The sequence below is a fragment of the Chrysemys picta genome, chromosome 7 (genome assembly GCF_011386835.1).
Source record: "Chrysemys picta bellii isolate R12L10 chromosome 7, ASM1138683v2, whole genome shotgun sequence".
NCBI lineage: Eukaryota > Metazoa > Chordata > Testudines > Emydidae > Chrysemys > Chrysemys picta.
The window spans coordinates 120,755,855-120,807,048 of record NC_088797.1 but is presented as its reverse complement, the minus strand read 5'-3'; the positions used below and the strand labels follow the sequence as shown (position 1 = coordinate 120,807,048).

The 51,194-nt window shown below is 47.4% G+C and overlaps 1 protein-coding gene across 6 annotated transcripts; it reads right to left on the bottom strand.

Annotated features, from left to right (window-relative positions):
• Positions 1–7,311: 7,311 nt before the first annotated feature.
• On the bottom strand, positions 7,312–49,350 carry XPNPEP1 (X-prolyl aminopeptidase 1). 6 transcript variants are annotated; one of them, XM_008173492.4, is made up of 22 exons: positions 49,294–49,350; positions 48,463–48,805; positions 45,138–45,237; positions 40,989–41,113; positions 35,542–35,605; positions 33,703–33,807; positions 33,280–33,372; positions 32,729–32,872; positions 32,156–32,251; positions 29,699–29,780; positions 28,101–28,311; positions 22,737–22,826; positions 20,473–20,523; positions 18,900–18,958; positions 17,969–18,046; positions 16,973–17,044; positions 14,496–14,556; positions 12,222–12,291; positions 10,648–10,821; positions 9,649–9,725; positions 8,676–8,774; positions 7,312–7,910 (listed from the first exon to the last, which is right to left on the bottom strand). In XM_008173492.4, exons 4-22 carry the CDS (start codon positions 41,103–41,105, stop codon positions 7,782–7,784), a joined length of 1,872 nt encoding a protein of 623 aa, XP_008171714.2. In that variant the 5' UTR covers positions 41,106–41,113; positions 45,138–45,237; positions 48,463–48,805; positions 49,294–49,350; the 3' UTR covers positions 7,312–7,781. The 6 variants fall into 6 exon arrangements, with proteins under 6 accessions (XP_008171714.2, XP_023965830.2, XP_065409664.1 ...); XM_024110062.3 differs by lacking the exon at positions 49,294–49,350 and having other exon boundaries at positions 48,383–48,498; XM_065553592.1 differs by lacking the exon at positions 49,294–49,350 and having other exon boundaries at positions 48,302–48,467.
• Between the last annotated feature and the right edge of the window lie 1,844 nt (positions 49,351–51,194).

Genomic DNA, 51,194 nt, shown 5'->3' with positions numbered 1-51,194 from the left:
TCTTATTACTACAGTAACTTCTATTAAAACCAAAGCCGTGCGGAGTTTTGTCTTTATCATGTAAAACACGCTTAGGAGCTACCAATGGGCATCTTCATTTAACTACCTCGGCAGATTCCCCAGCCTCTTCCTGCCCCGAGAGCAAGGCAATGTGCCTGCTCTCATACACAGCACTACACTGTCTTGCCCCTAGACCCTCGTGAAAAAGCCCTGGTCTAGGCTTCCAGAGAGTTGGGTTCAATTCCTGGCTCAGCCACAGACTCACTGTATGACCCTGGTCAAGTCACCCGGTGCTTCGGTTCCCTGTTTGCTCATGTACTATGGTGAATGGGGCCATGTAAGCACCAAGCTAGAATGTGCCACTGCTCGTTATACTGGGTTCATTAGTGTATTTAAATAAAAAAACGGAAACCACCCCGCTCAAGTCTACAGTGCTTCTGTTATCCACTGGTCCCCGCCCTCCCAGTGCCATGGAAACCATATGCATCAGTACCTCCTCATTCAACCCCCTGCTAACAACCGACAAAAAGTGGGATGCTTCAAAAACAGTCCCTGTGGTATGCCCTGTATATGGGAAGCCCCTGACAGCTCCATGTAATTTAGAGAGGGAATTTGCCCCATATGAAAGCAACAAGTTATGATCACCTTTGGGCTAGTCCCTAGGAGTTCACTAGTCAGTAAAATGGTCAGGCAGAGCAACTGGTGTATATAAAGTGGGGAAGCCAGCTTCTCCATCTTTCCTCAGTTCTCTGGAATGATGCCATTTTGTAGCCCGGCTCTCCAACTGTATAGGGTGTTCTCAGCTAATTTATCTTTTTCAGCCTACATGCCAAACTCACTTAGGTGGATTTACCAAGGAGCTCCTAAATCCCACCATTCTTGGACGCATTTGGCTTTTTGAGGCCTGGTCTGCTTAAATCAAGACTAGGGCCAATTGCTGCCTTGGGAAGTGACAGATTTAATAGTCGCGTGAGCAAATATTGGAGTTCCCATTGCAGGTGAGTTATGAGCCATTTAAGCTCCAAAACAACTGAATTTCGCCCCTGCCAGGGACACTTAAGATAAGAGTGAGCAGAGGGCAAGATTTCATAGGAGACAGCTACTCAAACACTTACAGGCTGTCGGAGCTCTCTGCCTGTGATAAATGAACACGAAGCTTCCAACTCAAGGAGAAATGGTCTATTTGTCTGAAAAATCTTGGCTAGCAATGGGCATGCTGCCACTACTCAGTGCCCAAGCTCCGGTCATGATTTTTGATTGAGCAGAGACCCCCTCTGGGGATTTTCCTAGGTAAAAAATAAGCACCGGCTCCTCTCGTAACATTTTCACGGGAAGGGCAACGAAAAACTTTATGGCCCCCAAATGCAGTTGGAGAATGCCTCCAGCTTGCTAATGTTCTTATTACTCCAGAAGCACTACTTGTACACACAGGGCGCCAACGCCTCAGCTGAGGTAAATTGGGATTGTGCCATTGAGATGCTGTTGCCCCAGTTTACCCCAGCTGAGGAGCTGGCCCCAAAAGCTTGAGTCGTACGGTGCTATCGATGGCTAAGCAAAACTACCCATTGACTTCAATGGGTGTGACACTGAGATACCCTCAATGCCCAATGGTAGAGGGCTCCCTCCCCCCCCCCCCCGAATACTGTAACTCACATCAGGCCCAACACACTTATAGGGCTTGTCTACATTACCCACTGGATCAACAGGCAGCGATCGATCCAGCAGGGGTTGATTTATCGCATCTAGTCTAGACGAGATAGAATCGACTGCCGAGCACTCTTCCGTAGACTCCGGCACTCCACCAGAGTGAGAGGAGCAGGCGGAATCGATGGGGGAGCGTCAGCCATCAACTTACCACCGCGGTAAGTAGGTCTAAGTACATCGACTTCAGCTATGTTATTCACATAGCTGAAGTTGCGTAACTTAGATCGATTGCCCCCCACCCCCCAGTGCAGACCAGGCCATAGCCCCAACACGCTTTTGCCATAATATGTAGCTCCAAGGTGTCGTGTAAGGTACCATGTGTAAACTGGGGACACGCTGGTCCCAGAAGTCATTGCGTGCTGTATGTACTTGTGTACAAAGGGCTACAGATGTGTGCTGGAAATGTTTGAAAAATGCGTTTGGGCAGCAGTGCATAAAGCCAGCCGACTCTAGACAAAGGACTGTGTATTTACCTGTCTGACCTGCTTGACTACTGGCAGAGGACAATGAAAGTGTATTTACATAAAGCCATCAAGCTAAACACACGGGGAAGATGCTGGCTAATATACTGACTGTGTATTAGTTATAGTGATGAATCAGAAAAGCCAATTAACACTCCGTAGTTCAGCAGGGTTCTGCCTGGTGATCAGACCCAACAGTATTTGAGTTATGACAAGGACCCTGTGTGCACAAGAGAGACAATCACACTTAGGAAATCGGTTCTGGCCTTGTAATAGTTTTATTAGCACAGGTAGCAAAAGCACAAACATACCAACCCAGAAAAGTAGACAGAGATAATACAGAATGGTCAAAATGTCCCGCCTCTGAGCATCCATGTACTCACACCAGCCCTTGTGGAAAAACCTGATGTGTTAGTCATCATTCTCAGCACCACCAGCGGTCGGCATCCTGGCGTCTCCCCAGGCACGCTGGTTAGGACACAGCTTTTATAATGTGTTACACTGACCCCCACTATGCCAAATGTATAGTCAGTAGGGGGGTCAGTCCCTTTGCCTTCTCTGCATTTCATCACCCGACTAGTGTTGGGGTGACCTTCTCCCATAGGTAAGGATACGATTCTGTCATGGAGGTCACTGATTCCATGCCTTTCCAGGCCCTTCGTGACTTCTTCTGGAGCAGGGCGGGAGCAGCTGTCAATCCCGGGGCCGACAGAGCACTGGCCCCAGGGCTGAAGCAGCAGCTGGGGGTGGGTCAGCATTCCTGGGGTTGGAGCAACAGTGGCCAGCCCCTGCCATAGGAGCCGCAGCAGGACTGGAGCAGCTGCAAGCCCCCATCAGGGCTCTATTTGTCCCCCCCCCCTTCCCAAGATATTTTTAGTAAAAATCGGGGACAGATGACGGGCTTCTGTGAATTTTTTATTGCCCACGACCTGTCCCTGACTTTTACTAAAAATAACCATGTCAGAATCTTAACCTTACCCAGAGGTTACTGGGCCTTTCACCTCAAGTTTATTAGCATATACAGTAGTTAGTTACTATGTCATGCTTGTGGACACACATCTGCTGATGTTCCTAACTTAACACAGCTACCGCTGATACCAAATGACAACTTGTGGTTACTGGTCAGCGGTTTAGCAACACTTACTTATAACCTCGCCGTGCTATAGAGTCAAATATGAGTTACTCATGTCAAGTCATTAGGCCTTTGTCCTTAGTTAGTTTGGCTAAGCTATTATCTTTACAGGCTTGGGGCCCATAGGTTTTTTGCATTACTGCCTTAATCTGTACCTATATCTTACCTATTTATACCTAGGTTTAAATGAGTTTAACACTCACTCTAGGGGACAGAATCTGCACCCTAGGAAGCCTTCCTGACTCTTGCAGCAAAGACATTGGATTTTGGGTAATATAAGGAGAGCAAAAGGACCTTTTAGTTATACAGCACTGAGGGGACACTGAGTCTATGAAAGTTGGATCTCCTAGACTGGCAGGCTAGGGCTACTGGTAACTTGATGTCAGTAAGAAAACTGCTTAGGCAAAGATTGTAACTTGCTAAGATAAAATTTTAATCACTAGAGAATGTGCTTTGGTTGATTTTTAACCATACCTGTCTTTTATTCTTGCTTGGTATCACCTAAATCTCTGTTATTTGTTAACAAACTGATTCTTATTTTATTACAAAACCATCTCAGTGTTGTGCATTAGAACATGCGAGTCTTCAGCTAACCTTATAGGCTGATGAGTGCTCTGTCTCTTTGGATGCAGCAAACTTAATCATTTCTGGGCACGTCCAGTGAGAAGGACTGGACGCTGCAGCGAGACATCTCTGGGGAACTCTGGCTCACTGATTATTACTGGCAAGGCCAGGTTTAGACTGACAGAGTCTTGAAGAGTTTGCTGGCAAGGCAGATAGGCTGGTGTGTCAGGGAGCTGACACAGAGCTTAGCAGCAATAAAGTGCTCCCTTGAGATGGCAGAGGGGTAACAGAGTGGCTCACAGTTCTGGGTGTCCTGAGCATGACGTCACAGCGGGGAGTCAACATGGAGATATACCTATCTCATAGAACTGGAAGGGACCTCGAAAGGTCATTGAGTCCAGCCCCCCGCCTTCACTAGCAGGACCAAGTACTGATTTTGCCCCAGATCCCTAAGGGGCCCCCTCAAGGATTGAACTCACAACTCTGGGTTTAGCAGGCCAATGCTCAAACCACTGAGCAATCCCTCCCCCATATATAATGATATCATCAGAACAGCAGGTTTCTTCCTGCCATAACTCTTGCAGTAACATGCTGGACTATAACAGAAGTTGGCCTTGTGGCACCATCTTAAATGATCATACGCCCAACATGGTAGAAAATGCATTCAGAAATAGAGCTGGTTGAAAATTTGCCATCAAATTTTTCTACCAAAATTAGCCTTTTTCCCACCTCCCCATGGAAAATTTTCCAATGAAATAAAAATTTCCATTTGAAATTTTCATTTTTGGGGAGGTTTTTTGATAAACAAAAAAACAGTTTTTAATTGTTTTTCAGAGTTTGGGGGAGGGTTCTTGCCTTTTCTCTTCTTTCCCTCTGTTTCCCACTCCCTGCTCTTCCTTTTTTTCTACCTTTTTACATTGTGACACTGGCAAGGGGAGGAGAGGCAGCAACTGAAAAGCAAAAACCAGAAAATTTTTCACTTTTGAGTTTTCTCTGAAAAGTTGGGGGGAAATTGTGGGAACTTTAAAGAAAAAACCCCAACGTGTTTAAAAATTTCTCCATGAAAAGCCAATTGGCATTTTTCTACCAGCTCCAGCTAGAAGACTTCACTTCTCCCTGCTGTCACCTACTTTTGGTATCTAACAGAGACCCATGTGGGTCACGCAAGAGGGACAATTTCCCATCAATGCAGGACAGGGGACATGCCTCACTCTTGGCTACTATATTTAACCTTTGGTAGTCTGCTATCAGTGTCTGTCTTTCTACTCATGGAGCAGAAGAGACAAAGTAAAGAAGAATGTGATCAACTGAAGCCAAGGAGTTGGCAGGAAGTAGCTAATGCAGATTGGAATCTGAGCAGGATTCCAAGGCCTTGAAAAGCCTTATTTTTGGGAGGTTTAGCAATTACAAGTGCTTAGGATCTTCATTTTACATCTCAGTCTTTAGTCCTTCAGCAGCAGCCTGTCTCCATACTGGCTCAGTCAGAGCCGGCTTTAGGAAGTGCGGGGCCCGATTCGAACAGTTTTGACGGGGCCCCGGCAAGGATGACTGCAAAAAGAAAAAACACGTAAAAAAAACATCTGGGGCTTGTACTCACCGGGCGGCACTCGTAGTCTTCGGTGGTTTGTCCTTCACTCGCTTCGGGTCTTTGGTGGCACTGAAGGACCTGCTGCCGAAGACCCAGAGTGAGCGAAGGACCCGCCGCTGAAGTGTCGCCGAAGACCCGGAGCGCTGCCGGGTGAGTAAAAATTAAAAAGGAGCCTCTAGCCAGGGAAGGGATTCTCGGCCACTTGCCCCCACCCCGGCAGCCCTGCCACTGGGCGTGGGGCCCTCTTAGGCGCGGGGCCCGATTCGGGGGAATTGGTGGAATTGGCCTAAAGCCGGCCCTGGGCTCAGTGCATGATACCTAATTCAGCTATCAGGGTCATTGCTTTCTACCGCTGGGATTTCCCTAAAAGTGTCTCATCCAACTATTGACCCTGCTTAGTTTCTGGGATCAGACAAGATCACAACCTGAGGCAGTACGGCTGCAGGCCTGGAACTGGTCCCTCTCTGATCATTCATTCCCAGCTGTCCACAAGTTAATTTGGATGGCAATTAACACAGATTCATCTCCATGTGATGATTTGTTGAGAAAGCACTTGTACGAACATTGAGCATGTCCTATCACATGTCAGGTATTTGGCAAAGAAGCACCCAGTAAAGGGAAGCAAGACATTTCTCACCCAGGATTATAACTGCACTAAAACTGTGCACACAAGAAAAAAATAACACTGATTTGCACTGAAATATTATCACAACCTTACAGGGACACAATCAAGATAAAAGAAATACTTCAAAAAAACCCACTCATCTGAGTTTTTATGCCTTGGATAAAGTGAATTTAAAAATCTGAGCGGCCGTCTTTTTCAATGTTTGTTTTTCACGTTTGGTTTTTTCCTCAGCTTGGATTGTGTAATGATGAGACTGGTTGGTTTCATTGCCTATTTCTAGTCAGTTTCACTTGCAGGTTCTCAGGCACCTGCACCGCATTTCGGTTTCCAGCACGGCTGAGGAATATTAAAACAAGCTTTATGCCATTTAATGTGGCTTAATTACGGTTTTCACCTTCAAAAACATTACAGAAATACATTTGAGCTATGAGGGCTTGGCAGGATCTCGTCAGCATCACACATGCTGCCTGGCTGGAAAAACTCTTGGTTTTCCTGCAGTTTCTAAGGGAGGTTTCAGAATTTTTGTTTCCATCAAGAGGCTGAACTGTTACTTCAAGTGCTTTAGTGAATACTCTGTCACAATATCATTACACATTATGGGCCTAACTCTGATTTCATTTCAAAAAACGCTGAGCACCGGGATTTTACATGGGGGATCTACAAGTGGGTTGTGGAGGATGGAATTTTTTTCTCCATCATGGAGGCAGGGTGCAGGTCACTTGTGCATAATTATGTTTATTTGCAGTCTATTATTTAGCCACTAGATGTCTCTGTGTGTTGTACTGAGATCCAGACAGAGTAAGTAAACAAAGGCAGACTGAGCTGGCTTGAGCTATGAACACAACGTGTTGTGAAAGCCTGTTTGGTTTGTGTTCACCTTAGCTGTTTGCTTTAAACACCTACCACAGGAAGGGCTATGATTCCATGACACTGTCCTCTCATATACTGCATTGATCGGTGCCATATAAGTAGACAGACCAATACTATCGCCTACGGGCAGGCAGTTCAGCCATGGCCTTTTGCATGCACACACCTCCATAGGGTTTTGTCTGCAATGCTGTGCAGAGATCTGCCACAAAGTAGAATACTCCTATGATGTTTCTTAACACCTCTCCAACTCCGAGTACAGGGAAAGGCATGTCTATGTATTTCAGGTGTGCCAATGGTGGGTGAGGACTGGGCTTGGCTCTGAGTTTAAAGGCCAATTAAATCAGTTACATCACTGACAGAGACCAGACAGACTGAAGGCAACAGAGCAAATAAGGGCTCTCAAGCTTTTATTAGCTGATCAGAAACATAGGCTCATTAGCATAACAGTTAACGTCAGCAGTGGATTGGCAACTGGAACCCAAGAATTAAAACCACTGGGTTTTCACAGTGATAAACCAAAATGTATAAAACACTCCAGTTATTGTCTCCTCGAATGATTGTTTCAGCAAGGCCCGGACTGCAAAAGCAAAAGACGTCACTTTTGAGATTTGCTCATTATCAGAAAAATTGTTCACAGATGGAATGCTCCTGTCCCCCCACATAGGAAAACAAAAGCTAAACAAAAAGCCCCCTTCCCTTCACTATTTCCAAATGGTTATCAAAGGCTCTTCCTCAATCCACGTTCATTTTTCAAAATGAGGGGCGGGGGGATTAGAGGATTTTAAGGTTGAATGATTCTAACTGTCACCATGTAAAAAGTTTTTTTTAAAGTTGGTCTTAATGCATTTTGGTGATGGGCTCCGTCTCCCTGATGAGCCACTGGAGAGCCTCATGTCGTCCTTGGCTCTTCAGTTCTGCCCCGATCACCTCCCTGCATTTCCGGTGGTAATCGTTCACCCAGTCGCACTAGAGAAAGGGACAGGAGCAACGTTTAATGCAAATCAAGATGCGGGGGAGCGGAGGTTGATCTGTTCATCCTGCACTTTGCATGGGCAACATCGTCAGCTCTCAGTGGGGAACTGACCGGGTCATTAGAGCAGAAGGCAAAAGGGCCAGGCCCATATATTCAGGAATAGCTTGTAATTGTGGGTGTCAAAACTGAGGCACCTAGGACCTGATTTTCAGAGGTGCTGAGGGTCCTCCCTTTGCCTTCAGTTGGATCCGGGGCTACTTTAGCATCTCTAAAAATGAGTGTCTCCAACAAAGTCAGTGGCCACTTTTTAATACTTGGGCCTGAGAGCCCTGCGGTCATTACATACACTGCCTTGAATGGGACTATACACCTAGGTAGGGGTTACCATTCTGGGCCCAAAGGCCAATGAAGATACTGCACGGGACACACATGCTGAAAAGGGAATGTGGGTGGGGCTATTGGTCAGGAGAAGGTAGGAAGGAAGAGTGGAGAGGGCATGTACTGGAAAAGAGATGGGGGGGCTATTCTAGGTGTGGGGGGGCAACATGATAGAAGGGCTGAAGCAAAGGAAACAAAGTGGGGGTAGCAACATGATAGGGCTGCAGGTAGCGTAGGGAGTAAGAGGAGAGTCAAGCAGAGATTAGTTTAGGTGAGCTGCCAAAGTCACATCACCATCAGAAGGAAGGTAACGCTATGAGACCAGAATCCCTTGGTCCTTTAGAATGAGTCTGCTCCCCTCCATCTACTACTTCCCTTACCTCTTTCTGTGTCAGTAAAGGGATACTGATCATTTTAGTCTGGATCGGAACCAGGGTTAGTGGCTCGAAAGTCAGGCTCCCTCTGTTACTGAAGTTGTACTGCGGAGGAACGAGGAAAGACATCCTGAGTCATTGGAAACTGCTCCAGCTGCGTAGGAGTGTTCTGTACAACCCGGTGCTTGGCGTGGCTTACGCATGGTTCAGAAGGGAAAACATTTCGCTGGGGGTCCAAACGTGGCAAGGCCGGACGTAAAGCCCACTGAAGTCAATGGAAGTCTCCATTCGGGCTTCAGATCAGACCCCTCAAGCCCAAAACTGAGATCGTCTTGTAGGGGGGCAGCTACCTGGAATTGCTCATTTTGGCATTTCTAGTGACATTTCACCCAAAGAAATTTAGCCGGACAATTAAATGTTCCTTTTTGAAATCACCTGCGTTGAATGAAAGCATAATCCCCCCAACCAGGCAGGTTTTGGTGTTGAAGCAGAGCTCTACCCCACGTGGAGACTCTGCCATGCCTAGGAATCTCGAGCTGGGGGGGGGGGGGACCCATTAGCTTTACAACCCCCCAGTGACACAGAGAGGCTGGAATGCAGAGACTCTAGCCCCGGATCTCCGGAGCAGAGAGAGGACATTTAGGAGGAGTGCTGTGCAGATTTTAACCTCGCCTGACCTTTTCTAGTGAGCGGTGCAGATCACAGCAGCACCAGCATTGTCCTCATTCTATCTGTTTACAGGAAGAGACCAGGACTCAGTCTTAGTTACAGAGAAAAGTCCTCATACGTTTTCCCTGAGTGAAACACTTGCAAGTGCAGTAACCCAGCCTCGTGGGAAAACTCGACCTGTGGGTACAACTACCTGCAATACTGACCGGCTTCCAGTTCCAGGCTTTTCATTCAAAATCCATGAGATGTTTGTGTTTTTACAACCACCAAGTGATAAGGTGCTTCTTGAGCATGCTCAGAAGTCACTCACCTTGGTTTTGGCAGGGATCACGAGTACCACATTTTCTATGCGGATCCCAAAAGACTCATCTTCATAATACCCAGGCTCTGCAGAGACAGACAACAATCAGCCAATCCCTGCCGTGAAGCACAGCCACTTATCACAACAGGTGAATTTCCTCCTGGGGCTTTAGTTCATAGCTAAGTAGTCTGGACATCTGGCACCCACTGAGGGGAACAAATTTCCCATTCCGTCTAATCTGCATGCACAGCCCGAGCAAGGTGACAGGCTGAGTTCTCTCAGAGAGACAGACTGCCCCAGTTTAGGGAGTCACCTTCCAATGTCAAGAGAAGAATACAAAGTGTGGGTCACGTCTGTTTGAATCACTGGAATTCTGCAAACACTACTAATCCAGTTACCACGGGCCAAAACATCCCACTCTGTTTTAAGGGGTGCCCATTGTACACAGTGCCCTCCATGTAAGGATCTCAACTTAACAAACTTGAATGAATTTAGTCTCACAAACCCTCTCACCCCCGCGGGCAGGGTAGCTAAGTATTATTATCCTCATATTTTACCATTGGGGAAACTGAGGCATAGAAAGGTTAAACAACTGCCCAAGGTCACATAGACAGTCAGTGGATTAGGTCCTACAAGTCCTGCTGTCCATTCCTAGTGGTCGCCATAAGACCATCCTTCCCCTGAAGAATGGGAAAATATGTCTAAGGCTCTGGTTTGCCAGCAATAGCTCCATTGATTTTAGCAGTTATACTGGTGTACACCAGGAGGAAGTGAGAGCAGAATCAGGCCTGTAGTATCACAATAGAAAGACGGGGTTTTAAGACACCTGATCCCAGGTATAACCGGATGTGGTCTCTCTCTAGATATCTTAAACAAGGAATTACCTGGCAACTGGAAAGGCAAGAAACATCCCTCCACCCCCATTGCTTTTCAGATTTGTTCCCTAAGCAGCTTGTTAACACAGCGGTCCTCATCTGACTACAGAATATAGTCAAGGACACTAAATACCATCAGAAACGATCATGCCAGCTTCCAGGGGTTCATCTGCAAAGGTTTTGTAGCTGATGCCACATGGACCCTCGTGCACATTAAGGAAACACCCAACTCCGTGTCCTGTGCCGTGCAGATAATCCAAACCACAGTCCCACAATGCAGAGCGGGCAAAAGAATCCAGAAGGTGACCTGCAAACCGGTGAAAGAGAGAGACATTTAGAGAGGGCCCCAACCAGCTGCGCACAGTCAGTCTTTGACGATCGCACCTGCAGATCTTACCACGGGACACCGGAGCATACATGAAGGAGAGAACCAAGTCACCGGCTTATAAAACAGACCTGTAATGGGGTATAGTGGCTCTTTAAGGAAAAGAGGAATGGGGGATGGGGTCCAGGCTATTCCGTTCCAAATACAGTAGTCTCAACCAAACAAAGACCCTGTGGGACAGCAAAGGCCAATGTGAGGAAAGAAGAAATGCTCCTGGAAGAAGATTGAGTCTTGGGGAGAAGAGATAACTATTTATTTAAGAGCCTGAGGTGAGCTTTTACTGGCGGGGTGGGGTAAGGCTCCTCTGTCTCCCAGTCAATCGGTCACCCAATCAATCAAGACAAAAACCCTGGAGAAGGGGACAAAATGCTCCCTGTTCTCATTATGCGGAGGTGACAATACAAAGGGCGTGTCTGCCAGTAGACCTTCAATACTGGGAGGAAAAGGGGTGACCCGGAGTGCCCTTCCCAGGCTGGGGAAGATAGCTAGAAACCATCTTCTTGCCCCCAGAAGAGTACTGGGAGGAAGGACTTTTGCAATCAAGGTTTTTTGCATTTGAGGTAATTTCATTGTGAAAGATCTTTGCGGCCAACCTAGGGGGAGCTGGACCAGGTAAATATAAAGGGCTTACTGTGAACTAGGAGAGAGTGTCCCAGGGCAGTGAGACCACCACCCACACCATCAAGGGTAGCAAGCCAAGTCTCTTCCCAGCTACAGAATTCCAGGGTCGACATCCCCTGGCCTTTCAGAACAGCGTCTGTCACATAAAAACAACCCGCAGCAGCCCCCAGCTCTCAGTAGAGTATCCAGAGGCTGAATGCCTCTGCAGAATGCTCATCCTCAAAGGTGGTCACTCCAGGTACACTGGAGGCAGAAGAATTGGGGATGGGATTAAGAGGACAAAATGGCCTTCCCTCACCCTGGTACACACAAACCCTGGGGTTTGACTTCCCAATGACCGCATCCAGACAACTGTAAAGTTCTAGGTGGCCAGTGATTTGTTCCTATGCAACTCAGCAATAAAAATATTACACCCGTGGAACTAGAGAGAGATACAAATTCCCTTCACTCCAATCCGAGAGTTTCATTGCCAAACGGTGTTAAAGGAGCTAGATCAATAAATATGATGCAATGTAAAGGTTATACCAGGAGACACAACTAAAGACAAAACTTCTATGTCTGCCGACTTCATTTGTATCTGTCAAGCATAATATTCTTGTAAATGGTCACAAGATTCTCCAAACACATCAGTCGGCTGGGCTCCTATCTGCTCAGAACCATCTGCAGCTGCAGAACGAAGTGAGACAAAGCAAGCGACCAACCTTTGGTTCCGTTAGGGAAGATGGCTGCACTCACAGCTATATGACCCTTCAGGACGTAGGTGAAGCATTCCTGCCAACGAAAAGCACCCGCTGAGTAACGTGAAGATAAAAACCAACTCCCTCTTTGCTTTGAAAACACGATTGCATGTTCTAGGTCAGCAGAGCGTTACAGGGGCTCAGCAAAACCCATCAAGTAGGTGATGCTATAGCAAAGCATGAGAACAAAGATACAGACTGAGAGAATCAATAATGACTAGGGCCCTACCAAATTCATGATCCATTTTGGTAAATTGCACGGATATCGCATTTTAAAAATCTTGCATTTCACGGTTTCAGATATTTAAATCTTTCATGGTGTTGTAACAAAACATGGCAAAATATAAACATGTAAAGCCCTTAAGACTCAGCGTTTCTCAAACTGAGGGTCCCAGCCCAAAAGAGGGTTGCAAGACTATTGTGGTGGGGTCACAGTATTGCCGACCTTACTTCTGCGCTGCCTTCAGAGCTGGGCGGCTGGAGAACCATGGCGGCTGGATCGGTGCCCAGCTCTGAAGGCAGCACCACCACCAGCAGCAGCACAGAAGTACGGATGGTAATACTGTGACCCCCCCACCACCACAATAGTCTTGTGACCCCCTTTTGGGTCAAGACCCCCAGTTTCAGAAACACCGTGTACTTTTGTATACTTTTACCCTATGCAAAAGACCATATTTCAGGGGATAAATCAGATTTCACGGTCTGAGACGCATTTTTCACGACCGTGAATTTGGTAGGGCCCTAATAATGACTGGACTGAAGCCTTCCAAACCGAGTGCCAGGTGGACACCAGTCTTACGAGCCACCAGTTATACAAACCATTATTCCCAACAGCAGGCAAAAAAAAAAAAAAAAAATCTCATAACAGAAAATGATGTCAAAGAACAAGTCGACATCCCCTAACAGTCCTATGCCTTCAGCGTGTTGGAAATAGCTTTCCAGTGGCTTGAAAGACAAGAAGTGATGCATTGCACCCATATGGCAATTTATGCACCGTACCCACTGTAATTTTAAGATGTTCTATTTTATGAACTTTTTGATGATATGAGCGCCTGAATAGTTTGTAAAACAGGAGCTCTACTGTAAGTACCCAGACAGACAGGCCTGGTATAAATGCAAAGTTGTATTCATTTTAACTAACGATGGGATTTTAAACCGATTTAGTGGCATCGCTGAAATCCCAGTGTGAATTCTCTGATATCGGTTTAATACTGGCTTATAACAGCGTACACCAGTTTTAAACCAATATAAGAGCCTCTGCAATGGGTGACCCATGCCTCCATGGATGGCAGGAAGGGGTTAATGGGTTCCAGAAAACGTAGTCAGCCCAAATGGAGACATCTGGGGCAGGAGTCAGGCTTCCAGGGAGGGGTTTAGAGCCAGGCTCAGCTGGGGAAGGAACAGGCAGAGAGAGAGCAGATGTGGACAGAAGGCTGGCTAAGGCCAGGGACTTGTACCTAGGGGACTTGGGTCGGCTTACTGACACTGCTCAGGGGCATGGATTTTTCACACCTCTGAGCGACGTCGTTAAATTGACCTAATTTTCTAGTGCAGACCAGGCCTAAATCTCTGCCCTCCAAAAGGCATTGGAGGCTGGGCGGAGCAGGGGAAGACCAGCTGGGAATGGGAACCTGAGGCTGCGTGGATAGTGTGCCGCACAATGCTGAAAGGGGGTGCTCTGCTGAGGATGTGCTAGAACAGCGAGCACACAGAGAGCTGATTTTTAAACCGATTTCAGTGAAACCAGTGCGACTCCTTTGTTAGACAAGCCCTTGATGCCACACCTCACCATTTGAGCTTTGTTTTTGTAGGGTCAGTTACCCAGCAAGGTGGTTTGAGCTTTCGGCACATTGCCACTGAACTTTTCTGGGGGAAGCCAGATTATTTTCCAGATGGGAAGTGTGGTTTCTGAGATGGGGAAGGTGCTATTCTTTATATTTTATTTTCTTAGGTTAAATTTTGGCACTCTGAATCCTGGCAGCTTCCTTTTTAACCAGGAATTGTTTCCGGGAGTCCTATGGCCTATACAGGAGGTCAGACGAGATGATCACAATGGTCCTTTCTGGCCTTGGAATCTAAGAATCCTCATCGATTTTATTAGCAAATGGATAGTACAAAATGAGCCACAGTTACTACTTTCATATCATTTTTACCTTTTTTTTCTCCTTAAAAAGTAACGATCATTTAAATATCTCTAATGCCGTGAGCCTGCTCTCCAAACACAAGATGTCCAATTACCTTTTCGTAAGCCGATGGGGTGCCGAAATGCATTGTCCGAGTCACATCCGTCGTGCCATCCCTTCGAAACAAGAGCAAATGAAGTCACAGAACGCAAGCTCAAATGGAGAGAGTACATCTTACCCCAATAATAAAGCTGTAACGCTAGTCACTTCCAGTAACTGAATCAAAGCGTTCAACACCCCGATTTATGCAGGAGGTCACACTAGAGGATCATAGTGGTCCTTATCTAGGAGTCCCCAAACACACTGATGCCCCGTATGGAACAGTATTGACTGACATTCAAATGTCATCTTTCATCCCAGAGCAGTTCGCAAATTATACATCTGGAGTGCCACGAAAATGCAACTAATTCTAGAGTGGACAACTCATGCACAGCATTCTGCTCTATAGTGCAGAGAAGGGACCATTACACATCATTTGTATCAAGGGTGGTTTTGAAGCAGACTAAATCCACAACTGCATTCTTTAAGAAAAACAGATGCATACATGATAGCTAATGGCTGCAAAAAGACACGTAAATCCCCTTTGACCACGGGATAAATCCTTGGCAGCCCCGATCATTACTCACTTCTCAGTTTGAGACCCTCAAACAACCCTGATCTTTCAGAAAGGGCTGAAGTCCTGCTCTCTGAAAATGAGACCCCCATAAGGTATCTCAAGTTTGGCATTCAACCCCAAATCACTAGTTATTTCTGAAATGTCAATCCCTGCGCATACATTTGATCCCGGCCCACACAGGTCGTACTCCTAAAGCATTCAGGATTTAACTTCTCAGCAGCGGCAAACTCAGCATCTCTGCCCCAGTACTGTGCTAAATACCATCAATGTCTAACTCATATTTTATTCAAGGGGCTGCTTTTCACTGTGACACTAAAGGAATGGTTAATTAGTCCGCCGCGGGGGGGAAAAGAACCCGTAAAAATCATATCAAAGTATGTTCAAGCGCTTCCTTTTCAAAGCCCTTTATAAATGACTGTAACAATAGCCAAAGCGCCAAAGAGACAATTCCTCTCAAAGGAGAGATCAGGTCCACCCCGCTCCCTTGCTGAACAAAACGTCTTTAATCTATTGAGTTAGTGCTTGTGAAAGGTCCCGGTGGAACAGCCGCAGAGTCGTAGTCCACCAATTTGATCTATCAAACAAGTACAGCACGCGCTCACCTTCCCCAGCAGTATGGCTCGGACCTGAGCTACCTCTAGGGATCAGACAGGAATTCAGTCTCCATGACTCCACGGGGCATCAAGAGGCAAACATTAGGTTTCAGAGTGAATGCACAATAGTACTGTCCTTGTCCCGGACACGGCCCTCTGTTGGCATCATCTTAACAGTGAGCAGCATGGTTACTTGCCCAACATGCCCTTACTTTGCTGCACAGGATGCCGGCATCACTAGTTGAAGTGTAGGGGCAGGTGGGCGGGGCTGTACCTCCACCCTCCCAGGCATGTGAGTGGGGAATGGACAGGGATTTGATTCTGCCCCCAGGGCACCAGCTAGCAGAGCTGAGACAGCTTGGAGGGTGAAGTAACCTGCTGCTGGCCAAGAGCATTAGCAGATGACATCCTCGCTGGGTCTACGGGAGAATCAAAGATCAATTGTAACTATGAGTCACAGCTCCCTCCCTGGTCTGCTCCTGAGCTGGTACAGCCAGACAATACTGGCATCTTCTGGGCAGGGAATCCCTCTTTGTCCATTCTTGTGATGGGGTACATAAATCCCACATGGGCTGAGGCGGGCTAACGAGCTGTGGCAAGCATGATTGGCCCAACCTGGACTGCAGGAAGGGGCTGGAAAGGGGAGAGCTCGCTTGGTTGCTGCTGGCTAGGAAAGAGGGCAGACCAGCCACTCCCACCTGGGGAGAGGAATCTAGCTGAAGCCAATAACGGAGTGGGACAGGTGGGAGTCTAACTCCTTTGCGGAAGGTGACTTTAGACCGTGCTATCCAGGAAGGGGGAGGAAGGTTGAACTTTCACAGTGACCCAGCCAGAGGGCCGAGCCGTAAGCCACCAGAGCATCAGGGACACGGAGGCAAAGCGACAGCAGCACCGCGCCCTGCCGTGAGGCGGTGCCCAGGGGGCGGCGACCTGATGACAGTTCTGTAAACATCATACCAGCGAGCCCTAATAACGATAATGGCCCATTGAATCCTTTGCCCCTTTACGAATGCCAGCAAGGCCACCTGTTCCTTTCACCGCCCAGTGACCCCAGCTAGACTCACAGTGGTGGCCTAGAAACTATTTTCTTTTTAAACATTATGGTGCAATTTCCCACCAACTGCTACACTCAGGACACAGAGACAAGACCTGCATTACAGGTGTTCTTTAAAAATAACAGCTCGTCAAGTTGTTTAGTCAGCACCAAATCTAGCCCTTTGCAGCCGTCACCAAAGCAATGGAGATTCCCGCCCTGCAGATTACGCACTAAACGTTTCTTGATTCTAACTGAAAGAAGAGTTACAGCGACCCTGCACCACTTACTTGTACTGAGCACCAGAATCCAGGAGGTAGATCTCATTCCCAGACAAAGCCCTGTTGGTCTCGGGAACCGGCCTATTGAATTAAATGAAAAATTGTTTGTTCCGTAATTTCAACATTTCCAGCCCAAGGCGGCTGTTGAGCGACAATGTCAGGTGCAAGTTCAGATCGGTCGGCTCCAACTTCTTCTCTGAATGCTGGAATTTGCACAGAGCCTGAGCCGTGGGATGTGCCGAGTGAACGGCACATGATCCTCTCTGCCCATTCTTCAACATGCGCCCCCGACCCCATTTCAGCACAGTTCCCCTGCCTCCCCTACTCCTTCCCCTCTTCAGAAGGAGCAAGTTCCTAGACACTGCAGGTAACCCATCTCCCCGCACTCCTGAGCAGTCAGAATGAACCCCTCCCCCCACACATACACCTTCTTCCCTGTCTGTCGTCAGGAGACATCCCGCTCTGCAAAATAATTAGCAATTTCCTCACAACACAAGGAATCCAAATCATCCACCAGGAGGAGGCAGCCAGAATTGGCCAACCCGCCCTCCCATCAGAAAAAACTCTGCAGACCAAGGTTTGGCAGATGCTATGGGGGACGCAGAGGACCTCTTCATTGCCCCAGCACAGCCATGATGACTGATCCATTCCATGGGTTAAATTATCTATTGCCTTCACCTCCAATTCCAACTCAAACACTGGAGTGGAGCCAGCTGGATAGGCTGAGCCAGCCACCACCTGGGATGGTCCTCTGCTGGCCATGAAGTCCTGGTACAACATTGGCATCAAAGCGCCAGCATCCCAAGTGGTGCACTGGGATCCGTATCTCCTGGGGAAGGAAGCTGGGCCAATATAAAGCAAAAAAGGTGAGCGACGGGGATATATTTTTCCTTGTCTGAACCAAATAATCTCACTCTTCTGTCCTCGGCTGTAGCTCCGTAGAGAAGCAATGCAGGCTATTGGAAGTGCGTTTGCTGAAGAGCACAGGGGCTGCGCTTCTCTTACTTGTAGTGAATGATGGCGCCGTTCGGACCCGTGCTCGAAATCGTAGCAAAGCTCAAGTCGACAAAACCGTTCTGTTGGCTGAAAGGAAACACCGTGAACACGCACATGTGAGTGAGAGACACGCACCAGAGCAGGTGGGTGTCCCCAGCACAGCTCAGATAATAAAACAGTCTCTAGCTAGCCAGCCAACCTCCTCCCCCACTCCATTTCACCTCACCCCAAACCCTTCCCCTCCATAAAAAGATCAGGTCAGTCCCGCAGCCATCAGGACAAGCTTAGAGGTGGCTCTACTGTGAGACAGGAGCCAAGTAAGTTCAGCCCCTAGCCTCCCATCTAGCTGGAGTCCTGCCTTCTCCCAAATCGCCTGGCCTCCGCACCTCCTAGGGAGCCAACATCCTCCCCAGCTCCAAATCTCGGCCTTCAGACGCCACGCCTGGTTCTTACTCATTATTTATTTTTATAGCACCATCCCTGCAGTATCCACGCACCTGGCAGACATTAATGGCCCCGATTCTCCACTATGTGCATGTTGCTTACGAGGCACACCTTGGCCTCAAGAGTCTGGAGAATCCAGCCCTAATGAATTCCCCTTCACGACTCCCCTGTGAATTGGGGAAGTATTATCATCTCCATCTTGCAAGTTCACAAGAGCCTCCTGCCTCCCCGTGCAAATCTCATGACCCAGCCCGCCTAAGGGAGAAGCCAGTAACCAGCAGCAGAGGAAGGCAGGGAAAGGTGGCGAATGGGATCCTCCCAAGAGATGCTAACCCAGCAGACACAAACCCTCTTTTTCTAGTGCCCAAATAAAACCCTAGGAAAGCGACTTGTCCTCAGATAACGTGCGTCAAGGAAAGGGTAAATTAACACAGAATAAGAATCAAAAACCCACCCAGAAAACGTCCGGATTGAGGTTTCGTTTTTGTTTTTTTACCTGCGAAACTCCTCTGCTTTGTCCGCAGCTGATATTTCAGTAACAGATCCCTTTGGAACCTAATGGATGAGATCTTGGCTAAGTTATCGGGCCAACCATAGGCCTCGACTCTGTGGGTGTTCTGGGGCTGGAGCACCCACAGAAAAAAAACAGTGGGTGCTCAGCACCCATCGAAGCCCCGCAGATCAGCTCCTCCTGCTTGCCAGCAGCCACGCCCATCAGCTCACCCCCATCCCTCCCAGCGCTTCCCTCCTGCCACCATCAGCTGTTCAGTGGCATGCAGGAGGCACTGGGGACAGGAAGGGGAGAAGCAGGGGCAGGAAGAGGCAGGGTGGGGGCGGGGTCTTGGGGGAAGGGGCAGAGCGGGGATCAAGCACCTCCCAGGTACTGGGGAAGTCGGCGCCTCAGAAACCAACTAGCAAAGGAAACCAGTAAACTATGAAAGAGGCTCCATCTTTAGCCTTTACACAACCTAACCTTACAGGGACATTCACATTTTGGTGTTTTATTTCACTGTCCCCCTGCAGTGATAGAAACCCAAACTCAGCAGCATTGTGCTAAGAGTGCCAGAGCCAGGAAGTGAAACTGACCAGTGCAGAATCAGAGAATTTTAGGCCCCAGTTTGCAAACAGCTACTACAGCATGTCTTGACTTCAATGAGACTATGCATAGGAATAATGTCACACATGGCAGCAGCTGTTTCTAGGATTGGACACTGTGCTGAAATGTACAAATTCAGAACAAATAATGGTGAAAATCAAACTAGATTTAACCAGTTCTTTCCATAATCTGTATTTTTTAGCACTAATACTTATTTGCATCTAAGACACTAATACTACACTTATGGAAATATTATTAAAACATACAATACTTATATATAAAAGCTAGCCATGCTCAGATAGTGCCTTTAGCCACAGATCTCAAAGCACTGCACAAAATATATGGTCACTTTTATTTTAACCATTTTAGTGAGGGGCAAATGGAGACACAGATGCAGTGATTTGCCGAAGGTCACACAGTGAGCAAATGGCAGAGCAGGAGACCAGTCACATGACCTAGGGCCAGGTTTACAAAGGTCCTTAGGCATCTACAGATGCAGAGAGACACCTAGTGGGATTCACAAAAGCACCCAAACAGATTAAGTCAGTGGGACTTAGACCCCTAACCTGCCCTAGCCACTGGGCAATACAGATTATCTTGAGAATGTCCCTGTAACACTGCACTGTAACATGCGACACTATTCTACGATCTACTACACTAAGTCAGCAGGCAGACAGTATCTCCGATATTAGACCTGGACAGATCCTTCCTCACCCACTTAGGCGAGTTTGCCTAATCTGCCTTTTGATCGCATTTAATAAATGTGAGCATGATTCAAAAAGCTCATTCCACCTTTGACGGAAACCGGAATCAAATCCACAGCCTGAAAATCAGAGCAAAACAGGCGCTTTTTCTTCCTCTCCTAGCAGAACTACTCAAAAGAATATTCATAGCATTGAAAAGCTTATGCTAATGCAAAATGTTGTTATGCAGTAAAATCCCTACATTAAAACATGAGAAATCAATACTATACCTCTTTCTCTAGCCAATTAAAGAGCTCACACAGAGCGACAGCATCTTTAATCTATATTAAAATGGGTAAAAAAGAAAAAGTAATTGAGTGCACGTACGATTTATAAATGCAATGGAAACAGTCTTTTTTATGCAGAGACAATTAGATATTAACACAGGGTACACTGACAGGGAGATGAGGTAAGTGATCTCTAAGCAGTCCGTCTAGCCTCCAACTTCTCTGATTAATGCAAGCAGCAGAAATTCATACATAGATTCCAAGTCCAGAAGAGACCACTGTGATCATCTAGTCTGACCTCTTGTATAACACAGGCCATAAAACTTCCCCCAAAATAATTCCTAGAGCAGATCTTTTAGAAAACCATCCAATCTTGATTGAATATTGTCAGCAATGGAGAATCCACCATGATCCTTGGTGAATTGTTCCAATGGTTAATTACTCTCACTGTTAAAAATATACACCTTATTGCCTGTCTGAACTTTAAAGCCCTTGGATCATTTTAAAGCCCTTTCTCTGTCCGACTGAAGAGCCATTATGTTGTTGGTAAACTAAACAGACAGAGCTTCTTGAGTCTATTGCAATAAAGCATATTTTCTACTCCCCACCCCCATCTTGTTTTTTCACAGTTGCTATCTGGTCATCCTAGGTATATGTCACCCCACTCCTGCTCTTCCCATTCAAGTGACTGCATTTCAAGTACTTTTGCAACCACCCTGGATGGGTTATCAGTAGCAAGGATTTAACAGAGGACCTCTGGACCTAAAATGGTCCTCTGTTGCCTGAGCAAAAGGAGTCACGTGCTGTAGCTCAAATGCAGTAGCAGAGTCATAAACCTCCATAGATGGATTAGCCACTTGAGGGGGATCGAGAGCCACTCTGGTTAGCAGGTTCCACCTGCCTACATGGCCTGCTCCTGTCAGGGGTTGAGCACCCCTTCTGAGCTGGGAGATGAGGGTTCCACACCTCTCAGGAAGATATTGGCGCCTTGACAGACCGAACCCATGAAGAGTTTCATTGGAATACTATACCCTGTTTGCAAATGTGAACTAGACATGAAGGCCATGGGACTGCCTGGCAGTGAGTACAGCAAGCATAGCTATGTCTGGAGAGTGCCTAGCACATTGTGGACACTGCTGGAAATAAGAATAATAAAACTGGCATGGATGCTCCAAGTCCATCCTGGATGGCATTACAGCTTGGGGGTCCCGGAGCCCAAAGTGGCATAAAATAAAGTAGATTGATGCCCGATGCCTGACGGTTATAGATGAGAAGGCGAACTGGAGAAACAAGAGCCCATGATTTTCCAAAGCAGCTCCAGCGATTTTAAGAGCCCAGCATGAGACACCTTAAAGGGGGCCTAGTTTTTTTCTAAGGCGGGGAACTCGGCACTTTTGGACAATCAGCCCCGTTTCAGGTGCATCAACTTGGCCACCCAAAAATGGAGGCATCCAAAATGATTAGCCCCTTGTAATGGTCTGGGCCAGAGTATTCAATACTAAGTTTAGAGAGTATACTTTTGGTTCCTTATTTCTACCCCACAATATTAGTAGTTCATGGTTGTACAGCAGTAATGCCTTAAGACCCCAGTACAGATTAGAGCCTCATTGCACTGGGCATTGTATAGACATAGCAAAGGGACAATCCATGCTTTGCAGGGCTCACCTGCTAAATATGGGTCTGGAACGCTGTATAGTTCCCACTGAAAACATGTATGGTGACTAGCACTGCTATACATGTTGTTCATAGCTTTAAAGCCTTCACTGGGGCTTTAAACATGGTGGGAAGGCTTGTGTGTTCCAATGATCCTGAGAGCTCTGCCAGTGGGGATTTCAACACCTGGTAGGGTCCCCCAGGACAAAGGGAAGGGACCAGACAAAAAGCAGTGCACTGCTCTGCCGGGCTGGGGCGATCAGCCAGCGCCCGGTCCTTGTAAAAAGTTAGGGGATAGAAATGCACCAAGGCAGCCATTGCAGCAAAGAGCAAGATAGAAAGGGATGGCAGAGCCTTGTTTGTGTCCCAAGCAATGTCTGAGAGCACAAGAAGGATTCAGATTCAGAAAGCTTTAAAGAGAGCACCAAATAGGCAGAAGACCAAGTTAATAGCAGCGGGAGTGTGGCAGAAGGTTAGGAAAGAAAACATCCAAAGTACTATTTGCTTCTTAATCCCAGACATGAGTCCAATTGAAACACTCCCCCAACCCTGAAAGGGAAACATAATCCCCGGCTCTGGGAGATGATCTGAAATGCACTCGGTGCTTCACTTACATGTGCTCTTCTCATGCCTTCTGTTTCGGCTGTGTTCTTCACGGCTTTCGCGATGCATATGGGGGTATACGGGGTGAGGTAGCGGTGAGCCTAGAGCACAAAGGCAGGGATTACATCCTGATTATTCAAACTGCACGATCTTGCATGTTGAATATCTTGGACTTTAGCATCACCGCAGTTTGTATTTCTACAATAGCCTTCAGCAAACAGTCTTGTTCTGTGCCGATGGCTGCTGGTTTGCTAAGCGCTGGCCAGAACACGGCAGAGAGCTGGTCCCTGTTCTGAGGAGTTTACCACCTTCATTATAACTCAGAGAAAGAACGAAGAGCGATGACAGCCACATGCAGTACGTCAGAACCATTAGCTTTGAGCTCCACATGGGAAAACTAAAGCACAAAGAGGCTTAGGCCCAAATTTTCAACGATCACCTATAATCTTGAGTGCGCCAGTTGAGACACATAGGACCTGATTTTCAGAGGGCTGAGCACTCACTGCTCTAACTGAAATCTATGGTGAGTTGCATTCCTAAAAATCAGGCCCTAACAGTTCGACTCTCCGGTCTTGTACCATAAAGTGGCCTTAAAGCAGACAGAGGTGGCCAGTGGAGAATCCCCCCTTGGGCAGAACTTTCCGCTGGCATAAAACTGATGGAGATGGCTCCATCACCTCCTAGCCCAGCTGCCACCCATCCTCAGAGAAGGGGAGAGGCATGTTGAGGGAGACTAGAAGACGGAGAGGGTAAGGGTTGCCAATTTTGGCTGGGCGTATTCCTGGAGGTTTCATCACATGACATCATTTTTAATTGAAGATTAATCTTTGATTAAAATAATAATATAATATATGGAGCTATACCTATCTCATAGAACTGGAAGGAACCCCAAAAGGTCATTGAGTCCAGCCCCCTGCCTTCACTAGCAGGACCAAGTACTGATTTTGCCCCAGATCCCTAAGTGGCCCCCTCAAGGATTGAACTCACAACCCTAGGTTTAGCAGGCCAATGCTCAAACCATTGAGCTATCCCGCCCCATTGATTCCTACAGACACTAGAACAATCCTGGAGGGTTGGCAACCCCAGAGAAGGTGTGGCAGAGGAGAGCTCTATTTTGATCAATCCTCCACTGGCACAACATCCCCAAGGGACTTTACACCGATGCCAAGTAAAGACTGCCCCTCTGCGGATCTCACTTGTGCCAGGGCCGGATGGCTCTGAATCAGGGATCCACAACCAGTTCCCTCCCACTGCCAGTCTCCACTGCGTCTGATCTATGCTTGGACATGGTACAAAATCAGAGTCTAGCTGGGCACCCAGGACTTTAAAAAATTCTGTCAGAAGTGACTGGCTGAAGTCTCCTAGCAAGTCAGTGGCAGAGCTAAGAATAAAACCCAGGTGTCCTGACTCCCAGTCCTCTGCTCTGACCACTAGATGCTTTACCAGTTCCAAACACTTTACAGGAGCAGGAGACCGACTGCTACAGTCTGAGGAAATAAAGTGCCGAATGCTCCTATGACATTACATTCATCAGTCAGATAGTCTCCAATCTATGCAGTACATCGGTTGACATTTTTAGATAAGTCGTCGGAGTCTATTTATCTTCCGATAAAAGTATATTTATGCACCTTTGCAAGCAAATCTCTACAGGGTTTGCAAGGTCTGTGTTATATACGATGTTGGACTCCTGCCTACGCCAGCAATATGTGGCTTTGATAGAGGAGCAGGGTAAATCTACACCGTGCGTCAGTAAGCTTTACAGTACCCTGGCTTGGACGTTCAGCTGATATGAGTCGCACAGGACTGGGACTCAGGACTCAGGTTTCTATGCCAGGCACCTGAAGACTGACCTTGAGCAAGTCACTTAACTCTTTTTCCCCTTCCCACCCTTTGCCTGTCTTGTCCGTACGCTCTTCAGGGCAGGGGCTGTCTCTCGCTATATGTTTGCACGGCGCCTCCCACTACGGGGCCCTGATCTCAGCTGAGGCCTCTAAGCACTAAGATAACGTAAGTTAATAATCAATAATCATCATCCTAAATTACTTATTACGGGCCAGACCCTCAGCTGTATAAATTACCATAACTGCACTGCCTTTGCAACAGGGGGGCTGTCCCCTTTAAGTATAGTACAAATTAGGGTTCAACCAACCCCTGTTCCAAGGCATGTCCCTTTAAGGTTCCTGGGATTTTGGAGTGGACCAAGTCCTATGGAAGGGCAGAGGCAGGTATTGGGAGAGAGGTGGTTTGACCTAGGGGAACAGCTAATGCTAGGGGGAAACCCAGGGTACTGTTTCTTTAAGGGACCAGGACCCTTGTAGTGCAAGGTGGGGCAAGGATCCCCTCTCTCCCAGCCAACCAGGACAAGCCCTGGGAAGGAGGGCAGCATATATATGCTGCCTCCTCTCTGATAATAGGGGAGACACCGGCAGGGGAATGAGTGCTGCCTACTGACTGCTCCCAGCCTAGCGAGGAAACGGGGCCTGCTGGTTTAAGGCTGCAGCTGACTGAAATGAGCACAGCCTTGAGAAGGGACGCTGCGGGACTCCTCAGCCCAGGAGGAGAAGCCTGCCTGAACAATCAGCCAGACCCCAGAAGAAGGGCTGTGGGACTCCTGATCAAAGGAGAAGAGGGATGGGACTAAAAGGGTTAAAGTCTCTGTATTTGGAAGAGAACGAATGAAGGCCCCACAAAAAGGCCTGCGCACTCTGGCTTGAGTCTCAATCATTGCAAAGGACCAACTAAAGGGGGAAACTGAAGGCAAGTTGCCTGCAGGGCCATGCCAGGCCACGGGGAGGTGCTCTGGGATGGCACCTGGCTACAGACTTCAACTGGGCTATTTCAACTGATCCAAGCTGAGGTTCTGCTCCGCTGTTTGGCAGAAGATATTTTCACTGAAGACAACAGAGCTACACTGGTTTGCACCAGATGAAGAGCTGACCCCTTGCTTCTAATGCCCAAAATTAATAAACCCAATTATTCTAAGAAGAGGTGTTGGAGTGAGTTTTAGTACTTTGCAGCAGTTTTTCAGGGCGGCAGCAATTGGCACAGAGCAATGTATCTGACGCTGTCGGGAGGCCAGGTTTGACGAAGGAAAGAGGCAGAGAGATTTATCTGGATTACACATGTTCTACATCCCGATGATTTGTTTTTGTATCAGGCAAAGCACACATGTTTCTTAAGAGTTGGCAGAAAGATACAAAGAGCTCCATCATATATCGAAGAGATTTGTTGCTGCGTAAATGATAAAGCTTTACAATCTCCCCATCTGTACTAACGCACAAAGAGCAGAGATGCAGCCAACATACATAATCAAATGTCATTGTTAGAGAAACAATAATACACAATACCTGTTCTCTTGGCCGCGGGAACTGGCATGTTGAACAGGGCAGATATTAGCTTGTCTATATAACTAAATAGACAACAGGCGGATATATAAACAGCCTTTGCAGCTGGAGAGGTTTCTTTCAGAAGACATAAAACCTAGGCTGTTCTTAAAAATCCCATGGCACTTTTTGCAGGAAAAGGGCCCTCAACCCTGGTGTCTCAGCCGAACTGCAACTTTAAGCGCTACCCTGAAAATGCTCACTACACTGTGTAGTCCCTTTAGAGTCACTGGGAACAGCAGAGAGTGTCTGCAGGACAAGAATTAAAAATGACACCCACCCAGAGTGGTGGTTGTTGAGTACAACGGCTCAGCGACACAGTGGTCAATGTAGAGCTGCCTTGTAGATTATCCCGTGGGATTAGTTACAGGAAGGGGATGGCTGGGACCTAGACGTCTACGCGATTCTTTTTTAAAATCAAGTGATTATGTTGGTGAACGATGCCCACCTCAGTGATTCTGAGCATCTCTCTAACCACACAACAGTGACAGCTTCCCTGACCACTCTGCTCCTATGTCCCAAACCTGTTCTGAAGTGCTGGGGAAATGACTGATTTCAATGGGAGCGGAGAGAGGCTCCCATTCTGAAAATCCCACCCAAGGTTTCACCCAGGCCCTCCACGAGAGACCCTTTCACCCAGCTGATTATTCCAATGCCTCTTAATCTGACGGGGACAGGGCCACAGCCTGTCCAAGTGACAGCCTTAATAAGGGAGAGCATGAGCACAGTCGTTTTAAAGGCACGCAAAGGCTGGGATGGGGTGGCAATGGAGATTTTTCCATTCTTGGTCACTAGCACAAATCCATAATGGCTCCTCACTCTTGCCATCAGTGGCTGTTTGGTGGCCTACGTGCAGCGAGCTGAGGGTGTCTTCTCGTACTGATGGGCAAGAGCCTACATGGCAAATCGCCCTCCCCATTGGCACCCTTGTTTGCAGACTCAGGAAAGGGGACCAAGGATTTTGTGGGCCTGTAGAGGACTGAAGTACCCTCTGACAGGTTTAAAGCACCCCCAAAAGTTGAGTGGAGGAAGCTGCCCTAGCTCTATGGATATGTAGGTGCTCAGCCTTTCTGAAGATCCTGGTCCTAGATGTCCTATATTGGTATCTGTCACCATCATGAAAATTACTCTTCTTTAAATCTTAAAATAAAATAAAATAAAATAAAAATAAATAAATAAATTAATTAATGGAGATATACCTATCTCATAGAACTGGAAGGGACCCCGAAAGGTCATAGAGTCCAGCCCCCTGCCTTCACTAGCAGGACCAAGTACTGATTTTGCCCCAGATCCCTAAGTGGCCCCCTCAAGGATTGAACTCACTACCCTGGGTTTAGCAGGCTAATAGCTCAAACCACTGAGCTATCCCTCACCCCCCAGTATCTTCACCCAGTAGTTTAGGCCCCGAAGGTCCCTTACTGTAATTAATCCAACTGGCTAAATCTATAAAAGAGCTTTACACGTCCCATTCTATCCCTGATTCTCGTGTTCTCCCGAGCTTTTTACACCCACTCTTTGTACTGGTTGGTTATGACACCTGTGACAAGGTCTTCAGCTAAGGTCCAGCTGAACTTTCGATCCTCCCACCAAGCACAACCCTCCCCACCCCCTGGGTTCTAGCTACACCTGAACAGTTGGGTGTATTTAATCTATGCCATGCACGGGACATTCGCAAGATCCATGCGCAGTGACCCTAGTTTATCCAGATCTCCCCAACCCTCTGCCTCCCCTGTTCTTGTCTTACCCTGAATCTGAGAATTCTTTGGGTAAATCGGCTTAACAAGCTGGAATGCTTTCCCTGGGGACAGCTACCCCCGCATTAAACAACCCTCTGATAGTCTGGCATTCTCTTCAAAGCCACCCTCCAGCAGAGAATGAGACCTGCAGCACCCAGCACTGCTGGGAAGCTGAGAGCACGTGCCCTATTTAAAAACACTCATCACAGGACTGGGTTTGAAGGAGGAGTCCTTTTCCCTGCCAGGACACACCAACCTTGGGGATGGCCTCGGTCAGGGCATAGCTGGCTTTGTCGCTGAGCCACACTTTCTCCTTGGGGGAGAGACCCACACAGATGGCCTGCAGCTCCGTCAGGACAGATTCATATGGCACCACCTGGATTTTAAACTCAGCCTCCAGGGCGGAATCAAGCAGCAGATGTTCCCTCGTGGACGGGTCTGCCATGCGGTCCCCACTGATAAACAGCCTGCAGAAATGTATCAGCAGAGAGCACGTGGGTGTGACTTGTGCTTCAGCCTGATGGAAGTGGGAGGGGATGGAAATCACACTGTTCTAATCACATTTAACAGAGAGAGGCGATTATTAAGAATAATACTGTGCACTGATCCAGACCATTTTATCCACGGATCTCCATGCACTTTGCACCCTGCATTGAAATCCAGTCTCACAATCACCCTGGGAGGTAGTTATCCTCAGTTATACAGAGGGGGCATGTCATCACTAAGGCTACAATTTAGCCATGGAGGTCGCAGAAGTCATGGAATCCGTGACTTCCAGCGACCTCTGACTCCAGCCTGCAGCGCTCGGGAGCTGTGGGGTCCCCTGCTGCCTCTGGCGGCTCCCGGAGCTCCAAGTCACCGTAAGCAATGGGGGTAACCCGCAGCTTCCATCCCCCGCAGGTGGCAGGGGAACCCCAGAGCTGCAAGCGGCAGGGGTACCCTACAACCCACCAGCTGCTGCAGGCGGCAGGGGCCCCGCAGCTCCCAGCCATGGTTGGCGGGGGACCCTGGAGCTCCAACACCCAACCCGCACTGGGGCCTCCGGAACTCCTAGCCACTGCACAGCTGCCCCACTGCAGGTGGGGAGGGGACCAGCAGATCCCCATTTTGTCATAGATATTCTTAGTAAAAGTCAGGGACAGTTCATGGCTTCCATGAATTTGTCTTTATTGCCCGTGACCTTTACTAAAAATTTCCATGACAAAATCTTAGCCTTAGTCATCACACAGCTGAGAACAGAACCCCCAGACCTGTGTTCCACCCACTAGCTCACATGTTTTGCTAGTACCTTTGTGTGCCTCGATTCTTGTGTCCTACCGAAGCTTGTTGCACCAAACAAAAAGAGAAGGATCTTTGGCACGCAAAGCCCCAAAATCCCAGAGCACAGCAGTAACCGTTACTTGTGGTTTCAGAGGGAATCTTCAGCTAAGTTAACCCCTCGAAAACCCCACAATGGATAATGTTCTCCAGCACCTGCCCCACTGTTGATGCCAAGTCATCAGCAACTCCTTATATCACCTTTGGTACAAAGATCTCAAAGCATTTTACATGATCCCAATTTTACAGAGGGGCAAATTGAAGCACAGAGAAGGTGAAAGGACTTGCCCAAGGTCACACAGTAGCAGACCTGGGAACAGAAGCAAAAGCTCTTGACTCCGCCACCACAATGATGAGAGGGGAGCAGGGGGAGATAAATGGATTATCATGGAATATAAAAATGCTAGGAAGGGACATTAATATGGCCAAGTTTAAAAGGACACACACAACGCGAGAGCCAGCCAGTCTCTCGGAGGAAACACGCCTGGAACGTCAGTGCAACACTTGGTAACGATAAAGAAGGGGCGAGGTAAAGACCTGATTGTGTCGGTTCCTATGACAGCGTAAGCAAAAAATACTGGATTGTATTCAACGTCTGAGCCTCGGAGGTTAAACAGCCCTAGGAAAGAAAAGAGAGCCCAGAATCACAGTCTTGTTTCATCATTTAAATTCAACCATATTAGAGAAGAAAAACAAAACCAAAGTCAGCTGGCTCGAAAGCAGGTTCACACAAGGGCTTTAAGCCAGAGTCCAGCTGTTGCAATTCCCCAGAGCTTTACTGGCAGTAATTTGCTTTCTCCACTAGATGGCACCAAAACTGTGAGTACTAAATGATGCCAGAAAAATCTCTTCAGGCTCTGGTTCAGTAGCTAGACTACAGTGGAGATACCACAATGGCAAGGAAGTGATTTTCCCCGTCTCTGCCATGACCGCAGATCACCCCTCGCTCTCCAGAGAGTGCTCAAGTTTTAGAACTTTGCTCCCACAGAGCCCTGTCAGCCATGGGACCCACGGGGGAAGGAAAGCACAGAGAAGTTAAGGCCAAAACATTACAAAACGGCCTTTGATTGTGGCTGCTCGGCTGCGGACGGCTCGGCCTTGCTTGTCAAACGCGCAGGTCCCTCACGACTCAGGGGGATGCCAAGCGGCGCGGCGGGCGCTCGGCCTCTCTGAGCGCCGGGTTTCAGGAGTCTAGCTGAGCCCTCCGAAACCCTGGGACTCACTCCTGGAAACATTCGCGTGAAAGAGCGGCTCCCGGTGACGCGGCGAGCCAGCCGGCGGAGGTGGAAGAGTCTGGGGCTGGGTCCACTGGGCCATGCAACATCAGGTAGGACACTTGTGGGGTATGTGCATGCTTCCTGGGAAAGACCCTGCTTCTCCCAAGTTACAAAGACCCATACGGGGCTTCCAGGAAGGGGCTGTAGAAATCTGCTAGCTGAGCAAGATTAGGGTCTCCATGCTGTGGAATGGTGCTGGCCTCCTCTTCAACCCTCCTCCCAGATGCCCTTTCAGATTTTAATAGAGCAACATCTAGTGGCCAAACATCAGATGAATGGGTTTTTCCATGTATAGTAAAGGAAAGGGGCTCCACATGTACACCTAGCAATAAACATCTCTCACGATCTCTCGCTGTCCTTAGCCCCTCCTCACCCCTTTGTTCATGGGTCACCCCTTGCACTGGTCGGTGTACTCCGACTGTACCCACCTGACAGCCAGGTTTGTTTTACTTGTCTGTAAAGCGGCGCACATGCCGCGGGGTCTGTACAGATAAGGTCAGAAAGCTGCCATCTCTGCTAATGCGAATGCAGGTCTCGCTGCTATTGGATGTCTTTGTTTCATGAAACAGGAAGCGCTGTGCTTGGTTTCACAATTGTAGGAGCGAATACCGAGGACCCCGACTAGGCCACGCGGCTGGCGCCAAGTTACTGATTCCCAAACTGAAGTTGGGAATTTGCCAAGATAATTTACACTCCAGAGCAGGTGATGCAGATTCTACAGCGTCTACTAATCATACACCCAAGCCGGGCCTGCACTCAGATTTCCTGGGACATCTCCTACACAGGCGCAGCCCCACTGGTGCAGCAGCAGGAGTGCTAGTGCACACAGGCCTCTGGTGTGGTCAACAATGGGTCATCTGGACCTACTCTGAGGTTTAGAGCAACCCAGATCTTATCTATCTTGAGCCCTGGGGCTGTTCCATGAGCTCTGGCCTGACCTCCACCCACCCTGGGAATGCCTACTATGTTGGAGCGGGAGGCCAGAATCACAGGGCTTAGAGCTGGCTACATTGGTTTTGCTACTTGGAGACTCTCCTGCGGGTTGTTTAAGCTCCCTTGGCTGCCAGTCCAGTGCAAAGGGGAACGGGTGGGGACTAGGACGAGGTCCATTGCAGTCTTGTTTTGCTACGGGAGTTCGCAGCCTGTCAAGGAAAGGAGCTCGGGGGACTCCTTTTAATAAGTTTGAAAACTAGAACCAGGCTTGCGGAAATCACAAGCACATACACACACATGCTTAGAAATCACAAATGTTGCATACGAAATGGCGGTGTGTCTATTTGTGTACCTAGAGCCACATACAGTACTGCTTCAGTGATGGCAAGGTTTCACGGCTTAAAACAGCCTTCCGCTTCCCGGTGGGAGGGCGTAAGGATATTTTATGCTAGAACATTTTGTCTGTCAGTTCTTTCCTCAAGCTGCCGCAGTTTTATACATCACCTTCCTTTTCCTTCTCTTCGCCTGCTTTTCAAGTGTGGTGATTTGTTGTTTACACTGGGCCTAAATCTGCTCTATCGCTCTGGATTTTCACAGACATAAATGAGAGCAAAATCTACGGTGACTGCTCCTGACCCTGTCCCATAGCTGCTTCTGACACAGGTTAATCGACTTATAACAAACCCCTCTTGGCACTGGGTAGATTTCCCATTTCCCAGCCATGAGAGAAAGTTCTGTTGTACTGCCAGGGAGATCTGATAACCCACCCAGCCAGGATACTTACAAGATACCTCATCCAGGGCTGTAACCACAAGCCAAAGGACTTTTCTCTCAACCATTTTCGCACGCAGAGCTGCAATCTTCTCTTTCCAGCCTACCCCTGTGAAATACAATACATTTGCTGACTGTGGATGGGTTTGGTTCTTTAGTTACAAATGTTATCACCGCCTAATTTATTGACTAATAGCAGAGACATACAGCCATGAAGCCCTAATGTGATGAGAGTAGCATTTCCTAGAAGCCAAACACGCAATTTCTGGCTTGTCTTCCTTACTGCTCCTTTATGACATACACCACCAGCTTCAAGCTTTTTCTCCTTTTTCCAGAAACATACATCTGTGCATTTATTGTAAACCATCGCTGTAGTATCTAGGCACAATCAATGCTTATGTCTGGTTTCCAAAACAAAAAGATCATTGAATAGAATAAACAGAGTCTAATTAGATCCTTAATTTAATCAAAGAGCACATCATGCTGGGCTGCAGTTATATTTCTCCTGTCACTTTATAAAGGGAAAGGAAGAGAGAAGAGAGGAGTGAAAATGAATCCACTCAATTCAGGGCCGGATCCCACTAACCTGTGTAACTCAGGTCCAGGGTCATCAGAGGTTTGCAGGGTCGCTGGGGCCGATCCATCCAGATTGCATCGATCAGGTTCTCTTTGACCGGCACGAGAACATGGCCAGCACTTTTCAGTGCTTTAGACATCCTCTTCCACTGATCTGCCAAAGGGGAGAGAGCTAAGAGCACTGGCCATAAATGTCTGAAACACAGGAATTCCCTCTGTGCTAGGGGATGCTGGAAACGTCTAAGCTTTCTTCTCCTCCCCGGCCCCTTCCACGTGGTCAGCAGCAGCAGGAGGAGGAGAAAAGCAACATCCAGATGTAACAAGCCATAGTGACATACTGCCAAAGGTATCACAGTCACCAGTGGGAAATGAACCAGAGATCTGGCACCAAAAGCACAGGCCTCTAACGCTTGAGCTAAAGAAGAACTCTCTTAGCTGTGTAGCAGTAATAGGCTGTAACCTGGAAAGCGAAGAAGGCACCTCAGCCCATTTGAAACAGCGAGGGGAATTTGGGTAGGCAGAATCTCATCACCCAACCTGGAAAGTATAAAATAAACTAACCAGCTGGAATAATGAAAGGGTCCACTCCAACTTTCGAGCCCTCTGGGAGCACACTCACTAGCCAGTCCTCCTGAGTCGGCGTATCCTTCAGACCTGGATGTGGAAAAGGGGATAAAATGTAGTTCCAAGAGCAAAGCAAAAACCATGCAGAAGAGGTTTCACACAGACCCTTAAATTACAGCACAAGCGAACATATAAGTCACACTCACATGCAAGTGCCCTGACAGATCTTAAAGCAGCAGCATCTTGTGCAGATGCCGATCCTCCTATTCCTTTTTGATTTTCCTTGTGAAAGGCACTCCCCTGATCTTAGTTCATTCACATGCCCTGGCAATTAATTAAGCTGAGTGCATAGAGCACCCCCATGCCCTGCTATTTAGTTCTCTGTATATTAGTGGAGCAATATTTTGGACGGCCACCCACCCATCTTCATGAGCGTCCAGTTGCTATCCATTTGCTGTGCTGCCTGCAGGAAGTAGCGTCCGTCCGTCCACATGGCTGCTTTTTGCTCGGTTATAATGGCAGTACCTGGCCAGGAAGCAAAAGGGATAAGTCAGTTTGTGGTTCATCGGAACACAGAGGGGCAGATACAGAGGTATTGGAGGCATCACAGTTACATGGACTGCACAGGGTTTGGTTGAAATGTACACAGATGCCGGATAGTCCGTAGGAAAGCTCAGGTCACAGTTCTAACGTCACTTGGGTATTAATGGAGATACTAATTGTTCCCCACAACTAAGAGGCAAACTCCTTTGCAATTCTGGCCAAGCCATTCTACACCAGGAACTGGGTTTGCTGAACTTGCTTTTAAATCTCCTCAGACTAATTCAGTTTAAACACAGCTCAGCCAGCCAGCATGGAGGAGCTGAAGCCTGGCTTACAAATCATCATTACTAGAGAAAGAGCTAGAAGCCCCAACTGATACCAGGGCCCCATTGCGCCGGGAACTGCACAACAGAGAGTCAGTCCCTGCCCCAAAGAGTTTACAATCTAAACAGAAAAGACAGAGTGAGAGAAGGGAAGCATTATTATCCCCATTTTACAGTGGGAAACTGAGGCACGCTGGCCCTGGTTCAGCCACGTACGTAAGCAATGGGAGCGGACATCAATGGGACTACTCACATGGTTAAGTTAGGCATTTGCTTACCTAACTTGCTGACTCAAGGCTAGAGGGATCTAATGATTTGCCCAAGGCCACCCAGAGTGTCTGTGCCAGAGCCAAGAATTGAACCCAGACCTCCTGAGTCCCAGCGTCATATCACATGACCTATTTTCTCTCTTACAATGATTGCAGTCTATCTTACTGCAGCACAGCTCGCAAACTCCGGTTCAGCCTCCTCTCCCCTGGCCAAACACACACTGACGCCGTTGGAGCCGGAACCCATTTAAAAACGGAGTTTTCATTCAGCAAACCCTGCTTGAGCCCAAGCCTGCGCAAATCCTGCCACGGTCTGACGGTGTAGCCCCCGCCCTTCTGACCGCAGGGTGAGGCACCAGGCTGAAGACAGGAAGGCCGGGATGCAGGACTCGTGTTACAGAGCACCGCTACTCTGCATTTCTGTATAGAGCGTTTTTCACAGGAGGCTCTCAAAGCACTTTACGGAAATTGACCCACGAAGCCTCACAGCATCCTGTGTGGAAGTCAGTATTTGTTATTAACCCTGATTTCCAGCTGGGAGATGGGAGGCATAGGAAGGTTGAGTGACTCGTCCGCAATTTCACAGCAAGTACATTGCAGAGCCTGGGATAGAAGTCTGCCTTCCCAACTTCCAGTCCTATGCTTCAGCCAAAAGAACATCCCATGCCTCTGTGAGATAAGCAAACTTTTCCATAAACTCAGCTTCACAGTTCAGTATTTTTGGCACTAGCTTCACTCTAAGATGATTGAAAGTGGCTGACAAACATTGTTTACCATTAATCCCAGCTCTGTTGGGCAACGTACAATCTGTTCATAGTGGCCTCCCGTTAGGCAACATAAAAGCAGGCTGCGAGCACTGCATTAAACGGTTAACAGGATTTGGCTTTATGGGAGGTTTGTTCGGGGGTCAATCTTTTGTGAAAGCCCATTACTGCATCGATCTTACATAATTTTCAGCTGGCAGCCAACACGTAATTTTGCAGACACTGATATGGGAAGGGAACAGTCCAAACATTTTGGTTAGGTTTTCGTCATCCAGCATACACGTGAATCTGATCACTCCTGATCACTCCTTTTCAGGGGAAATATGGGTTCAGACAACAAAAGAGGTTCTGGTAATGTACCTGCAGAGCCATCAAATCCAGAGATGAATGCCCGTCTGCAATCACAGGGCGCGATGTACTCACTCTGGAATACAGAAGACGCAGCGAATTATTTACAACAGCAACAACAAAAGCAGTTGATGACAAGTATATTGAAAAGCTTCATTTCTCTTGAAGGACACTGTCAAGAGAAACAAACAAGTTACAAGATTGGGCTCTGCTCCTCTGGAAGTCCTAACAAGTGTTTAAAAATTGTTCCTTTGGGACATTTAAGTATCTGTGATTACTTTGTATTTATATCTGCCTGTTTTTTTAAACCTCCGGCACTTTTCTCCCACCAACTTCTGTAAACAGTAAAGTGCTGCAGTTTGCTGATATTTATTTCACACTCAACCTCCCATTTGGCAACAAACAGATCCTGCCTTTGAAGCTGCAAAGTGAGAAGAAGAGAACACACAAGCATTCCTTGATCTTGGAAACTAAAGTATACGGGCCATTAAATCTTTAAATGCCACTATATTTATTTATGTCCTCCAACTGGAGTTTACAAGAAGCCCTTTTAGAATTTTTCCTCTACAACAATGCCATTGAAAAGGAGAAAGTCAAGGTTGTTAGGCCATAAAACTTTCAAGCCTTTAGGAGATTTGTAATTAGGTACCAAGTCTTTTACTTCTACTTTACCTGTTCAAATCCAGCCCAGGTCAGAAGTAACCAGAAGTTATTGGTTACCATTGGATGAGTACTTACTTCCCTATGTGAAACAAGTGGGAGGGGGAAGGAAGAGAGATGGGTAACTTCTAAGTGCCCACATCATAAAACCATCTTAATTGGCACCTTTGTTGTCAGTCTCAGCAGAAACCCTAAATAACTGAATAGGCTGGGGACACAGAAACTCCCAACATCCACAATCTGTTGCCAAAATGGAAGAAGAAAAATTGTTAGCCAAGGTGTTCCTGTGTTTTGAAATGGCCAACACACCCTGTTCTGGGATCTTGTTCAACCAAGATCGGAGGTCAGGATTGCTAAACTTGCCTCTAATTATCAGCACAATTCAGCAAATCAACTTAATCCTGGCCAGCCTTAAAAGCCTTGGCTCAATAGAGTACCAGGCAAATGATCCAAGACAAAAGTCTGCAAATCAGCATGGGATTATTCCCTGACTCCTTGATTCTGCTGCAGCACTGAATAGCCAGGATCAAATCAGAAACACTGAGGGGTTACAGTCAAATTAAATCTCACGGGCCCGATCCTCTATTGTGTCTAGCTTCCAGAGCGTGCAGCAGAATGGAAGGCGATCACTGAGCTCCTTGGGGCTCCTCTAATCTCTGCTTGGAATCTGCCCATGTGTTTATTTTTTAAAATCCTGTACGATGTTTCAAACATTAAATATTAAATATAAAAGATTTTTTAAAAATCTGGATCTATTCCTCTCGATTCATATGGGGCAGCTCCACAACCACCTGCGTGATTTGGGAGCATAAGTCCCATTGACTTGCAGTGCTCTTAAGTCACGGACACTTCTGAAGATCCCACCCGTAGTTGATTTACTTTTCTCTTCCCTCTCTCTCAGCTCCCACAATGAGGAAAGACGTCAGTCTGTTTCACTTACATGGGCAGGTATTAGCTAGTTAATTTCACTTTCCGGGTCTTACGCCCTAACATAATGCTGAAATGTCTGGGTGACAAACACAACAGGGGGAGATTTAATGGCTTTACAAAATATAACAGTGATTTTTCTAACAGCCCTCCTGCAGGGGAATATTTCTATTGGTCTCAGCTTTGGTAAAACCTTATTTAAAAAAAATAAGAATCTTAAGTTGAGGAAAAAATCTTCCCTGACAGTGTCCCATACAGGGAAACATGCAGGAAACATTTAAAGGGGGAGAGAGGGGAGAGTTGAAACTAAGCAAAGGGATAGATGGGCCTTAAAGTACAATTAGTGGCTTTGAGCTGCATGGGAAGGAAGATGACTTAAGCAAAAGCCCTTTGTAGCTATCTGTCTATTTAGGTTCTTATAGAGACGCATCATCACCGTATGTGAGCAGCAGTTCATCTCCTGTTCCATACAGCAATCCCTACTGTGCTAAGATTACCCAGTGTTTTGTGATAATCATACCTGTGCTAAAATTAGCACTGTGCCCCTGTGAATGCTGCACAGAGCGTCAGCCACTGCACGGTCGAAACAACCCATCTAATTGGAGCTCCTCTGGCAACCGGACTGGATTTCATCCCAGCTCAGACCCTAAAGCGGCTGCCCACCACACCTGCTGGGCTGCTGTCCAAGCCTTGGAATTTTAGGGCCCCATCCTGCAAGCCCTCAGTCAAGTGAGCCTTCTTTGCTCAACTTCTTTGAAGTTAATGGTGTTACTCATCTGAGTAAACGTTTGCACGGTCAGGCCCTTTAACACTCAAATCTATTGCGTTGAGTGCATTCGGCAGCACTGCAGGTGCATTCCAGCTGTAACGTACAGCAGCAATTAGGTGAGTAGCCCACTGGTTTTACAGGGGTGACCTTGATCCTCTAAGCATTTCAAACAAACCCTGCCACTTACTTGGCAGGTGCATCAGGAGTCCCAGCAGTAATAATACCTGCACTGGTCAGAGCTGGAACAGGTCAGGTGGATGCTGTGTAAAATTCCTCTCCTCCATTGCTCTACAATTCTGCCCATTCATCAGTCCTAAACAACCACACCTCATGCTGTTCCAGTCTGGAGCAGAGAGTGGCGATCCAGCCAACCCAAATGTGGGGGTAGGAGCTGGGCAGACATTTACTAGCTGTGAGAGACCCATCTGAAGTGATCACACCTCACTGCACTACCTTGTTCACAAGAGGCCCTTCCATTCCCTCTGACTTCCTACCACTGGTTTAGAGATACAAGTCAGGCTCAGTGTATAATACACTGTAGGAAATCAATGTAAGTAGTACAGCCAGTATTCAGCAGTGGCTAAAGCAGACACCAATCCAGGGTATTGGCCGTCTCTGGAAAGGATATAAATTGGATTCCGAGATTCTAGGAAAAGATGGTTCTGTTTAAGAGCTCTGCAATGTGATGCTTTTGTGAAAAAGGCAAATATCATTCTGGGATGTATTAACAGGAGTATCGTATGTAAAACACTGGAGGTAACTGTGCTCTATTCGGCTCTGGTGAGGCCTCGGCTGGAGTACTGCGTCCGGTTTTGGGCACTACACTTTAAGAAAGAGGTGAGCAAACTGGAGACAGTCCAAAAGAGCAATAAATGTTATAACAGGTTTGGAAAATATGACTTACAAGGAAAGAACTGACAGAACTGGGCAAGTTTAGTCTAGAGAAGAGAAAGCTGAGGGGAGATCGGATAACTGTCTTCAAATACGTAAAAGATTCTTATAAAGAGGATGGTGATCAATTGTTCACCAAGTCCACGGCAGGCAGGACAAGAAATAATCAGCTTAGTTTGCTGCAAAGAAGATTTAGGGTCAATATTAGAAAAAATCCTTTCTAACTGTAAGAATAGTTAAGCGCTGGAACAGGTACCTAGGGAGGTTGTGGAATCCCTGGAATTGGAAGATTTTAAGAACAGGTTAAACAAACACATGTCAGAGGTAGTCTAGGGGGACCAGTGCAGGTGGATGGACTAGATGACCTCTTGAGGTTCCTTCCAGCCCTCTGTTTATATGCTTCTGTGCTTCTCTGTCTATGGAATTGAAAGGACAAGTAAACCTGGAAAGCTAGGGGGTCTGATTAGGTCTATAATACAATGGAGAAAAAAAATATTTTAGCCTTGGTACGGAACCTGACATTAAAAGCACTGCAGGGATCTTAGAGCTTACATGGACAAGTTGCTGCAACCTACTGAGAGACCTCAATTCACACCAAAGCCCAGGAGAGGTAGGGCACTCAGCACGTCACAGTATCAGGGCCCTAAAATGTCAGCAAAATGCAGGTACTTTGAGCAACCAAGCAATGGAATAAAATTCCCCCCGTCTTAGGCCTTGTCCGCATTACTGATTTGCTTCTATTTCAGTCGCTGGTGGTGCTGCACAAGTGCGAGTCCCGAATGTAGAAAAGCAAAGCTAGGATTTGCATGGATGCTGTGAACCCCTGCTTGACTCAGGCTATACCGGGCTGTTGGAAACTGCAGCTTAGGGTGGTTTACCTGGTCAGCACTGGGGGTTTGGACTGGTGAAGCTCAACAATGGCTGAAATTGGGGCAATTCCGCACTGCAGACAAGACCTTGAAGAGGCAACCCACCATGACACATGCGAGTCAGGCAGCTGTATAATTAGCCGTTTTCATTAATCAGTTCCATTCAGACTGTTTAGTTCTGTGTCGAAACCTGATGAACTTGCCCAGCAGGAAGCAGGGTTGTTTGCATTACTGCATTCACTGTAGCAAAGACCAAAAGAGAAGGGGGAAAAAAATCAGGAATCCTGCAGGTCACATTCCTTAACTCACGTGACCACAGTTCCAGGGTAGCAAAATGTAACTGGAGTTACATACGGATAGAGAGGTAGCTTCAGGCGCAAAATGTAGCAGCTGCAGGGGAGCCCCTCACCCAGCGCACAGAACTGAGGAGTTGATCTATTTAAAGGGAAACGTATGACGCACGTGTTCCCGGGGCACAGCCACGTTCACCACTGCCTTGCACCTTGTGTCTTCACGTGCACCTGTGCAAAAAGGGTGTGAAACACTCTGATGCGGCAGCATTTCACACCCACTTTGCACAGGGGTAAATTCCAACCCCAGGTATGGGAAGGTGAGAGGTCAGGCCCTCTGTCTCCGAAAATGGCTGAGAGAAGAAGATCCCCTTCGCCCCCCCAGGAACTCTGATGCTCTCTAAACAGAGCTTGGATGAAGACTGAGGACACCGCATATACACATTTATGCGGGCAAGAAGGGGTTCAACATTTTAAAGTTGCCCTGGGCTAAACAACTACACCAGATCAAGACAATCTTAATATTCTGGAGAAAGCCAAGTATCACCGCAACCATGAAAATTAAACACCCAAGCAGCAGGCCCCAGGGTCACCTTCTCCGGCTGGCGCAGAGAGGAGTAACTCTGGGCACACAGGGATCTGGGCACAGATGGGAGGGGACCTGGGCCTCTGTTGCATGCTGCCTTCCCTACTGCTACCCCAGAAGCCCCTCCATGTGAGAGCTGCAGGTTAGGGCTCTCTAGCTCTAGAAAATATACTACAAGGGCCAGGATGGGAGCAGCCATTTCTTTGGTACGCCCCCCTTTGTAGGCCATGGGCTTCCTTGGAGAAAGCAGAACCACCAAAGTTGACTTCCTACAGAAAAATAAACACTGACCATCAGAAAAAAGACTCTAGAAACTCCATCTACAGCTCCCCTTTGCATCATTCCCCAGCTCACCAAAGCTTTTATATTGGAATTATTGAAACAAGCAAACCAAAAAGTAACCATGGCCATCTACAGACTTTTACTTTTCCTCTAGAAGGAAACATCCTTAATACTGAAATCTCTACCTGGTGTGCATCTCCGGACGGCACGATATAGGCTTGGATGGGCTCTGCGACGTACCTGGAGTTCTTCATCACCTGTCGCAGCTGTCGGAGCAGCTCTGTAGTAATCTTGGGACTCATATTCCTACCTGCAATACAAATTAAGCACACTGTCTTAGTACTTCTGCAGCAGCCCCTGTGGATTGTAAGGGCTTGATCCATTTCCCATTGAATTCAGTGGCAAAACTTTGGTGTCAACAGGGCAAGGATCAGGCCCCATAATTCCGGTTTCCAGCTTCTTGCCCTCTTGTTTTCCTTGTTGTCTACCATTTTGGTTCTTTGGCCAATGTTAAGGCTGAGAGATGAGGCTTAATCCTTTAGGGTCAGATCTTGTAAACACTTGTGCAAATGTTTTCTCACATCAGTAAGTTACTCAGGTGTAATTGTGCGATACACTGGCCTAGCATGTATCATCTGCACTCCTTCTAGGAGCTGGCACCAGCCCCTATATACCTTCTCCTTTAGCTCCAGTGGTAGAGTTCGGCAGTGCTGATGTCAACGTTTCCAAAGGGGGGGAGGGATAGCTCAGTGGTTTGAGCATTGGCCTGCTAAACCCAGGGTTGTGAGTTCAATCCTTGAGGGGGCCATTTAGGGAACTGGGGTAAAAATCTGTCTAGGGATTGGCCTTGCTTTGAGCAGGGGGTTGGACTAGATGACCTCCTGAGGTCCCTTTCAACCCTGATATTCTATGATTCAAAAGGTTCAATTCCCATTGTGGGTCGTGGTGTCTGCACGCAGCCATGGTTTGTTACATATGCAGGAATGAGCCCTTACTCCTTACCTCACCCTGCTGTCCACAGACATTGTAGTTTATATTCTACAGGAGCACGGACTGCCCTGAGTGGCTCTGTCCATTTGCTGCACCCATATGAATCACCTAAGGGTGCAGTTTTCTGGCTTGAGCTGCAGCGCAGTGGTGATAGTCGCAGTTTGCATGGCATTGGGCCGTGAAGGAAATCCTGTATAGTCTTTCCTTAACCAGAAGCATAGAGGCTGCTATACAGGGTCTCAAATGGGGATAGCAGGACAAGAGAGGGGCAAAGGGGCAGGGAATGGGAGATGATATCTTGCCGGTCCCAATCAAGAAGTAGATGAGGGTACAGACCATTAAATATAAAAAGGTTATCCACCAAGGCACTCACGTTGGTGCGTTATTTACTCTCACATTCTATTTCGTGCAACCCTATTAAAGGACATTTTAAAAAGAAGATTTATTATCCAAAAAACTAGTAGCTCAGGATTTTTTATATCATGGGCACCCGTCCTTTCTGGCACGGACGGCCCCGTTGCCAACTTGTCATGAGCATTTGTCATGCAGTGAATCCCCACCTGTTTTATTGTGTTAGCAAAATAAACATAGCGCAACCAGAAGTTATGGGCTTGAGGCAGAAATTAGTGGGTGAGATTCCCTGGCCTGTGTTAGGCAAAAGGTGAGACCAGGTGATCATAAGGGTCCTTTCTGGCCTTGAAATCTGTGGGCAGGTCGACACTACAGATGTGCATCGGTGCCACTGTAGCGCTTCTGGTGAAGAGCTCTCCCGTCAACTTAATAAGTCCACCTCCGTGAGAGGCGGTAGTTATGTGGGCAGGAGGTAGGGTTGCCAACTTTCTAATCACAGAAAACTAAACACCCTTGCCCTGCCCCCTACCCCACCTCTGCCTCAAGGCCCCACCCTCCGCTCACTCCATCCCCCTCCCTCTGTTGCTCGCTCTCCTGCATCCTCACTCACTCATTTTCACCAGGTTGGGGCAGGGGGTTGGGGTATAGTTGGGGGTGCGGACTCTGGGGTGGGGCCGAGGATGAGGGGTTTGAGGTGTGGGAGGGGGCTCCGAGGTGGTACAGGGGTTTGGAAGAGTGTGAGGGCTCCGGCTGGGAGTGCAGGCTCTGGGGTGGGGCCAGGGATGAGGGGTTTGGGATGCACGAGGGGGCTCTGGGCTGGGGCTGAGGGGTTTGGAGTGTGGGAGGGGACTCAGGGCTGGGGTAGGAGGTTGGGGCACAGTGGCGGGAGGGGTGTGGGCTCCAGGAGGGAATTTGGGTACAGGAGGGGCCTCAGGGCTGGGGCAGGGAATTAGGAGGGGGTGAGCCCAGTGCTTACCTCAGGTGGCTCCTGGGATGCAGTGACATGTCCCTCTGGCTCAGGGGCGGCCAGGTGGCTCTGCATGCTGCCCCTGCCCACAGGCACCACCCCCTCAGCTCCCATTGGCCATGGTTCCCAACCAATGGGAGCTGCGGAGCCAGTGCTCGGGACGGGGGCAGCGCGCAGAACCCCCGTGACCGTCCCCGAGCCGGGGATATGTTGCCGCTTCCCAGGAGCTGCACGGAGCCGGGTAGGGACTCGCCTACCAGCCCCACTGCACCGCCAACCGGACTTTTAACGGGCCAATCAGCAGCGCTGACCAGAGCCGCTAGGGTACCTTTTCGGACGGGTGTTCCGGTCGAAAACCAGACAACGGCAACCCTAGCGGAAGAAGCTCTCCCACCAACACAGCTTTGTCTACACGGGGCAGGGGGGTTAATGTTGGTATAACTACATGGCTTCGGCATGTGGATTTTTCACTGAGCGAAGCAGTTATACCGAAGTAAGTGGGTAGTGTAGATCTGAGCTATGAAACGGACACAGACGTAGAATTCTGCATAGTCCGTTTCATAGCTCATTTCTGTCTCTAACTTCAGTTAGTTCATACAGTGCATCTCCCTAGGGCCAGTACAGGTAGTGTCGTTCAGTGCAGGTAGTGGCGTGCCGTGCAGGTAGTGGCGTGCCGTGAATCCCTGCTTGAAAATAATGGCACACGAGAGATGGATCTTAGTTAGTCACATTTTTGTCTACTCAATCTATTTTTAAAAGTCCCAAACACTTATTATTTTAATGTACAATTTCTACTGCAGTAGCGCTTAGAAACCCCAGCTGAGTTCAAGGCCCCATGCTTGTCACTGCACAAACACATAAGAGGGGCCAGTCCCTGCCCTAAAGAGCTTACAGGCTACATAGAAAGACAGGGGAAAAGGGTGGGAGAAATGAAATAGTATTATCTCCATTTTACAGAGAGAACTGAGATTAAGTGATTTGCCAAAGGTCACACAGGAAGTCTGTGGCTGAGTCAGGACTTGCCCCAAGATCTTCTGAACCCACTCCAACACCTTAATCACGTGATCATCCTTCCTCTCCTAACCAATGGGAACAAGCCACACGTGGTGCTTGTGAGCTGGTCTTCTGCCTGTCTGCAGCAAGGCACAGAATTTTTATTCTACAAATACATTTTGGAAGGAAAAAAGAGAAAACAAACCCCAAATGCTAATACGTACCCTGGGTGAAATCCTGGCCCCAACAAAGCCAATGGCAAAAATCCCATTGACTTTCAATGGGGCCGGGATTTCACCCTCTAGCTATTTCCACAGCAAGCTTCCAAGGCTATATACTGTTTGTACGTGATGGTGTACAGTGTCTTATTCTGATCACTCTTTTCTGTCCCATATAATGAGCTGATCATTTCCCTTCACTGAGGATAGATGTCCACAAGAAGACAGAAACAATCTGACGGTCAGTTAGAAAAAGAAAGGAAACCCTTCCCTTAACTCTTAAGGATACAGTTCCCTTTCTAGGCATGTGCTTTGTCCCCACAAGCCTGAAATAGAAACGATGGTGATACACTGATTACAAAAGCAAAGAACTGCTAATGAATCCTGCAAGTGACAAGCGAAAGATTCTGAAGAAGGCAGGAAAGACTGTCCCCAAGCACAAACCTAATACAAAGTCTGCAGTGCAATATTAGAAACTCAGATCTATTAGCAGTGAAACCCATATGAAGGATGTCATCAGTAACTCCTGCTTTCTAAGTAACCATTTTAAAGTATCCCCAAGGTTTCCAGTAGAATTCTTTTCATTGTTTCCTTGGAGGGTCATTTAACCTGCTCACTCTGTATTTTTAAGAGCATAGCTGACCTTTCCCCTCAGCAGTAAATATAATCATGTGTTAAGTTAAAATCACTTCTCTGTAATTATTTACTCACTCAGTGATTAAAACCAAGCGGCACTGAAATTAAAGTAATTGTCCCACTAGTGAAAGATGCAACCTTGACGTTTCAAAGCCATTAAATAACCATAGCCACATTACCTGCTCTCTGTAGCTTTCCCCTCAAGTCCTGATTCCTCTGGCCTTTGATGGAACAAATACCAGTTGGCCCTTTGCTCTCCCTTAACAAGCTCAGCCGTGCCTGAGAAAGCAAAGGGCAAATATGAATGGTCTACCAGACTTTGGCCACAATAAACTTTCTTATCCCACAATGCACAGCTTTGAAGGCACGAATGTTACAGTACAGGAAAACTTCCACCTAAGATTCTAGACCAGAGATGCTCATACTGTGGTCCATGCACACTGGTGGTCTGCATAGCACTTGGTGGTGGTCCATGGACAGCTGGAAACTCAGAAGATGCACCCTCTTTAGATCCATCTTCTATTATGCTACAAGAAAAGCAGCTAAAAATACATTAAGACTGGAATTTTCAAAGGAGTTTAGTGAAACAAAGACACCCAAAACCACTGAATTTCAGTCTCAGCTTCAACGCTTTTTTCATACTCCTTTCCCATGTAAGTAACTGCTGCAGTTATTACTTAGATGTTATGTGATTGTGAGGAAGGAAGGAAGTTCACATCCGTGAGACATGAAGTCTATTAAGATGGTCTCGACCCTATGAAAAGTATGACAAACCCTGTGCTAGCGATCTCTCTTATATTTCTCTTGTGTTAATCTGTTGATGGATACACTGTATACTGCTGGTGCAGCATGTAATGTCAGTGACCGCACAGATTATGTATTCAGCCATCAAGCTATAATAATTTAATCCTCGGCATTCATATATAGCTTTACACATTCGAAGCACTGTATAGACATTAAGCTTCACAGCAAGCCCATGAGGTAGATAAGTGTTCCCTTCCCCATTTTACAGTGGAGAAACTGAGGCAGAGTTGCAGTAACATCAGTAGAGCCAGTCAGCGAGTGAGTGGCAGTCAGGACTGGATCTCAGGACTTCCTAGTACCCCATGCAGTGTGCATTCTTCTAATTTAAATCATCAAATAGACTCACGTCTCTTCTATCAAAATGCTAAGCCTGTATCTCTAATCCATGTTCAGCAGCAGATTTCTGCTTTATTAAGCCTGCTCTTGTTTAGAATGTGTGTGTAAACACGCACTGACAGCTTAAACATACAAAGCAAGTTTCTGTGCGGAAAAATGGCAGATCAGGTGCTTGTCCTCTATGGAGGGTTATATCATACAGCTTTATTTTGGAAATAACTCATTTTGGATGAAAGGAAGAAAGGAAATTGGGACAAATCATATTTTCCTGTCATAAAAGATTTTAGTCTAATATTATCCTTGGTCAAGTCATCTATAGACTTTTCCTATCTTGACAGAATGGGCTTAACTGACAGCACCAGGAAACCATTAATAAAATAGGAGACAGTAGCCAATGGCTCTATTGTGCAGAGATAACTTATCCTACCACGTTAATGTTTAGATTGCAATCTTCCATGTCTAGCCTCAATATATGGATCATGTAATAAATCTAATATTATTGAAGACTTGTTTTTAATTTCTATTCAGCAACTCTGATTTATCGAGTATTTTCTGTGTGCAAGACAAAATGTAACAGTATCTGTTTGCACAAATGCACATGATACAGCTGGAAGGTCTGTCGCTATGACTCCGATCCTGTAGACATTTTGTGCACGCTCAACTTTAAACATGTAAAGGGTTGTAGAAGCAGAGGATAAGTTCTCATGTGTCTACAGGATAGCACATAGGTTAGAGGTGGGCCTAAATTTTCAAAAGTGATAAGTGATTTTGGGGTGCCTTACTTAAGACCCCTTACAGGGGCCAGATTTTCAGAAAGCACTGACCACCAACCCTCTGAAAATCAGGCTTCTTTAAACCATCTCAAGCAGAGGCACTGGAACTAGGGGTCAGCACTTACCTCCACCCTGACGTAATAATAGCAACCAAATGCCAGGCTTTCAAGCACCCCCTCTATAAAAATTGTTCCAGCCCCCCACGATCTCAAGTTGTGCACCCAAAAATTTAGGCAACCCAAAATCACTGGTCACTTTTGAAAATGTACACCACGCAACTTACCTTTTATTATTGTTTTATGCCAATGCATCTGAAATTAAAAACAAATGACAGCCCGCTCTTACCAGTTTAAAAACCATGTATGCTTTTTTTCTGAGTAGCCATTTTATGTTAATGAAAAGCTGTGAGTAGCTGGAACATGGAAGAGGGTTAGGATTGTTGATAAGACATGGTATAATCTGTGTGTTATAAAAAAATGAAATGCACACAATATATTGACATTCAGATTCCAAGGCAGACGCTGTCTAAAAATAATAATTCTGGGACTATTACCACTGTCAGTTCAAATGGTGTATTTATTCCATGCCCTAGATATTCTGTCTTTTGATTCTGTGTACAGCCCTGCTCTATGACAGGAGCGCCTAGGCATTATGGCAATACAAATAGTAAATAAATAAATAATAACAGTAATAATAATTAATAATTCACACCACATTCATCTCCATGATAGCTGAACCTCAGGGATAGTGTTTGTCACAATCTAAATGAAACGCTTCTATTCTTCTACGGGGCAGGACATCCTTGGGATCTGCATTGACTATAGCCCTTTAGAGAAAAATCGATATCTAGCACTAAGCTTACAAAATATATGTATCTGTGATGTGTGATTATTGGTGCCAGATTGCCCAGCTATGCCTAACATTTACTTTCATACCGATATGCACATGTGAGGTCTAAAACTTTGGTATTAAAAGGGGCCATATATTAATAAAATGTAGCAATCTCTTTTAAAGGACAAAAATCTAATATCCCTTCTCTGTTCTATAGAACGTTGCTAAACCAAAAAAAAAAAAAAAAAAAGGTTAGAGCTGAAACTGACAAAGTTATCAGCAACTCTTACAACACCTCCCTCCCCTCCCCCACACATAAACCCTATACACAGAGACATAGTCCAGACTTCCCAAGGCACAGCATCTGCTTTCTTAAGCCATACAGGATCCCATACATAAAGACTTCATGCTTCAGCTCCTCTTTCCTGTTACTCAGTGTCTGGGCAAATGAGCCTGAAATGCTGCAGTCTGGAGTAGGCTCTGTTTGGGTAAGACGCACAGAAGCTGGATTTATCTAGCCAGCTGTGCAAACATGAAAAGTCGAAAGCACCCTGGGGCTTTTTGCACACATCTCCCTGCACTGGATTTTTGTTTGTTACCTTTGTCACCCTGTTTAGCACCATCAGGTTCTTCCCCCCTCCCTGCAGCCTTCTTAGTGAAGGAGCTCCCCCAATGTGCACCTGGCGGAGGGCTCCAAAAGGTGCCCTGTCTCCTGCGTGCAAAGGATGCCGCTGGGCTCTGCACCCCTCAATTGCCTCACCTGGGATTGTCACTGCTTCCTGGAGGCTGCCATGCAAAATTGACGTCCCAGGCCACGTGGGCAGCCCAGGCTGAAGCAAGGGGTGGAGCTAGCCTCTTCCAGTGACATCACCAGAGCCTCTGCAAGCTTCTGCTGACATCAGTAGCAATCAGGCAGGCTCCCCTTCATTCCCTCTATTAAAGATTCAGGCAGGAGACATGCAGAGGGGCTGGCCTCGTGGCTTGCACAGAACAGCTTTAGAAAGGCCACACCTAGACTGTGCAGCTCTTCACGGCTGTGGTCTCTCTCTCCAGCAGCAGTATTTTGAAATCCTTTGCAAATTGTGTCTCCTCAAAGGGAGGGACTGTTAATAAAGCAGGAGAAAAGGAGAGAGCTGTTACATTTTTCAGTTGTGCCTTTAAAAAAAAAAAAAGCATAGTTTGGGGGGCTGAGATTTATTTGGGCCGCTGTGCAACTGGGAGAGGGGAAAACCCAGGCGGAGATAAAAAAGCAGGAGGGCTGTTCCAAAGAGACCTGCTGATTTAGTGCCAGCGGTTGGCCGTATTGTCACTTTAACTTGTTTTCATGCTTGCAGCTAGTCCTGGGTGGAGAGAAATAGCGGCGGTGAGTTAATCTGGGGTCTCAGCCCCCCACTCAAATCCAAGAATACCATGAAAATTAATGTTCAGTAAAGATGCCCAGTTCTGCCAAACTTAGTGTTACAGCCACCCACAGAAAAATTGCTATGAGCGATGGTCGCAGGGGTGGATTAAGGGCAAAGCAGAGTCACCATAATTTGGGGGTTATTAGAAAGACTGGCTGCCCATCCTCCCTGGAAACCCTTCTTTCTACCCCTGGTCTCCTGCTATCTCTTCAGCTCCTTCCCCCAGGCAGCGTCTCCCTCCCTGTGCCTTGGATTGCCCTTGTGCCTACATCCTGTAGATTCTTGGAGCCTGAATGCCCTGTGCTCACTGAACTGCAGTGTTCGGTGTGAAGGATTGGGAACTGGGTTTCTAACTGATTTATTGCTGAATTTGGGTCCCTATACAGACCATACCTCATGTCCACGTCTCAAAGGTCCTTCCTTAGGCCCTTTGTACTCAATGAGACTATTTACTTGCTTGAGTGCTTTGCTGGATCAGGACCAGAATGCTCTCAGCAGCTTGCAGGATCAAGCACCTATTCGCAAAGAGGAAGGGACCAGGGCCGGCTCCAGGCACCAGCCTACCAAGCATGTGCTTGGGGCGGCACCTGGAGGGGGGCGGCGTTCAAGCAGGGAGAGCGAAGCCGCAGCGGGCTCGCTGCTCTCCCCCGGCGCTCCGTCCAATCGGGGAGAGCGGAGCCCCGGACAGGCTCGCCGCCCTCCCCTGCTGCGCTCCCTGCGGGTGGGCGGTGAAAAGCTTTTTTGCCTGGGGTGGCAAAAAAGCCAGAGCCGGCCCTGCAAGGGACATGTCCCCTGAAGTCAGTGTGGGTTGAGAACTCAGCACCTTTCTAGACTTAGCCCTCAATCAATCCTGGCCATCCATCTCAGAGTTTCCAGGGCCATCTGGCTTTTAACAGAACAATCTAATGCTTGAATCTTCAACTCACTTATGGGACCTCTGAAGCACTGTCCTCTCGCTCGGTGCTGTGCATAGAGCGCATTACAATGGCTGGACTTTGTCCCATTAGAGAGTGGGAACTCTCAGGCAAGTGCTGGCTGGAAAGTAAGTGAAGAGTACGTGTTCTGGCCTTGATCCTATGCAGTGGATAAGATCAGTAGGGACTGACTGGATCTAGAACCTAAGGTTCTAACCTCGGGTTAGCTGAATTCTCCCTCCCCTCAACCTGATCTCCCTAGTGATTGCCTCATGAGGATGAGAATGGCTGGGGAACTCACTGCAGCTGTTGTTAACAACGGCCACAACAAACAGACAACAGTTCAGAGTCTCTTCATTCCCTTTCACTTGAGTTCAACACTTACAACCTGTCTTCTTACCAGAAGCACCTCATCCCCATCCTCTGTGCTTCCCTTTAGTTGCACACAGCATGTTTTTAACCAGACACCTGCAAGCATCTCTGTGCTACGCCTGAGGGTTTAACCCCTTGTTTACATACTGCTGAATAAACTGTACATCATTGCAGCAGCGGCCTGGTGGAATGAGCAGGCACACTTGGGATGGAGAACGGGCCCTGACTGTGTTGTTGTTTACTGCACACGTACCCTGGAGAGCCAGGAGAATGCTGATACGCAGGCTGCATGGGCCCATAACAGCCACCACTGACTTCATCATTTCTGAGTCGCAGGAAACAGTGCTTGCTACCTTGTCTGTGGCATCTTTTTGGCAGCCAGATAACAAAACCTAGCTCTCATACAGCACTTTTATCAGTAGCTCTCGAAGCACTTTAAACTTGCAAGTAATTCCATTGAAGTCAATACCAATAAGTCTCGAGCCCCACTGATTTCATGGGAGGTGTCCCCAGTGCTTTCTGAATAGGCGCTCGATCCTGCCAGTTGCTGAGAGCATTCTGGTCAAGATCCAGCAAACCATCTAGCTTTAACCAATAAGGGGTCAGTATCATTCTCCCCATTTTACAATCAGGGAAGCTAAGGCACAGAGAGGCAAGTGACTTGCCCAGGGTCACCCAGTAGGCTAGTGGCAGAACCAGGAATAGAACCCAGGTCGCCAGAAACCCCATCAAGCTCTCTACTCACTAGGCCATGCTGCCTCTACTGCGCTGACATGCCGGGGCCGTTGGCAGTGGCCGTGCAG

Coding starts and splice junctions, on each gene's coding strand:
- XPNPEP1 (XM_065553592.1), bottom strand. CDS start 48,325: ATGGTGCTAAACAGGGTGACAAAG. Junction 29,781..32,155: donor AGCCCTGGATGAGGTATCTT/GTAAGTATCCTG, acceptor TTTCTTTCCTAG/GGCTGTTTAACCTCCGAGGC. Junction 12,292..14,495: donor CCCCATCGGCTTACGAAAAG/GTAATTGGACAT, acceptor TTTCGTTGGCAG/GAATGCTTCACCTACGTCCT.